The sequence below is a fragment of the Ziziphus jujuba genome, chromosome 3, assembly GCF_031755915.1.
Source record: "Ziziphus jujuba cultivar Dongzao chromosome 3, ASM3175591v1".
Classification (NCBI taxonomy): Eukaryota; Viridiplantae; Streptophyta; class Magnoliopsida; order Rosales; family Rhamnaceae; genus Ziziphus; species Ziziphus jujuba.
In genome coordinates this window covers 12,616,202-12,675,686 of record NC_083381.1, presented here as the reverse complement: position 1 = coordinate 12,675,686, position 59,485 = coordinate 12,616,202, and the positions used below count along the sequence as shown (strand labels likewise).

Below are 59,485 nucleotides of genomic sequence, written 5' to 3'. Positions count from 1 at the left end.
CATCGGACTTGAGGACCTTGGATTAACAACAATGGTGATGACCATTATGGTAGTTCCGAAGGAATATTGTTTTTGTGCATTTGAATCCATTTTTCCCCCCTTAAATTACTGAAATGTGTAATTTGGTTAGTGTCACTTCAAGATGCATGATTCCAAACTTGGGTCTTAGTCACTCAATTTTTGAAAGATTTTTGGCTCACAAAAACCAGAGCAAAGTCATGTGGTTATTACCCCCACATTGAGTCAGCTACTCAAGTACAATTTCACTGTAAAACATGCAATGTTGGGTCTGAACACTTTGACAAAGTTGAAGAATTTTGTGATTCGACCATAAAGTGAGCAAGGGGAATCCCTCATTTTTGACCACCACAGTGGAATTTAAACTGCATTTAGAACATCAAATCTAATTCAAGGTGGAGGATGAAAATTTCTTTTTTGTGGACTGAATCATGTCCAAGTTTTATATAGGCCAATCTTTTATCAAAAGAAAGTTCTATATAGGCCAATCATAGGCTGCAATACCTTTGATATCAGTGCAGATTAGTCTAAGTCTTTACCTTTTAATTATGCACCTTATTTTTTAACTATTACTTTTTGCTTCAAAGGACAGTTTTGTTTAGAAGCTGTGTTTGTTTGAGAAATTAAACTACATGTCTTAATGTTTATGATTACTTGTGTGGAACCAAAGCTAGGGATTAGAATTGAAAATTCACTTTTGGTGCTTCAAATGTAACCCCCAAAATGGAAGTTTGAACAATAATTGTAGTGTGTAAATTTTTATTTTTATTTTTATTTTTATTTTATTTTATATATTTTATAAGACAGCCACTAATGATGCATGCTCATCGTTTACATTTGAAATATAACAACTACTAAGCACAGTGTTCAATTAACATTTCATATTGGAGCATCCTCAAGGGGGCTCGGTGTCCCATTCCCAAGTAGGTCCCTCATGGTAGGTCTCATAAGTAACTGTGAATGGGACATGTTATAGGAGTGAGTGGGACGTCTCATGGGACTGTTTCACTGAAGTTCTTCTCCTTTAAAGGATTCTTTCACATGTATCATATTTTTTTTAGGTTAAAAAAACAATCTCTTAAAAAAGAATTTCAAGAAAAGAATTAGTTTTCCTATCCCAATATAAAAAAGTAATTTAACGTATTACATATTTCTATACCATTAATATAATATTTTAAAAATAATTTATATAAAATGAAAGACGAGTTATAAGTAAAGTAATAAATAATTTCAAGAAAAGAATTAGTTTTTCTCTCCTACTATAAAAAGTAATTTAACGTAATACATATTTCTATACCATTAATATAATATTTTAAAAATAAATAATATAAAATAAAAAGATGAGTTATAAGTAAAGTAATAAATATTTATAGAGAAAAAATAAAAAAAGCATAAATAAAAATTAATTTAGAGAACCTTTTAAAATTTCATTCTTTATATTAAAATATTTTTGAATATACTATTTATTTCATAAGTATTAAAGAAAAATATTAAAAAAAAATGAAAATCTACATTTTATAAACTTAAACTTTTAAAAAAAAGTGGCAATTTGACTTGATATCATAACTAATGATATTTTACTAAAAAATTAAAAAAAAATACATATAAGAATATGAAAAAAGAATTCCAAAAAAGTTGAATTTATATACGAAGGTGAGTATTAAAAAAAAAGTATAAAAAAAAATGAATAAAAGCCATCTCCCACTGGCCTTTAAAGAGAAGTAATAATTCAATTATAAGAATATTGCTTTAAAGGACAAGAAAAATGTATATTTATTGGACAAGAAAAATATATATCTATTTTCTCTTTTTGAGTTTGATTTCGTTTTTCTTTCTTTTTCTTTTTTTATTTATTTGAACTCTTTGTACTTTATTCAATTTGATACTTTGTTTCATAAATTCAAAGTTTTAACAATTCGATTCTTATAAATTTAGAATAAACATCGTAATTAAAACAAATTTGTAAATAATAATAAATTTTTTTTTTTTTTGCATCATTATAATCAGGTTTAACTGCATTAACTCATAGAACAATAATACTATAGGCAGCAAGAAGTTCACAAACTAATTTTTTTTTTTGTTTTTTGAATGAATGAAAATTGATGTTGCATTATTTTATAATTTTTTATAAAATATTATTTTATTGATTTGAATTTGATTTTCCCTTTCAAAAGTAGAATTGAGTTTCATTTATTTATTAAAAATTCATTTATTCATATTTAGTTTATATTTTCTTTCTAACCAATCAAATAATAATCCATTAGCTGTCATATAAAAGTTGATAAATTATTTGGTAACCAGTGTCTGCAGCGGTATCCTTCCTTAAAAAAGTCATCTTCCTTTTTTTCTTTCTTTTAAAATTAGCTTTCCTACTGCTATTTTTTTTTTTTTTTTTGGTTTCTTTTAAGAAAAAAAAAATTGGAAAGGCATTAATGTGGCCTTACAAATGGAATGATTGGCAATTTACATATATTTAGTTTATAGTACTTAATTCTGCCGATTAAGTAGATGTATTTATAACCCTCATCAATGTTTGAGAAAATAGTTGCTCTCTTTTAAGTTGTAGCCAAAAACAAAAAAAACAAACAACAAAAAAAAAAAAGGAAAAAAAAAAAGAAAGGTTTTTTATTTTTTATTTTTACTACAATTAATTAATTATTTATTTATTTTGTGGTAACTAAGAAGATGATGAAGAAGAGATGCTTTCTCATAAAGAAGAGGCAAAAATGTTGAGCATAAAAACTGGTTGAACTTGGAGAATATGTATGTGTACGCATTTAATGATAGAAGTTCATAAACTGTACACTTAGCCAAAAATTCATACTCTATAGTGACATAGCTGATGATAGGGCCTAGATCTTTATCTATTTTCCTTCAGAAACCAAAACCCACATTTTCAATTTTCTCATTTGATTTAGGGTTTGGTTATGGATTGAAAACTTTGCTTCGAAATATTTATTTATTTTTTATTTTTATTTTCTCACTTTGTTACGTGTGGCTAACATAAAGTGTGTTAAAGAACAAACTATTCTAATCAAATTGGACTTTCTATTTCAAAACATGCATCAATTCACGTGAGATCGGACTCCAAGAGAAAGCGGGAGCTTCCGTGTTCCAACAAATTATTCCATATAGAATTTGTGGTTAACAAATTATTCTTCTATATATATATATATATATATATTTTTTTTTTTTATATAGAATTTCCACATACCAACAAATTGTTTTTGCATATATATATATATATATAGAGAGAGAGAGAGAGAAAGGAAAGTTTCCACATACAAACAAATTGCTTTTGCATATATATATATATATATATATACACACATATATATAGGAAAAGTTTCATGTACTTTATTATGTTTGGAAAAGATTTAATTTTAAAAAAATCCATAAATATTAACTTTTAAATATATATATATATATATATATATATATATTGTTTAATTTCAAACCCACAAATTGTTAGATACAAAAAAAAATAATAATAATTACAGGGCCATACATACTATTGGAGATTTTTTTTTTTAATTTATATTGAAATTATGAGATTCAAATTCATAACTATTATTCCAAAAAACATAGTTACTAGGCTATTTAGAGTGTTGTTGGAGATTATTATTATTATTATTATTATTATGAATATCGTTGGAGATTATTGTTGATTTGCAATCCATATTAATACATAAAGTCTAATGGCTTTATTTTTATTTTTCTTAATTAATGACTTATTGAAGTTTTGTCAAAATTGAAACTAGGGATTAACTTTGTCAATCAAGTTGTTTGGTTTGATTAGATACATGACCAAGAATATAACGAAATACATACAAGAAGTTATTCTACAGTTAGTTTTTTTTTTTTTTTTTGGGCTAGAAAAGGGGTGTTATAGAAACCAAAAGGAGCAAACATACAAATTAGCATGTTGCTAATGAATTAGGGAGTGGTAAACATACCACTTTCCTAGTTCATGATAGATAGAAAATTATCGAATATGGTGAAAGGAGAGACAAAAGCTAGCTTCTCATTAACAAAGTTCCAACGAGAAACCAGATAAGCCAACCCATTGTTTTGTCTCGGTGTCCAACGAAAAGAGATGAATTCAAAAAGGGGGCATAGATCCAAGATTCTCTTAATAAACCCTGCTACCGACCAATGGCATGGAGCACCTTTCGGATCCTTCAGATTGAGAATAACTATTTTGGCATCACTTTCGCAACATAGATTTTTATATCCTTCTTCTATCGCTAGGTAATAATCTTGAGGGTTGCAGCCGCTTCAAATGCCTCTGGTATATCAATTCTTTCCCAAAGAGCTTGGATTTCCAGCACTATGCCATTGTGATTCTTGATTACAACTCCAATCCCCACATCCCCTTTTCCTAAACATGCATCGGTGTTAATTTTGAGAGTTCCAACAAGGGAGTTGCACCAAGAGGCAGTAATCATCTGCTCCTATCTAAAGGAGTTGTTTGGGGTTATCGAGAAAGCCAAAAACTCATTAAATTTGTCATATAGGACCTTTACTTGATCCTGGAGATTGCACCTTTCCCCATCAAGGAGGATTTTATTCCCTACTTCCCAAGTTGTATTTAAAATCAAGGCCACAAAGAGGAAAAACTTACTTTCATCATTGGATGAATTGGAAGCCTACCCGCTGGGTTTGATAATCGATCAAAGTAAGACTCCAGGCTAACTAATTGCTCATCATTCCATCTAATGCTCCAAGGTGATGCCAACCAAAGGGCTCTACCACACTATACCGAAAAAAGAGAAATTTCATCTTCAATTTAATCACAACCATAAAGGGCAATTGGGGTCTTCCACATCCCAATTCTGCCGGATCATAGCTGTATTAACAGGGAGACTACGAATTGAAAATCTCCAAATGAAAAACTTCAGCCTGTCATGTATGTTGCTAGTCCAAATGAAATGCCACCATTTCATGTCCTCAAGGCTAGTTAGGTTTAGAAACCTATACATAGACTTACGCTGAATTTACCGTTAAAATTATCAATCCAAATTAGTTTGTCCTCGATAAGATCATTTGTTCAAAATATCTTAGAAACGTTGCTGATAGAGTCCTTATCAAAAAGCTATTCCAAGAGAGAAATATTCCATTCACCATTCGGTAGTAACAATGAATCCACCATGTGATACTAGATACTATCTAAATTTTGGTTTGGGATTGGATGAAAATTGGGCTTCTTTGGGATCTAGGGGTCCTCCCAAAAGTTGATAGTCTTTCTTCTTCCAACTCTATAACAAAGCCCCTTCGCCAAAGTTATTCTTATACCTAACAGTCCTTTCCAAAACCAAGAGTCAATTTTTTCCATTCACAAGTCATAAAGGTTAATGAAGGAAAATATTTAGCCTTAAGTGCTCTTACCGACAGCAGATCGAAATTGTGTTCTAGTGACCAATCTAACTTACAATGTAACATACTGTTAACATATTCTAACTTCCAAATTCCCAGCCCACCAACGAGTTTTGGTCTGCAGACTCACTTCCATGAGATTGGAATGAATGCTCTTCTTTGATCTTCTCGCCCTTTCCGTAAAAATCTGTTGGCCAAAAATTTATCAATATTCCTGCACCATTTCTTGGAAAATTTGTAGGAAGACATAGCATAAAAAGGAATTGAGGTAACCACTGATTTAACTAGCACATATCTACCTGCTTAAGATAGAAGATTAGCCTTCCATCCTTTGAATCTAGATTCCATTCGTTCCTAGAGCTCCTCATATTCTTTTATCTTATTTTTCCCGTGAAAGAAGGGATTACCTAGATACTTGGCATCCTAAATAGCTCCTTCATATTAAGAATATTTTTAATACCTGCTTTGGTCTTTCCAGACACATTCTTTGAAAAGAAGCATCCTGATTTTGAATTGTTAACCAGTTGACTAGATCATTTGCAAAATTGCTGCAAGCACTTCCCCACCTCTCTGACTTCTTCCCTGTTAACTCTACAAAACACCATGATATCATCTGCAAAGAAAAGGTGTGATATAGGTGGGCAGGTCCTTCTTATCTTAATCCCATGTAATTTCCCTTCCATTTCCAAAATGTGAAACATTTTAGATAGTAATTATAAGAACAGGATAAAAAGATATGGCGAAATTGGATTCTTTATCGAATGCCTTTTTCCATTTCCACATTTCCACATATATTTCCATTAAGCAAAACCAACATGTTATCAATCGAATAATATTGACTTAGCAAGCCTACTACTCTGGCAGAGAAACCATACCTAATAAGAACTTCATTAAGCATTCCCAATCTACACGATCATAGGTCTTATGCAAGTCAATTTTAATTCCTACCAAACCATTGGAACCTTTTTTCTTCTTCATAGTATGGAGTATTTCGTTAATAAGAATCGAATTCTCCCTAATCCATCTCCTTGGAATGAAGGCAGCCTGATTAAGTGATACTAGTTTTGGCAACAAGGGCCTGATGCGCTGAACCAAGATTTTGGATATTACTTTTTAAACCGTGTTGGACAAGCTTATCGGTCAAAAGTGATTGAACTAATAAGCTTGAATAAACTTGGGGATCAACACAAAAAAAGTTTCGTTAAAGGCAGTCGAGATTAAACCAAAGGTGAAAACATTCTAAATAGTTCTCACAACATCACTCTCAACAATGTTCCAATACTATTGAAAAAACAAAGCCAGCATTCCATATGGCCCAAATGCTTTTGTCGGACACATCTTTTTGATCACTTCCTAGATTTCCACTTTAGAAGGAATAGGAATAATGGCTTCATTCTCAACTCTAGACACTGCCAGCTTTATGAATTCATTCAACTGTGGACATAGCATCACTCCCTCCTCTTTGTACAAGTAAGAAAACTTATCAACTAGATAGCTCCCTATTGCCTCTCTATTGACCAACCAATCTCTAGTATCATTTTTATGGGCTGCAATGAATGATCTTATACTATTGGCCAGTGTGGAGGCATGGAAAAATTTGGAGTTCCTGTCTCCTGCCTACAGCCACAATTTTCTAGATTTTTATCTCCACATATGCTTAAACCTGTATTGCCACTCATCAAACGCCCTTTGAAGTCTAGTATTTTGCTCTATATTAATCATAGAAGGTTCCAAACTTTGAATATGTGCAATCTGCTCTTCATAAAACTTGATTTTAGATTGATAGATTCCAAAAACTTCTCTGTTCCAAATCCTCAAGGTCTTCACATTGCATTGCGGCTTAGCAATCAAAGATGTTCTTCTGCTACTTCTTTGAACCTATGACCACGCCTCATTAATTACCAGTTCACATGATGGATCATGGGTCCAAGCTTCCATAAATATAAATAGTCTCGGTGCTTTCTCATGGTCCATGGTGGAGCTAAGTAGGATGAAGGTGTGATCCGATCTAGTTGTTGAGATATGCATAACATCGGTCTAACAAGAAAGGATTCGCCATTTAGGGTTAACTAAGATCCTATCTAGTCTTTCTCTAATGTTCCCATGCCCCCCTCCTATTACACGAAGTATAAGGGTTTCTAACGAATCCTAAATTAAAGGCTCCCAAATCACACATGAAGTTTTTAAAGAAGAAATTGGATTGCAGATACTCTTCTCCCTCCCAACTTTTCACTCTGATTCACCACATCATTAAAATCCCTAATACAGACATAGGCTTTTAGGCCATTTAAGACACAAGAACTCAATATGTTCCAGAAGTCCTTCCTTAACACCCGCTCGGCAGGGCTATAGCAATAACATAGATTCTAGCTTTTCCCCTTCTAGGCCGAAACTCTAACTCCTATCGTCCAGCTTGAACTAAAAACAATGTCCCAACAACACTCATCCTTCTAGAAGAGTGCTAGACCCCCATGACCATGATAACTTTCAACAGTATGCATATTATCAAACCTTAAAGATTTTGCAACACTATCCATTCTTCTCAAGTTCACCTTGGTCTCTATGAGAAGGAGACCCGAAAAGGAAGATATTCTCATCAGGCCCTATAAGGCACACTGCCGAGAGTTTTCCCAGCCTCCGGCAATTCCAAGACATTAGCTTCATTGATAAGGTACGGGCATGATAAGGCCCGCCTTCTCAGCCAAAATACCAACCGGACAAACCTCATTAAGCCTCTTTCTTGCCAGTTCCTTCAATTTTACCCTCGAGGAAACCAGAGGTAAACTTGGAGATTGAGGATTTGGTATCTCCTGAAAGCCATGCTTCTTCCCTTTGTGCTTTAACTTTAAGTCTTGGGTTTTGTCCTCCTTGACTGGGTTTTTTTACTGTTTCTCTTATTGAAATGCCCAAATTATTTTTTGGGTACTTGACCATCACTTTAGACCCAATCTAGTGTTCCTTTCGTTTAAGGCCCGAGCTTGTTTTGATTTATTGAGGCCTTCTGGATGACTCTTCTTTCCGTTTGGCCCGCAATCATAGCTTATAGCCTAACTCAGACATAGCGGGATTTTGAAATTCAAAACCTCTGTTTACTGAGCCTGTGTTAGTGAGTAGTGGGGGATCATCTGTCATTTCACCATCCTCAACAACGTGTCTAATTGCGATTGGCTTAGCGTACGAAGTCTGCTTAGGCTTCATAGCAACTTCAACTAGGCTCTAAGTCAACTCACTATCGTGTAACATCTCAGACTCATTCTCTGCTTCATGATCTCTGGCGACAACTTCGTCTTCCCCGTCCCTAGCATCTGTGTTAATGTCATCTGAGAAGGTGTCAAAGATTTCTCCTCTTGGGATTTCCACTATTCTCAGGTAGTTTCCCTCAGATACCACTGTATAGACATCTACTTTCCCCCTTAACCAAGGACCATAAAGATCTCCATTTGTGATTTGGTTGTGCAACAATGGTTGTTTACATGATTTTATACCATGACCAATAGTTTTGCAATTATAACAAAACTCCACCAGCATCTCGTGGGCGAACTAGATCTAGATACCTCCTGTTCCAATTTTTTGGAGAAATCCAACAGGGATAGGCTTCTTGATCTCAAGTTCCACCTGAATATTTATATATTTAGTTCCCATGATGTTCGTACAGGTAGAGGATTCACAATGCAAGACTTCTTTGAAGAGGCTTCCAATTTTCAAGGCATTAACTTTGGTCATATACTGTAAGGGTAGCCTATGAATCTAGACCCAGAAGGTTAAGGAGCTAAAAGCAAATGAGAGCCATCAATAGACCACGACCTTCTTTTCCAAATCCTATTTCTGTCAACAACTGATTTGAAAGAGAACAAAAAGACATTCTGCTATAGAGTATCCTAAGTAAACCAAACCCCGCCTAATGATAATCTGAACCTTATTCTTGCTAATACTCCTATCAGAGATGACTTTCCCAACTAAACAGCGTTGTGAAATTAATTTTCCTCGTCGGCCTCCAAATGAAGTTATGGAATTCCATCCGATCTAGCAAGAATATCGTCTTCCATAGGGTAACTCAGCAAATCGACACCCTAGCTCAATCTAGAAGATCAAACCACCACTTGAATGGACATGAAAAGGTTTACTAGAACCCAACAGCCTCATAAATATTAAGTTATCCTACAGTTGTTTGGTTTGTTACGTGATTAGATATAAGTTGTTTGGTTTGTTACGTGATTAGATATAAGATCCAGTGAATGAATTCTACCTTGCAGATTCCACTAAGAAAATTTTAAAGAAAAAAAAATGAAATAGAATTTTTATATGCTTTAGGGAAAATATAAAAAAATTACATTTTCTTCTTCTTTTTATATTTTTATTTTTCTCTTCATAGTTTTATTGTAAACAGAATAGTTGAAAGTAAAATCCTTGATCCATATACATTATTTCATTTTTACCCTATACTTCTAATTCAAACGCTTAGTCTACAAAACATAGTCTTAGAGAATAAGATATTCTTTCTTTGCCGTAGAAAATGAGGTTAAGAAATTAAAAGAAAAAAGAAAAAAATGGAAGATATTTTTTGTTGGTCATTTAATAATCATAGTACACATGTTGTTGATCCAATTTTGAAAAATACTTGCGTCTACATCAATGTAAATGCTCTCTTCTTTATTTTGATAGAGTGTCAAAGTTTTATTTACCTATATAATATCTTAAAATATAATAATTAATAATAATATAGTTATAAAATATATATGCCACACAAATTAATACAAATTATTTTAATTAGTTATAAAATTTAAAATAATCTGTAACAGTGTACACACATGGAGGTAAGGTGGAGGCAAGTACTTTTCAGAAAGAAAACTTCAATGCCGTAATTCTCGTAAAATTCAAAGCCGAATGGTCACCTTGGAATATAAAATTCAAAGTCACAATATGGTGACCATAGAAATTCTAACTTTATACAGTTTGAAGCTTTTTCTTTTTATTTGGATGAATTATAAAATTTGAAGTTGAATTATTTGGGCTGATAACTTTTTTTCGAAGGCTTTAGGGAAGGAAAAAAAATAAATAAATAAATAAATAAATTTGAACGTTAAGTTGAAAACTTTTTGTACTTCTAGAAACACCAACTCTTATCTCACATAACACATAGGGGACCTATATATGAACCCACGTTATAATGAGTTGGGAGTTGATACTCCCAAGGGTATAGAAAATTTTTCGTTAGGTTGATTTTGCTGGTAATTATTGAAATGTTTTTGAACATAATTGGTGTATTTCGTCAACTAGGTAGAACTTGATGTCATTATATAATTTAGATTTTTGGACTTCTTGTGGAACTTTTGTTGACTGACTATGTAGTTGCAGAAAATTGATGCAACTTCTCTAAATTAATCACTATTATTTTATGTCATATATCATCATAATGTTTCCTTGGTTCAAAAAAGGAACAGAACAATTGAAGAACCATGATTAGTGATTATGAGTTCCTGCTTCATTTATAAATCTTGAGTTTCTTTGAAATATGATTTTTTTTTTTTTAATAAAAAAAGAAAGCAAAATCTCTATATATGTATGTCATGTTACCAGTGTCACCAAATGCTTAATCTTTGTCGTAAATGTCATATATTCGATGCTAAGTTAATTAGCTCCATCATTATATGTTCCACTATAATTGGTTTGGTAAACATGAAATATTATTCTATTCACATTGTACTTAACTTCCAAGTTCAATTAGACCCTACATAGAGGAAGATAATTATTATATATTTCCATTCAAGTTATTTTAAATCCAAAAATAATAATAAAAAGGAATAGCAATTTTTTATAATGGAATTCGTCTCAATTCGTAGACATGAGCGTCTATTATCCACCATATCACTTCAATATGTTTTGCTCAAAGTTGCTTAAAATTATGAGAAAATTTGCAAAAGTTTTGCTAAAGCAACAATCAATTTTTTCAGCAATCTAACTAGTATTTGATAAACTATTATTTCAACATTGTTAAAAAGTTATAAAATTTAAATTTAAATATTTAGTAAAAAATCGGTGTAATTATTTTAATTATATATAATGACCAAAATAGATATGAATAATTATTTTTTATTTATATATTATTATATTATATAAATGTGTAAAAGGAAGTTTATTATTAGTTGAACGATACAATAATAAATTTTAATTTTAAATCCCAATTATATTTCTGGCTACTTCTAAGATTTTATGATTGGATTTGTTTCTAGAACCCTCCCAGGATATGCGGATGGTCCCGTTTAAGAAAAAACCACTCAGCAATCAACAGTGAAAATCCAATGGAATTTTATGAGATATCAAATAATACTTTAATATATAAATATAGAACCATACCAGTATGCAAGCCAAAACTATGGTTTACAATTATAGCTAATATTACATACCATAATTATACAAACATAACAGGGTCACTACCGTGTTTAATATTTAAATCAGAATATTTTAAGAGTATTTGTAAAATTTAAAAATACAACCAATGCGAGTAAGTCTAGAAAAATAAAAATAACAAGGAAAGTTAAATACCTATTGTTGTGGAAAACAAAAAACAACAAATGATACACAAGGGAATCTCCCAGCTAACTACACGGACCTAGGAAACGAATTTAAAAACAAATAAAATGTGGGATAAAGATATCTCAATGAGTGGCATGGTATTATAAAAAATAATATTTTATTTTTGTAATTCTTTACTATAAAAAATAATATTTTATTTTTATTACCTCTCCACTCTTTTGAAAGATTCCCCATTTAAAAATCATTTTAACAAACGCAACTTATATTTTAAATCAATATCATCAAACCGATACTCAAATAGTATAAAATCAATAACTATTAAAATATTATGAATTAGATTAATCATGATATAATATTGAACATAAAATAATATAAACATTTCACAAAATAATTATAAAAGTACAGTAAAATCATAAATATCAAAAAAATTAATAATGTATTCAGAAATATAAATAATGTATCATACGATATACCTAGCGTTATCAAGTAGTGCACGGCATCCTAGAATATTTCTAGATAATACAAAAAAAAAAAATCTGTGGGATGAACCTAACTCACGACCTTTAGCATCCTAAAGGTATTGTGGCAATATAAATATATGGGATAAACCCGCATCATGACTTTTAGTTTATGAAAGGAATCGTGACAATAATAAATCTATGGGATGAACCCAATCTCATCACCCTTAACGTATTATAGGTCATATTAATATAATGCTGAACAAAAATGCTGATACAAAAATACTGAACAAAAATATTAATATAATATAGGTCATCACACTATTATAATAAAACTAATACTACAATATTCATAAAACAATATTTGTAAGATCATATTTTTCGAAACAATATTGTACTATAAAGTATAACTTAATATTCAAATCTAACCATTTATGTAAATATTCTAAAAATTTCCAAAACATTATTTCGTACCAAAAACATAAATATCACAGTGAAATATATATCACTATAAACTATTTTTAAGCATTTAAAATTATAAGAACTTAAACATACTTAAAAATATATAATTTCCAATCCGCTTTCTTAAAATTAGTTATTTTTTAAAATGATTAAAATCTCAATTCAAATACCAAGACATTTAAATATCATGATCAATAAAATCATTATGAACTTATCAAAATTTGAAATTATTTAAATACTACTCCTATATGGCGTAATAATAAAAATAATAGTACAATATTCACAAATCAATATTTGTAAAATCATACTTTTTCAAACAATACTGTATCATAAAGTATAACTTAATATTCAAATCCAATCATTTATTCAAATATTTTAAAAATTTCCAAAACATCATTTCATATCAAAATATTACAGTAAAATATATATCACCATAAACCATTTTAAAGCATTTAAAAATATAAAAACTTAAACATATTTAAAAATATATAATTTCTAATTTGCTTTCTTAAAATCAATTATTTTCCAAAATGATTAAATCCTCATTTAAATATAAAGATATTTAAATATCATGATCAAAAAGTTCACTATGAAGTCAACAAAACTTGAAACTATTTAAAATCCTGTCAAAATTCACAAGAAATATTAACATATATATGTAAAAGTAGATATTCATATATGCATAAAATAAACATTTAAATCAAACGATACATATATATATATATATATATATATATATATAAAATATCCAAACCACATATATTATATTGGCATGCCCAAAACTATTTGAGAATATAATTACTCATAAGTATTGTCGATATTTGCTCCTGCTCCATAAAATCGCTTGTACGCTCAAGATGTTTGCCTATAATATAATAAAATACTTTTCAAGCTCCAACAACTAAATTAAAATTATCAGCCTGTATCAAATATCTTAAAATAATTTATGCTACTATGAAATTACATAAATTAAACATTGAGCTGTCCAATTATATCGCAAACCCTTAAGCCGGTATCCGGTATCCAAAATTGGAACTTTTCAACTAGAAGAGATCAATTTTTATGAAATTGAACCTCCTTATGGATCCTATTAATATCTAATTGTACTAATCCAATTTTAATTTTGTCCAATTTAACCAATTTTCATCCAACAAAATTCAAATTTATCCAGTATTAATCCAAAAATGAAAAAATTATCAAAAGACATCCAGAATTTATAATCGATGGAAAGTCTGTGAAATGGGTAACAAGAATCTAAGCTCACCTTGCTCTAAAAATGTCGTTGGTGGTTGAAAAATTCTTTTAAAACCTTGACTAAACTTGATATTGATATATTCTAAAACCATGAGAAATTTTGATAAACGGAGATTGAATTCATGCTTAGAGAGTCCAAAAATGGGGTAGAGAAGGGGGGAGAGGTATATGGATTAGCTTGAAATTATCGAAAAACCCACAAACTCGAACGACCTGTTCCATCCACCATTGTTGGCTTCACTGATTGGATCTACGCTCGTCCAGCAGTGCATTGGTTAGAAATTTAGGGGATGAGGTTGTCAGTTGTTGAGCTACAAGCCTAGCCAATGCATGTAGCTCGCAAGTGGGCAGAAGGATGCAAAATGGTGGCAACCCTATTTGGGCATTAAATGGGTTCAGATCGATCCAGTTCAGATCCTGCGTTAGGAGAGAGGTTTCTCAGCTTAAGAGGATAAAATGGATATTCTGGGATTTGTTCAGAGTTGATCATGCTTCCCAATATTTATATAGAGCCTTGGATCATTAGCAAATAAAAAAATAGGACTAGTTTAGACACTAGTATAATACTAATATTTAAAATTTTTCAGTACCATAACTTTTTATTCGTAAATTGGAATTTAGTATACCACCAGTTTATGAACTAATATCAATGAGCTTTACATGATGGTATACTAGTCAAACCAAAATCTTGACTATAAAAAAGTCAAACTTGGGATCCACAAATGGTCCAATTGATCAAATTCGATTAAAGTTTCAAAATTTCAGGTATTTTTTGGGACGAGATATTACATTTTAGCTTTTAAAATGAATGAAGAGAAGTTCTTTTCACAATTCTAACGAACTCTATACATCATTCTTTACATATTATCTTTTAAATATATAAAAAATAAAAAAAAAACTTCATACAATATTTCTTATATCTAAAATATCACAATTTATAGTCTGAACTAAGCCAAAAAATATATATATATATATATATATATATTTTTTTTTTTCACAAATTATTAGTAAATCAAATACTACTCCATGAAAGCTTTTCATAACTCTTTTAGAAGAAACTGATAGTTATGGAAATTTCACAAAATTTTCTTTCCAATTAAAACACTTTTAAGTAATGGAAAGATACATTTGTTAGAGTGTTTGGGTTCAAAATCATAAACTTCATTAAAGATGTTCGATCGTATACTTTTGAACATATTTATGATGTTTAGTCACATACTTCCAAACATATTTGAGATGTTCGTCTTTGAAGACATTCAGTCATATTTTTTTAAATACATTTTAGATGTTTAGAATCATACTTTTAAATATATATGAAATATTCATATATAAAAATATTTGATTGCATATTTCTAAATATATTTAAGATTTTTAAATATATTTGAAATATTCATAGATAAAAATATTTTATTGCATATTTATAAATACATTTAAGATGTTTAATAACATATATCTGAATACATTTTAAATGTTCAATCCTATATTTCCGAACACAAATATAATTAGGGATAAAAATATAAATTTATAATGAAATTATATAAAGTTGGTTTAATAGTGCAACTAGGACTTATGATAAATAAATTATTAAAGAATAAAAAATCTATAAATTTTCTAAACACTATATTTTTGAAAGGTTTGCCAATAAATTAACTAGTAGAAATTAAAAACAATGTTAAACCCACACATATTACCAAATAAATAATTACGTATCATTAAAGCATTAGTAATTAAAATGTGTACTAACAAAGCATCAAATTTATCTATTTGGTACATCAGTAATCTAATAATAAAGCATGGTTTTTGAGATGGTCATTTTCAATTTGAAACATCATTTTTTATTATTTTTTAAAGCCTAATGCCCTATTCTATTTTTAGTGTTAACATTGGTATTTCCTTCATAACAAGTTGAAATAGTTCTTACAAAATCAATTATATATATATATTATTTTTAATTGATAAGTTTTTAATGTCTATGATATGATTTTAACTGTAGATTAGGTTTTGGGGATGTATTTTGCTGCTATTCCAAGCATCCCTAAAGAGAAAAACTCATATTAATATTTTGGGATTTGTTCACTGTTGATCACGCTTCTCAATATTTATATAGAACTTTAGATTACTAGCAAACAAAATAATGGGACTGGTTTAGACATTAGTATAATGCTAATATTTAAAATTTTTCAGCATTTTAACTTTTTATTTGAAACTCGAAATTTAGTAAACCATCAGTTTATAAATCATATTAATGAGCTCTACATAATGGTATACCGGTCAAACCAAAACCTTTACTATAGAAAAATTCAAACTCGGGATCTACAAATGATCCAATTGGTCAGATTCGATTAAGGTTTCAAAATTTCAAGCATTTTTCGAGATGGGATATTACATTTTAGCTTTTAAAATGAATGAAGAGAAATTCTTTTTACAATTCTAAAAGAACTATATTATGGTTCTTTATATACTACCTTTTAAATATATAAAAAATATAAGATAACTTTATACAATATTTCTTATAACTAAAAAGAGTGTTAACTAAGCTAAAAAAAAATATATATTTTTTTCACAAATTGTTTACAAATCAAACACTACTCCACGAAAACTCTTCACAAATCTTTTAGAAAAAATAGATAGTTATGGAAATTTCACAAAATTTTCTTTCCAATTAAAACACTTTTAAGTAATAGAAAGATATATTCGTTAGAGTTTCGGGTTCCAAAATATAAATATCACTAAAGGTATTTGGTCATATACGTTTGAACATATTTAAAATGTTTAGTTATATACTTTTAAACATATTTGAGATATTCATCTTTGAATACGTTTAAGTCGCATTTGGAGGCATTTCTCCAAATGCATTTGAGACATTTAGTAACATATTTTTAAATATATTTGAGATATTCATATCTAAAAGTGTTCGATTGTATACTTTTAAATATATTTAAGATGTTCAATCCTATATTTCTGAGCACAAATATGTTTAATTAGTAAATATCCATAATAGTAATTTTAAACAGGAATAAAAATATAAATTTATAAAAAAAAATTGTATAGAGTTCGTTTAGTATTGTAACTAAAACTTCTCATTAATAAATTATTAAAAAATAAAAAAATCTAAAAATTTTCGAAACACTATATTTTTGAAAGGTTATAAATTAAAAGATAGAAATTAAAAACAACCTTAAACACGCACACACATTACCAAATAAATAATTACCTATAATTAGAGCATTAGTAATTAAAACGTGTACTAACAAAGCATCAAATTTGTCTATTTGGTACATCAGTAATCTAATAATAAAGCATGGTTTTTGAGATGGCCATTTTCAATTTGAAACATCATTTTTTATTATTTTTTAAAGCCTTATGCCCTATTCTATTTTTCACATTGGTATTTCCTTCATAACAAGCTGAAATAGTTCCTAGAAAATCAATTATATATATATATATATATATATATATATTATTTTAATTGATAAGTTTTTAATGTCTATGATATGATTTTAACTGCAGATTAGGTTTTTGGGGATATATTTTGTTGCTATTCCAAGAGTCCCTAAAGAGAAAAACTTACTTGTAAGTTTCATGTGGCTCAATAATGATATCTGATGTGAACTAAACAATCTAGCCTTAGGAATTAATTGGTTAATATTTAATTATGAATAATTCATTACCCTAAATCAATGATATAAGGATTACTATAAAAAATTTCTCTCTATAGTCCTTATTGAGATAGACAAACAGATAAAACACCACATCATCATCTTAACAATGAAGCAATATTGACCGAACCAATATGACATTTTTTTCATTTGAAATTGCAAACCAATATGATACTGTCAATAATTTTATTTTTCTTTTTTAGAATTCATTTATTTATACTTTTAAATTATATTAATTTATCAATTTATTTCTTTTGAACTAATATTTAAAAATCGTAAATTGTATTTGTATGTTTGATTCAATGAAAAAATAATTGAAACTCAAATTTGGTTGAACAATCTTACCTCACATTATAATAATAAAAAAAAAAGAAGAAGAAAACTAATAATAAAATATTTATAATTATTAACAAAAAAAAAGCTAAGAGTCGTAAATGGCTGGCAGTGAAAACGAATGAGGATGGTAACCGGTAGGTACAAAAGGTTAAAAGGGAAGTAGACAAAAAATAATATAAAATGGCAAACGAAGGTTGACTTTAAAGGCTGAGGACCAAAAAAAACAAAAATGAATAAGAAGCAAACAGCCAAACATGGTCTTCTTCTTTCTCATCACGTCTCTGTTATTAGTCAATATCACGTGGTCCCAGTTCCATTTTCTTCTTCTCCAATTTTTTTTTTTTCTTTTCTTTTTAAAAAAGCTTTGATTTTCCTTTACGGGCCGACCATTCTTGTTTACTCAATTTGATTATTATGAAGCGGAAAATTCAACTGCTCTCTTTGCCATTTCGTCAAACACCTTTCCTGCCTTTATAGAATAACGTCAAATCTTGGGTTTTGAATTTTGACCCCCAAAAAAAAAAATGGAGAAAAAATAGAAACACACCCACCTTTTTTCCATTCTCAGACGTCTCTCTCCCATTCATCGTTTTCTTTCTACTTCCTAATCTCAACCTACCCAACGTTTTTTCATTCCGGAATTTCCTGCTTCAAAAAAAAAAAAAAAAAAAAAAACAGGAACTTGGGGTTCTTTAATGGGCTGCTCTGGAATCTGAAACGACGACAAACGTTGTTTTTGGGAGGAGGATGAAAATGATAGAGGAGCTTGCTGCTGCTGCAGCCGCTGAGAAGCCTATCCATATGATGGCTTTGGAGGCTTTGGGAAAAGGGTTTGATCTCAGCAGTGATTTCAGGTTGAAGTTCGCTAAAGGAATGGATGGTGGTGGTGGAAATGGAAGGTTGGTTGTTCTTGACGAGACCAAGAAGAGGGACATTTTGATTCCTGGTACTGGTTGTGGGTTCCCGATTCCTGGTGTTTCTGAGGATATTCGTTGTGATAAGGGAGATCGGATTCGGTTCAAGTCTGATGTTCTTGAATTCAATCAGGTTAATTTTTTTTTTCTTCTTCCTTTTTTCCTTTTTTTTTTTTTTTTAAATTGAAATCTTGTTTTGTTTACCCTTTATTACCATTTCTGTGTTTCTCTATGTATTTGGGTCGAATTCAATTGTTTGATTGTGTTAATAGTTGGGTAGTTACTGTAGTACATTGATTCTCATCTGAATTGAGGGTCAAAGAAAGTGGGGAGTAATGTTACTTATATGACAGTCTTCTGATAAAACATCAGAACATTGTTGAACTCCATGATTTTCTGTGTTTCTAATTTGAATAATGGGTGAAACATAGGGAAAAAATAATAATAGAAAAAATTATGGAAAAAAAATTGTTCTTTGTTGAAGAGGAATTTCATTAGCTGTAAGCAACTGCTTGACTGGTTATTAATAGTGATCTCAAAATTCTGACTATATAATTGATTGTTGATTGTAAAGAATATGTTGGTAGTGTTTTGATTTTTAATTCTTGTGTTGCAATTCTTGTTCTGGGTTTGTATTGTTTCTGTGCAGATGTCTGAGTTACTAAATCAAAAGTCTTCTGTTCAAGGAAAAGTTCCTTCAGGCTATCTTAATGCCATTTTTGAATTAAGTGGGGATTGGTTTAATGATGCCGCAGACACCAAATATCTTGCTTTTGATGGTTACTTCATCTCGTTGTACTACTTGCACCTTACTTCGTCGCCGTTAGTGCTAAAAGACAAAGTAAAGAAGTCTGTGCCATCCCAGTGGGATCCAGCCGAATTGTCTAGGTACTTGTTCAATATTTCTATCCCGTAAAAGTTATTGCGTTGGTCCTTTGGACAGTAAGACAACCTTGTCATACATAATATGCAGAACGGTCACAAGCATCATGCTAAGTTATGAAAAAGATCATATTAAGAGACTGCTTCAAGCAATATAAAGTTTTGATGATTGAGCTGTAGCATGGATAGAGAGGAAGAAGTCTTCCAGGTTTCAGGGAAATTTTTGTTGGTACTTGGTACTCAATTATTTCTTTGGGTTTCTTAGGCAGGGTTCTTTCTGGTGGTTGTTATAGCTGTATAATCTGATCTAGCATAATAACCCATGGGTCTTAGTTATTCTACTCTGGTAGTTAGCTTTGTTACGGCTTTTAAACTTTAGATCCCTAATTAAAGTCCTAGTCCTTGTTATACAAAGAAGATTAAATTGAGTATGCACGATGATGGTGTAGTTGTGATACTGACGAATTTTTATTAGGCAGGTTTATCCAGTCATATGGAACTCACATAATAGTAGGGATGGCTGTTGGAGGTCAAGATTTAGTTTGTGTTAGACAAAAATCTTCATCACCAATTCCTCCTGCTGATCTTAGAAGACATTTGGAGGATCTTGGGGATTTTCTTTTCTCAGACAGTAGAAGCCCTTCCCTACTGCAGAGGAAAACTGGAGATGGCAAACACAAGGTTTAGCTTCTTTTTTTTATTTTTATATTTTTTTTGGGGGATTAGTGTTTTACATGTATTTAGTTTATGAGTCTGATTCATTATACAGGTTCCGGAAGTCTTTAATCGAATATTGCAGTCAAACACCATGCAGTTGACCACTATTACAGAAACATCGAGCAAGGATGTAAGATAAAATTCAACAACTAGAACATAATGAACAAACATTTTGGTTCATTTGTAGTTTTTCTCACATTTTAGCTTTGAACAGGGTCTCACTATTATTTGTTCAAAAAGAGGAGGGGACGTGTTTTTGCAAAGCCACTCCAGTTGGCTCCAAACAGTGGCTACTAAACCAGAAGCTATCCTCTTTAAGTTTGTACCTATCACTTCTCTTCTTGCTGGTATTCCAGGCAGTGGCTATCTTAGTCATGCAATTAACTTGTATTTACGCTGTAAGTCCTTTGCCAACAAATGAAGTGCTATTATTATTGATTTTTATAATGATGGTTCACCCATATCCACCAGGAAACTTTTCCCTTAGTTTAATATTACTGTAGTTTGAAAAATTATTTCTGCAGTAATTATCTAATTCAACCGTTAAAAACACACTTTGGCGAGGATTGTGATTATGGAATACAAGATTAAGATGTTATTATAGGATATTATGGTAGGAATAGATTCAGCCTTACTCCTTTATTAGCTTTACCACCTACAAAAAATTTTATTTTCTAAAGAATAGTGGATTGACTTCTAAAGCTGAGGTTGCGGCTCTTTAACATTATTTGACTTAAAATTTATATTGTCAATGGCTTTCTTTTCAGACAAGCCTCCTCTAGAGGATCTGCAGTACTTTTTGGAGTTCCAAGTTCCTAGGCAATGGGCACCTATGTTCTGTGAGCTGCCTCTTCGACATCAAAGAAAGAAAGCTGTTTGCCCTGCCTTGCAATTCAGCTTCATGGGTCCTAAAATTAATGTCAGCCCGACCCAGGTGTTTATCTCTCTCTCTCTCTCTCTCTCTCTTTCTATTTCTCTACTTGTGAACAAACTGCCATGCTCAAGCAGTCTTTAGACAACATATTACTTTTTTAATCTTATCTTTTCATTTCTGTACAATACATGTAGGTGACTTTTTGCTAGGTACTGTCTTTCAAAGTTTAATTAATTAAAGGAGCATCTCTTCTTATTGGCTCCTTTATAATCAAAATTGGATATGTAGAAGTTGTAATTAGACATTTTGTATTAATATAAAATGTTTAGTGATGTTTTCTTATTGGCAAGTGATTGCCTTCATGTGTCACATTAATAGTAAAATGTCACTCAGTTTTATTTTTTCTTTTGTTTTTATTTTTTTTATTTTTTTTATTTTTTATTTTTATTTTTTTAAGTTACATATATATGTAATGGCGTAACGCTCTTAGTTAAATCATTCTGATGTTTGAGTTCTTGAGTATGTGTGTGGGTATTGCTCTAGCCATCTTTTATTTAAGTCATCAACCACTGTTCTTATCGGTGATAAGAGGGATAAGAGCGAAATGCATCATTTGAGGTTTATAACTTGTATATCAACTACTGTTCATATCAGCAATTATATTCTTTACTTTAGAACTATAATATATATCTGGTATTTGTGTATATATGTAACATAACAATTAACACAACTATCAAGTCTGTCTTCATTTATTTTTCTGTTGCTCTGTAAAATGTTTTTATTTTTGAGTTTGAAGTTTTATATCTAAAATTTGAGCTATAGTTGTACGCAATTAGGTTAACATCATTTGGAACAATCTTCTTCGCATGCCCCTGTGTCTCTGTGGTTAGATTAAGCAAGAAATTGGCATTTGATTCTGCTGGAAATTTATGCACTTACTGCATCATATTTCCTAAATCTATTTGAATAACCAAGATGGTGCATTACTAGTGTACACTATTGGGTTAATCCTTATCTTCCATCAACCCCTTATTACCCTTTATGAAGGTCCAATACCTACTCCATTAGGTCTTAACCTGGAACCTTACCCTGTTAGTGAAGGAACTAGGAAGAGGTGCCACTTGGCTACAAGGGAAATAGTCTGTTTATCTTTGATGTGTTTAGTTCTCATCAGATAAAATTATCACGTTCTTCTTCCCTCTCCAAAATCAATATTTTGGTTTTGACAAGGTATAATTTTCATTATCTGGATGAAATTTATATTTTACTTTAATTTTGTTTGACTTTGCTGTGGTTTACTGAATCAACTGCAAATTGAAATTATCCCATAAAGTTTCAGTATAGACTTCTTGTATTATTGCAGCATTTCTAAGATTCTACTTTGTGCCATTCTAGGTTTCAACGGTTCAAAAACCGGTGGTTGGCCTACGACTGTACTTGGAAGGGAAAAAATGCAATCAATTGGCACTTCATGTACAGCACCTCTCAAGCCTTCCGCATTCCATGAATGTCTCATTGGATCAAACAAGCAGAAGGCCATGCCAGTGGCGAGGCTCTGATGACTATGAGTCTAATCATCAATTCTTGGAACCTATCAAATGGAAAAGATACTCAAATATTTGCACACAGGTTGTTAAGCACGATCCTAACTGGTTGAAGGGAGATTCAAGCGGTGTCTATATTGTAACCGGTGCTCAGCTTATTAGCAGAGGGAAGTGGCCAAAGACGATGCTTCACCTCCGTCTGCTTTTTACCCACTTACCCAACTGTACTATCCGAAAGACAGAGTGGGCTGCTGCTCCAGAATCCTCTCACAAATCAAGTTTCCTTACAAATCTGAGCACAACTTTTACATTCACTCAGAAGACAGTAACCGGTCCTCAGAAACAGACACCAGCTGAACTCAATTCCGGTGTATATCCTGAGGGTCCCCCTCTTCATAATCAATCGGCAAAGTTGCTTAAATTTGTGGAGACAGCTGAGGTTGTGCGAGGTCCTCATGATGCTCCAGGGCACTGGTTGGTAACAGCTGCAAAACTAGTGGCAGATGGAGGTAAAATCGGTTTGCATGTAAAGTTTGCGTTGCTAGACTATTCTTGAATTATAGTTTCCATACTATATATTGAATTCATATGTTTGATTTGTTCGTTCCAATACTTTTGTAATTAACATAACCACAAAAAAAAAAAAAAAAAAAAAAAAATCACATGTAGGGTGGTTGGCATTTTGGAACTTCCATGGTCATTTTCAGTTCCATTCTGGAATCTGAATTTATACAATGGCCTCCCCTTTTCATATATTACCTGATGATACCGCAAATGCCTAACAAATATGACACAATTAATAATAATAATAATAATAATTTTAGAGTAATAATAAGCTTCATTTTATTTATGAAAAAATTAGATTAAATAAAAATTAAATGAGCCTAATTGAGCAAATAGCAAAATACATATATCCTATATTATCCTAAAAAATTTATTAGTCTATGTTGGCCCCATACCTAACTGTTTGATCCTTCTTAAAATGCCACTTGAAAATATCTTCAACTCATCACAAAAACCTTGAACACCGCTTGTAAAAACTCATCCTACAGAGTGCAACAATCAGCCTAAATATAGAAAACCCAACTCATAAAACTATATAATTAATGTTTGCATATATTCCATTAGAAAAAATGGTAAACATGTAAAAAAGAAATTTAGAAAACCAGTAGACAAATGACGAACATTGAGACAACTTTAAGAGAATGGCAACAAATAAACATTTAAAACTACGACTAACATATATTAAAAAATTAGGGAAGATGGCGATGATGTTCTGTAATTAAACACCTCTGCTATGGTGCAAACCAAATATGCACCGTAAAAAATTTATATAACTAAATACTATATGGTTTCTTCGGGCTCACCCAGCAAAAAATTTCAGTGTTTTTCTCATGTAATAATCATGAGTTTCAAATCCTATACTTCCGATGGTCAAAAACTATATATACATATGTATTTTGTTGCGTTTACCACCAATACAATAATTTTAATTTTTTTATTTTTTTTTTCTGGGAAAAATAAATAGTGATTGCTAGGCATGAAGTCGTTCCCCTTTTGTTAAGTGGGCATTGAATTTCTCCATTTTACTGTAGGGACAGTCAATGGAGTATAGATATTTTTATGAATTATATATGTAAAGACAAAACTTCTGTTTTGTAATATATACTTGCATGTTTCCTTATGGAATGCAAAATGATTGTTGGAAGCAAGGCATGCCCTGTAAAGTGAAAAAACAAACTAATAATTATTTAATGGCGACCAATGGAATGCATGGACATAACAATGGCAATGCAATTAAGAAAAAGTTGGAGGACTAAATGAAAATATGATTGGGTTACTAGTGCAAAGTCTTTAACACAAATAATGATATTAATTTTGTCTGGTCAATGTGGTCACTACATGTTGTGAAAAACCCTTTGGAAACCATGCATGCAGCTTATCATGATAAGACAAGTAATCAATTGTAGGTTTGAATTATTTGGATTTATGAATATTCTAGCTATAATTGCATCGTGGACTTCATTTCAAATACTGGATAGGAAGGAAACTTCACATTTTAGGATCACTCAAAGCATTATAATTATTTTATCACAACAAAAAAAGCATTATAATTATAAATATAGTAGAATATTTTTCATAATTATTAATTATGATATAATAGGGTATTGTTTATATTGTGTTATATATGTCACATATGATTAATGTTTTTTGTATTAAGGTGTAGTTATCTTATACTTAAAATATATATATATATATATATATATATATCCCAAACGTTATTTCAAGATAGGCTTCTTACCAAAAATATATAGTCTATATCACTGTCGGTGATAAATTTTGTTGGTTTGTTTTACTTTTTATAAGTTGGAATCATTTTGAAAGAGAATATATACATATATACACAAATATAATAAGGTTCAAATAAAATCTATTTTACTTTATTAAAATAAAATTTACCATTTATGGCCATTGAATTCTATTAATAGACAGGATCTCATCGTTTAGATGAGAATCGTTTAGATGAGAATCCAATGGTTATCAACAATGAATTTTACTTTAATAAGGTTAATTGGATTTGATTTGATGAAGATTTTATACATATATCATATTTATATATAGTTAGCAATATTAATTGCATGTAAACCCATATTATTGTGGGTGTGATTTTGAGATTATATATAATTTTTATGAAAATCTTAATTTTTTGTGCAGAGAAATTATGCCCATTTATAATATATATGGTTCATTATAACAAATATATATATATATATATATATATATATATATATATATATATATATATATATATATATATATATAGAATATAATTTTGCTATAATGAACTTCCATGTTTATTATACAAAATTTGTTTTTAATATGATAAGCATGTAGTGAAAACTTTAAAGCAAGTCATGGAAAACCCATTACCCATTTTGTTAGAAGGGACACTAACATAAATCTCAATATTAAGAGATTTACAATATACTTATAACATGAAAGTTAGAGAACTCAATCTTAAAATTAAAACATAATTGCACTTCAGTATTTGTAATTTACCACACTTACATTTTAAACTTTCATTTTTGTTACATTGCAATTGAAGTTATCAACTTGAAATAGTTGTGATGAATTACATAGAATCATTAATTCAACTATTAAAAAAGTTTAGAAATTAAAATTTTTTTAGATTCATTCAGTTTTATCTTAATTACAGCTATATCTTAATCTTATAATTTTGAAAATTATCATTTAAACCCCATTTAATAGTTTTAGCAGTTAATATTCACAGTTAAAAACCATAAATTGTATTTTTGTATTACAAAATGCTAATTTGTATATCTGTAACTTGTAAAAATTAACATAAAAAAATGATAATGGAGCTATTTTGATAAAAATAGAAAACTTGAAAAAAGGTTAATAATGATTTTTAAAAACGTGGAATCTAAATGTAATTGTTATAAAATTAAATAGGCATAAATAAAATCAATTTGCAATAAATTATAATTTGAAAATCTCAATTGCAATATTTAAAAATAATCTAAAACCAAAACTACTCTAAATTCTTGTAATTATCCTGAAAGGCCCCTTTTTCCTTTTTTTAATATCCTTAAAGTTAAAACTTGGTGTTAGAGCCAGCATCCAAGACATAACATTATTGAAATATTCATTGGAGTAAGCAGTGCAATTGAGCAATCTCCATGATGCTTTTTTATTTTATTTTTTTGAAAAGCATCTCCATGATGCTATTTGTTTGTTAAAGACTTTTTGAAAACAACCACGTGTTCTAAATTGATTGATTATCTTAAAACAACGTAATAATTATTGTCAATATATTAATCCATTACATTATATTTTCCATGATGCTTACTCTTTTGTTTAATCATTCCATTCCATGATGCTTACTCTATAAATTATAAAATACACATATATTGTTTACCCATATATAAACTGCAATCATAACTAAATCATATATAATTTATATATGAAAAAAAGTGTAATTAATTGATAGCTTAGCACACCAAAAAAAAAAAAAAAAAAAAAAAAAACATTTGGAGTTGGTATTTCGGTATGCTAGTCTGAGTTTAATTTTCACATGTAGTAGATTAGGTTAAATTGATTTGTTGACCAATTGACCTTTCCTCATGGGGACAATAATTGAAATTTATATTCAATCTACCAAACTCATTTCTCTTTAACCACCATGATGATTCTTCAAGTTTTCTGTCTAAAAGCTATATAAAGCCATCAAAGCATTAATTGCTGGATTAGTCGGCATTTTAATTGGGACCCTTCAGCAGATAGCTTATTTAATCAACTTCACATTTCTTAGTTTTTCTGCTTTAATTTTTTTTTTTTTTTAAAGCATTACACTTTCCTTTTTGTGTGGGTCTTGGTTATATGAATTAGACTCTCTTTTAGGCACAATTTTGGATTTCAATATGTATGCGTAAAGAATGCGAAATAAATTTTAAGACTTTACTCGAAATTATTTCTGAATATAAGTTGTAAGAGGTGGATCAATAATGATTTATATACTTATAGAAATAAGTGCATTAAATTATGAATTAAATTATAAGTTTTACTATTTGTCACTATTAATAATTGAAAAATACTTGAGGCACTACCTAATCTATAAGTTATTTATGATTGTATATATGTTATTATTTGATTGATTTATATTTAATTATATTTATCTCATTGACTTATCTATATTTAAGTTATATTGATATATTAATCAATTAAATAATAATATATGTATACTTGTTAAATAATTTAATAGATTAGATGATATCTATAGTATTACTTTAGTAATTATCACCATTGAGATCCCTATTGATGTGGCATTAATAATACGGTATGTATATCAATGCTTTATCACCAATGGTGATAAACAGTATTAATTTTTTTAAAAAAATTATTGTTTATTTCACTATGCTCATGAATATTCAAAAGGAAAGATTTTAAAAGAAAATATTTTTTTTTAAAAAAATTTTAAATGAGAGTTAGAGGTGGTGAACTGGGAAATCACAGGGTAAGAATTAAGAAGCATGGGTCTCAAGCATTATCTGATATTCCCAAGATAAAGAAGCTACTGAAAATTGAATGAGAAAACAGATTTGTTTGTTTTGTAAAGCCCTTTTCTTTTGTCTGTCTGCTGGCCGCTGGGGCATGTGAGCATCATATGATAAAAGGCATTTTGGACCACCTAAAAATTGACTTCACTTTTTGGGTACTTTGCTTGGGAAAAGTATAAGCAGTAGTAGTAGTAGTTAGAGAAAAAGCTAGATCTATTGGTTACCTAAAGTTTTATCACATGGGTTGGCCAAATTTATGAATTAGATCTTGATGCATCTTTTTCTTTTGATTGAAATCATGCTTTTGCTACCATAGCTTGGACAAAAAGAAAGGAAAAGAAAAGAAAAGAAAAAGGAGCAGAAAGGAAATTTTTTTTTTTTTTTTTTGGGGTACAAATAATATTAAATGAAAACTTTATCATAATAATTATGATTAACGAGATGTAGAGGGTGAAGATGAAGCATCCATGATGCCATGTAGTGTGATTTGTCAGTATTAAATTTCTTTCTTTTGTTTTCTTTGTTTTTTTTTTTCTTTTTGGAAAAGAAAATTCATTGCATTTCCTCAGTTTGGTTACAAAATACATAGAGAGCCAGAGGGCTAAAATCTATCTAAAATGATCATTTGGAGCATTAACAAAGATTAATACATGGAATTCTCATGAGGGTTTGGGCCAGTTCTTGAGGATTTCAAAGTGGTAACTCACATCCAAGTAGCATTTTCCATCATCATCCACAAACTGAAACAAAAAAAAAAAAAAAAGAAAAAAATGAAAAGCAGAACCTGTATCAAACAATATCAATTTTCCTTTCACATAAATTTTTTTTTTTCCATAATTGCTTCAAATCTCACCTTGGTTCTAGCAGTATACGAGCCCCTTGCAAACATGCCAGAAGGCGTAGTTTCTTCTTCGGTTTCATACGTATAAGGCTCTAGTTGAGGACTAAATGTTCCCAACATTATTTTTGTACTGTCCACTGTCAGAAAATTTCATGTTTGGCATGTAAGAAAAACACCAAAAAACACCATGATTTTCATGTGTCTATATTGTTGCATAATAGTCCAAAGAAGCCCTTCCTTTCTTTCATATGCATGCTATATATACATATATATATATATATATATATATATATATGTATATATGTATATGTACCTTTCATACCAGTCTTCCAGACAGTGTTGGTGTACTTGAGGCCTGAAACTATGTTGTTGGAGACAGTGAAGGTGAATTTCAGGTGGTACTTACTTGCTTCCTTGAGAGAGAAAAGCCTGCTTTTTGGATTGTTAAGGAATGGAATTGGCAGGACAACATCTTTTCTTCCAGGGCATTGGATTGTAAGGCTCAATATTTTCACCTCTGGATCTTTACTCTCTGCTTCAACGAAATGATGTAGTGGTAAATCAAATATTCCACTTATATTCAAGGTTATAAGGTCCTTGATTTGATTTTTGGACAATTAGTCATCAAAAAGATAATTTCATGACTAAAATACCAAAAAAAAAAAAAAAAAAAAAAACAAAAAAAGGAAAAATAGATCCAAGTGAGTTAGACATAATCTGACCACTTGAGATTCCCTAGTCAGTCAATTAGAAAGATAAAAACGGAAAATGGATTTTACTTGGTTTGTACAATTTTTCTGCAATTGGGTCTCGAGGACAACACAGAAACAATGAAAATTGATTCAAATTTGCAGCTATGTGTTTCTTGGAGGAGCTATTAATTATTAGAACAAAACCATATGAAATTAAAATGGTACATTTGGCCTTTACTCGCTAGATGAAACTATAGAATTATGCTGTAAAACCATGAAACAAAGAACAGAAAATAAAAAAAAAGGAAAACAGAGCTAAGTACCTCCAACAGCAGAGAGATCAACACCTGCAAGAAGTTGTTCCTTCCATTTCCTCAAACTTTCATCATCCTTGAGACAAACAATTACCCAACACATGAAAAGAAGTAAGAAAAGCTCATTCATATACACATACATATACATACAGACACATACATACAAACACATGATACACATACTTTGTCTTTCTCAAGCTGCTCCTTGATTGAAAACTGGGGACCAAGACGCAAATGGGTCTCAGATTTCAACTTCGAAAGGTCATCCTCATCATCATCTGGGTCATCACCAAAATCATTGTCAAGGCCATCTTCAATGGCAGTTTCACCATTCCTTGGCTGGTCTGCAGGTTCACCACCAGAAGGCTTTTTGAGCTCTTCTTCATTTGTTTGAGAGTTGAAGTTGACCTCCTTGGCTGAAGAGATAGCTCCCACAGTAGCAGACATTGATTTCTATCTATATGAAAGATAAATATATGATATATTATTAAATGAAGTGGTGATAAAAGAAAGAAAGAAAGAAACAGAAAAAGATTGAGCCTTGTTGTCTAATTTAGAGGCTTTCTCTTTCACTATATTTGGATGGTTCTCTTTCTGTTTCTGTTTCTCTTTTTCTTTGTATGTATTGGAAAGAGATGGAGATGGAGATGGTTATTAGTACTATCTGAAAATGGAGCTGTGGTTTAAGAGGTAATGCTGATGAAGATATGAAGAGGACTTATTTTTCAAGGCAATATGTTGGATATATCGTATCATATATATAATATATATATATATATATATATAAATAGAAATTGTATACAAAAGTTTAGGAAAATTGCTAGAGATTCGGCCGGGTTAGGATAATGTTATTAAATTTTAACTGTCAAGGTTTTACAATTTGCAATGAAGCCCTCCCTACTTGTGTTTTCTTAGAAACCTTCCCAAGTTTCACTCTAATTACTATTATTTATTTTCTTAAAATATATTCATCGGCTGTCCCGCATGGATCCCAATTCCTTTATATTTGAGTTTTGTTTTGTTTTGTTTTGTTTTTTGGTGCAACACAACACCCATGAACAAATAAATAAATCCATAAATAAATCCATGGAATTCAGATAAAGTGGAAAAAAAAAAAAAACACAAAATCCATCAATTTTTACATTTGAATTGCAAGACTTTCTTCTACTTTTTTTTTTTTTTTTTTTTTTGGGATAAATGAAGACTCTCATTTGTTACATAATAAATTATGCATCAATGAGAATGGGATCGGGGGCCTCGTGTGAATTTCAAGGCTAATCATGGATTTCTATGTTAATGTTTGTAATTGGAGAAGTGATGGATTATGGATAAGAATGACGGGGATTTTATTAAAAAAAGTTTTTAATAATAATGTTAATTATTATGATACGTGTTCTAATTATTAATATGCATTGTAATTAAGAAGTTAGTTATATGATATAAATGTATTATTAAACACATTGGTGAATATATGCTAGGTTTTCAAAGATGGCTCAACAAAAATCTAGAATATAATTGGAAGAGATTTGCATGAATAAAGATAAAGCCTGAATAATACCTTTAGTCTAATCTTGAATGGTTGATTTAGAAATTGATTGTGTTTCTCCCGTTAGTTGCTAAGTTTTGAAAAAATAATGAGTTGAAGTTACTAAAATATTATCAAATTTATTTATCAAATAATGTGACACATAATGTTGTCATATATAATTGATTTATTTTTTTATATTTATTTATTTATTTATTTAAAGATTCAATTTTTTATATTTAGATTATATAAATATGATAATTAATAATATTTTAACACGGATTATTTGATAAATATTTTAATATTTATAATATTTTTGTTGAAAAAAACAGTTTGCACCATCATTATTTAACATTCTAATAAAATATATGCTTGGCAGTTGAAGATTAATTATTATGTAAGGAATGATATGATTAACATTTTATTTTTCAAAACATTATCAATTTCAATCTAAAAGTATAAATTAGGTTAAATATCATTGAGTGAGAATATCATTGACATTGACCTCCTTTGCGACTAACGAGTACTCAGTATTGATTTGAAAATTTGTCATCACTTGAATCCTTGATTGCTAATAACATTTGGTCATAAATTGAGAAAGAGGCATTAATTATGATATTCCGAAGTGATTTTGAGCAAGTAAATGGAGGTAAATGTTGGTAACTTAGTACTACTAGGAAAAGTAAAAAGGGTCAACTGTCCTCGGGGGCTTTTTTTAATTTTTTGTTTTATTTTGATAATTTCTTTTTGATGATTCTTTTTTTTGAATATATATATATATATATTATTTATAATAATTTTATCCATTCATTTCGGTGTCTTCATTCTACTTATAGATTAAGCCAATTTCACTTAACTTTTTGAATATATTAGGAAGGAAAAGGAAATTGTAGCATGAGACTTGAGACTTGGACCTGTTTGATCATATTTTATGTTTTCTATTTTCAAAAAACAAAAAATAAGAAACAGTTTTCAATTGTTTTGGAAAAATAATGGGTGTTTGTCGATTTAGAATCTCAGGCACATTAGTGTTTGGCTGGTTCATAAAATCTCGGGTATTTGGTCTATTTGAACAGTTCTATGTGTTAGGCATATTCGGGTGGTCTTCGACTCTGGTCCATTTCGACAATTTTTGGACATGGAGGCACACTTGGATGTTTTCAAACCTCGAGTCTCGAGCTCGTCTAGGCGGTCTTAGGCCACAACATTCTTCGAGCAATCCCAAACGTTAATCTAATTGGATAATACCAAATTAGTGGTTTGGACGATTTTTTAGTGTGTTAAAATAGTTTCCAAAACAATGGAAACAACTAGATATTGTTTCCTAAATTTCATTTTTTCATTGTTTTTGTTAAAATTATTTTCAAAAAGTAACGATTAAGTGTCTTATAATTATTTTAGAAAACGATTTTCTATTTTAAAAATAGATGACTGAACAAGCTTTTTGATTTTCGAAAGTTTTTGTTTATTGATTATTAGTATACATATATATTTTTCTTACTTTTGTTTTTTTTTTTTTTTAATATTCATTACTATCTTTAAGAAAATATTAGAATTGACAGAGATTATTTAGACTTATATTTGAAAACAATGCAATTTAAACTTGATTTATGATTCGTTTCAATTTGATCCAAATATATACCTGGAGTAAGGGTTAATTAATAATTACATATTAGTATCCTATACTTTAGCCAAAATATACATAGGGTTTTCGAATTTATAACATTTCACATCGAATTTTCAATTTGTTTTTCATTAATCCAATTCCCAAATTGACTGACAAAATTTTAAAAATTGAGAAAAATTAATAGTTTTCTTATTAATCAATTTTTATTTTATCATTTTGTTTATAAATTAAGAAGGCTAGCTAATTTTCTCAATTTTTTAACTTTCTATAAGTCAAATTTCGAATTCAACTTGGGAATTAGACTAATTTGAAATAACTTATAAATTAAGGATCATACATTTTAAATTTGAAAATCCAATGTGGAATCTAACTAAAATACAAGATAATAAAGTGCAATCAACACTTGGATTAATAATCCATATTGGTTGAACAAAACAAACAAAATATGAAGCTTAGTTTTGGGACTCCGAAGTTTTAGGTTTTCCCTTTTTTTTTTTTTTCATTATTAATATTAATAATAATATTATTATTATTTTAGAGCAGTTTTGGGACATCAGTTGTTAGTGTCAAATTTGAGAGTTTGTAGCTGCTTATTTATTTTGTAAATCTTAAGAATTTATTAATAGTCTGTTTTCTTTGTTTGTGAAGGTAGGTAGGGTTATTTTAAACCAAATTGTGATTAATTTGTTAATTGATCTCCCTATCTATTTTGTTAGATTATCAATATTCAATAAATTAATTTCATTACAAGGAAAAGAAAAATAAAAAATCGCTTTAAGAAATAGAATGTGGAACTAAAAGTGAAAGATTTCGTCGGAAGCTCAAGAAAGCAAAAGCATAAAGATTGAATATCTTTCTTTTTAAGAAAATTCATTGGTAGATCTGATTATCCAAATTGAAAGGTGAAGATATCTATTTTAGGTTAGCAACAAGGCACAAGGATAGGTGTTTCTTGCCAACAAAGTGGTTATAACTGGGTCAGTCAACGATGTTGCTTTTGTTTATATATTTATTTTTTTGCTTATATAGAAAAATTATCACATTAGGATATCTGGCTTTTAACAAAATTTGGAATTGTATTTCTTACATGTAATTCATTATTATGCAAAAATGAACTGCATGAGATAAAATGTGGATATCTGAAAGAGAAAATAACTGTTTATTTACATATTTATAATATCCTTGTTTCTCTCCTGTATTCCAGGTTTATTTTATAACACAAACAACTTTCAGAACTACTGAATGCCTAGAACTATCAGAGTTATTAAACCAAGCAAACTACAATTACTGCAAAGCTTTCTACCAAACTCAAAATCTTTAAATATTTTTGAGAATTTTCACTCAAATTGATCCCAAAATCTGCTTCACTTTCAGCCTTCTATAAGTCATTCCTCTCATTCTAGGGTGACTATAATTTAGAGCTTACTTTTGTTTCTACCAAAAAAATATATATAAAGAGCTTTATGGGAAACTTCACAGAAGTATGATTTCCCTACCTGCCATTCTGAAGATGTTTAGCATGATCAAAACACAATAAAGGAAATTAGAAATAAAACAAACTTAACCTTGGATTCCTCCTTGATATGACCTTCTAAATACAACTAACAATAATAATAATAAACAAAAATAAATAAAAGAGAAGCATAGTATCATCTCTGCAAAATTGTGTCCCCACCTTGTTTAGGCCAAGAGATCTAAAAAGTACCGATTAAGAAAAGTAAAATTTGCACCCATTTTTTAGATCCCATGTTCGAGAAAGCGAATCAATGATGATACCTTGAATTTGAGTAAAATACCTGAAAATTTCAACTACAACTGTACCTACCTTGTCAAGCTCATAATTGCTTCCTCGTGTAATGATACCAGGTAAGGCATTCCTTTTGTTTAGCTGTATTTAATGGTTAACAACATATGCAACCTTAAAGCCATTGAAATGATAGTACATACAACAAAGATTATCTTGACAACCATAAAACAAACATATAATCGTGTATGCATCCGTAGGACTTTACCCACTGTTATACATAAGCACTGTACATCATGTCCAGATCCTCGCTGTCATGTCGGTATAGAACTCAAACTTCACTTAGTCAACTAGGATTACGTCTATCAGCACATTCAGACTTGGTGGTGTATGACACACAGCTAATGCTCCTTCATCCCAGAACAATGCTTGCTGGCGGTAGCAAAGAAAGCACCAACTCCATAGAACATATTTACAGTGGTTGTGGACGTGCCTGGACTATGTAGATATCTTTGCCAATGACACATCCTTCAACATCCTGCGGGCAGCCGAACTTCCGCTCAAGGAAAAAACCCACTGCACAGAGACGTTGACCAAGCTGTCGACGGAAAATTGGATCAACTGTGAGTGGTTTCTTGCTGTAGTCTACAGTCAAGCGGATAACCTCCCCGTCAGCAGGGCCTGCAGCAAGAACCAGCAGCTCCTCACTGAAGTTTGCAAATGCTAGTGTTTGCACAGACCCATCAAACTTCCCTGAGGATAGACGCCAGGCTGTGCCCCGAGTGCCTGAAGCTAGAGTCTCTCCAAGGCCTGAAGCTATCTCAGCTTCAACATAATTATGATCTTGGTCTGTTGGACTTAGTGTGTGAAGCACAAAGGATAAATCCGGTGAAAGCATTTCCTGCACCAGAACTGCCATTGATGCTTTGTCCTGAGGTACACCAGCAGCTTGACGACTCAAAATTGCTCTCCGAGTGTATAGTGAAGCCCATACTTGACTAACAGCATTTCCAAAGACCGTTGAATTTGAGGCACTAACATTGGGAATTGATTCATAAAGTCCAGCAGCTGATAATCCAGCCAAGTCCTCAACATTTGCACTTGAACGAACAATTAATCGTGCATTGCTTGGAAATATCCTCCCTATACTATCAATGATGTCTTTTGAGGGCTGTAAGGAAGAGATAAGTTCCTGGAGTTGACCAGATAATTTGTCAAGTTCACCATCTTCAAGTTTTGCTGTTTCTATCTTCTGTAATAAGGATCTGAAGGTTTCTGTTAACTTGCTTTGCTCTAATGCTAATTCCATAGAGCCAAACGGTATCACTGCGCCAGCAGGCACATGAAATGAAGCTGGAACACCTTGATCAGTGTAAACTGCCAAAGAAGGAACCACATCTCAAGAACATTGCAAGAATATAAGTCAAATTTAGCTCGAATTTCTATTAGATCTTCAATAATAGGTGCTTTTCCACTGTATTTAGTTAAAGCATACACCACTCTGTTCAGCTAATATAACAATTTGTAAATGCTACATGCGGAACCTAAAAATTTGAGAGCTTCATAGTGTTCTACATCAAATATGAAGCAGAAATTCATAACCCATAATAAATTAGCAAACCCCAGATAAAAATAACGGAATGAGCTCACTTCTAAGTTTCTTTCCTTTTTTATTTTAACAAACCTTTAGACCCCAAACGAGATGACTAGAATCTCCCAGATCAGGAGCATTCATCATCACCAATTCTCAGACAGAATTATGCAATTCACAATGCGTATTAAAATTTCAAGGATAGCTAAGGACATAGCAAGACCAGGAAATAAAAATTAAAAAATTGGATAAAAGAAATGTGCATCAAAATTAAGATCCCGTGGTCTTTTAAGAGGAATTCATATATCAAACAGATTACATAGGATAGAAGGCTATTAGAATTCAAAGCAATAAGGTTCAATTTGTCAAGTATTTGAATGCATAAATGTAACTTTTACATAATTACCATTACATATGACCGCCAAATATAACATCAAAATTCCTGGCATGAGCAAGTCTTCAAATCTGAGATGGGTGCGAACTTACTAATTTATCTCCTAAAGAAAAGAGTCCAACTGGCCTAGGAATTGGCACATATGAATAAAGACAAATTTTACTTCTTTGCCTTGGTTTTGTAAATTTTAATGGCTTCGCTCATAGCAAACCAGTTTAATGCAGAATACAACAGCTACATCCATAAGAATCCATGAATGGGAGTAGCTAACTAGATAACTTCAAACAGATATAAATTCCTAAAACCCTTCTATTCAATATAATTTACTGATGGCACCAACTTTGATCATTGACTCCACTTAAGATGATTAATCTGTGTAATGATGCTACACAAAATATAATTGGGCATTTGAATTCCATCGACAGACAAAAGGTCCTTAATATATTTGCTAAAAGCCCAGGGTATATATACATCAACAGAAGCTTAAGAGAATTCACTGTCAATTTATAAGTTAAACTAGAGTAACGTATAAACGAATATACCTATATAAAGCAAAAACTGGAACTCTTTTGGAAAGAAAAGATACAGTGCTGCCATCATATATATTACCTTTATCAGATACTGCAGCCAAAGAAGCTAAACGACCACAAGTAGCAGCCTTTGCACCTGAAGTCTGAGTCCCTGCATCAGCAAGTAGTAAAACTGCTCCAGCTGAAACACCCTATTTGAAAAACATATTAACAATTGAAATATAAACATAGATTTTGGTGTAACAAGCTTTGTAGGAATAATAAACATGAAGTTGCTTAAGTTTTGGAACTAAAAAGAGCATACTATTTAATATAGACTTCATACCTGACTGAAGTAAGGAGCTTTAGCAGCAGACCAGGAAAGATCAAGAGGTCCAGGGGCTTCAACAATTTGTGAACCATCACCTGGTGGAGCTTTCACTGTAAAACTGCCATTGGTATTATCTGATGTAGATGGGTATAAATCAACACCACTTGAAGATGCTTCCAGTCTGCAAGGTTTCATCAGCGAAAAAAATGCCAAAGTTGCATGATACATTTTTATTAATATGGAACTTCAGAAATATAATGATCAACTTTAATAGGTTTTCCAAACTAGGGGGTGTCTGAAAAACTAACCTTATACATTTTCCAATGTGTTGCTTCATATCAGCAACTTTATCATCATCTTCACACGTCACAAAAACAACCTTCTCCTGTAAATTGCAATTAAAAAATAAATATTTCACTCATAAATAATACATAAAAAAGTTTGACAATTAGAGAAAGGAGACTTGCTTGACGGGCCCTAACACCAAGATGAGACAAGTGAGGTAACTCTTGCAGAAGCACAACTCCTGCTATGTTGCTCCCTGCAGCTGTAACCTGCCAAACTTATAAACTGTAAGAACAGTTTTACTTAGTTACAAAATTAGAAAACAACGTGATAAGAAATATTCAAAACCTCCTCATCCCCATCAGCTTTGTTCACCAAAAGAATGACTGACCCATCCACTGATGATGGTATCGATCCAGGAACAATCCTTTCAACCTGATGGTAAATAATGTTATATAGGTGGATATCTAGAATTTGGATAATTACAGCAAGCCAAAGATTACAAGTTGATGTAATTTGAAGTAATGTAAATTAAATTTAGAGAATATACTTTAATCAAAAGATAAAAGTATTTTGATACTACCTTGCATATAAAGTATGTGAGGGTACCTGTACTAATGTTCCCATAGCAGATCCAGAAACAACAACATCCCAACCCTGAGAACCAAGTGTACTTCTAACAGCTTTCAAAAGAAGGGTGCATACTTTTGAAACCTGAAAGATCACACTACAGGGCATATAAAAGTTAAAAGGCTTGACACAGTATTTCTCATATAATCAACACCAGAGTAGTATGATTTAATAAAACCAACAATATACCGCAGCCATTCAACATAGAAAATCAAAGAAATCCAGAAACAATACTTGTTATATAGTCAATAACACAGATGCCCAATAAGGCAATAATCCACATTTTAAACTTGATTATCAATAGAAAGTGCAAAAAGACAAACCAACCATACCCAGCACGAATCTCAGCTTCAGCATATGTCCTCACATTGTTCTCATGGATTCCAAAAGCTTTTCCTAACATCTGCCACAGACATTAAAATTATGGTGCTAAAATTCCACTTTATATTTGTTCGAAAGTTATAGCCCCTTTCCATAACCTACAGAACTATGAGATCTGCTGACATAAAATGCTGATAAATTTAAATTGTATTGGCTTACAAGGACCAGATTTAATTAATTGGCTCTTTCATGAAAACGTGCTTGTACCCTATCCCAAAATAATTAAAAAAAAGGATGTATGTTTGTAGGGGCATGTGGTGCTTCTCAGAAAACATTCCAAAAAGTGCTTCAGATTGAAATCAGGATTTGTTCATAAAGTACATTACAAGACAAAGAACACGTCCCTCCTTCATAGAAAGGACAGTAAGAACAAACCTGGACTTTTTGAGGAAATATTTGAAGAAGTGATTCAGAATATTCTTCAGTTAGCCTTCTGGCTCTATCAAGAGTAGCTTTGAGCCTTAATGCCCAGATTGTCTTGCCATCTTCACTTCCTTCAGGAAACAAAAAGGAGTAGGCAAGCAAAAAAAAAAAAAAAAAAAAAAGGGGTTCGTCAACACTAACTTCATAAAAAGTCATCTGATGCCTGAACTAACTGAAGGTTGAAAGAACAATAATGCACCTTCTCTTTCAGTGAGACCTTTCTCCTTCCAGGCAAGGAGCTCATTTTCAATAGCTGCACATTCGTTTGACTTCCAACCAGATAACTTTAACTGATGAATCCCAACAATAAGGGCACCAAGTGGGTCATTCCAAGAGCTTACATTCTTTGATTTCACATTTGCAGCCAGCCAATTAGCCCCTCCCATAGTTTCAAGTGCATTGAGGAATCTAAGAATATCAAAGGCTGTCAATGGAGCATAACAACCCCAATGGTCTTGCTAACAAAAATAATATGTTAGGCAGAAAATAGCCATCATGAGTACTATATTTCCACCAAGCTTGACACCTATGACCCAATCTATCTAAACAGTTAGCTGCTTGCTTAATACATGGCTTGCTAAATTGTTATGAACCAGTACACACAAGCATATAACCCCAACACAACCTTCTGGTAATGTGCATTTTTTCATTAACCAACAAGCACAAACATTCAGATATAGACTTTTGGTCATCTAAGAACAATAGAAGTGTTCCAAGAAAAGCATGAATTACACTTTTACCTGCTTAAAATAACAAATGAATAATCCTCCAGCCCAATCTCACAGAGACGCCACTGTTTTGAAAAAGAGAAGAACCAGAGGGAATAAAACCATCAGCTTCCAACATTTTTAGTGTTTCACTTTAAGCTTTTGCTGCATAATTATTTAAAGATGATCTCACCTTTTGTCGCATGGCAATTGCAGCATCCGAAGCATCATTTCTAAGGCCGCTTTCCAGACCCTTCACAGTTATTTCTCTTAAAACACTCAATGATTGCATGGTTTTGAACAATAGATCACTGCTATTATTTTCTGACACGTTACTTGATTCCTCTATAGCATCCAAACCCTTGAAACAAACAAAAAACCACACTGTGATAAAAATAAAAATAAAAAAGGCTAAAAATCTTGCTTATATTACAAAAAATTAGAATATAATCAGAAATTAAAAAGTACTATAACATGTAATAAAGAAAGAAACGTATCCAATTGTCAAGAGTGATCTCATCTACATGTTTGAATACCATAAACTCCCATTCTTTTATGGTGAAGTTGGGGATAATGTTAAGAACTCATGATTTCTTTTGCGCTCCCCCCCAACCCCCCACACCCCCCACCAAAAAAAAAAAAAAAAAAAGTTAGACTCATCATGAAGGTACATCTATGATACACTTCAGAACTGCACGAAACTAGAAATAGAATATGAAAATAACCAAGCGGCTAAAAGGAAATACTAAACAATACTCTAAGTTCACATTAAAAATAAAAATACAATGCTACTTTAATACTAGTACAAATACAAATAGTCAAAACCAAGAAACAAGAATCAAGAGATTCCATAATCTGTTTACCTTTTTGCGCTCCAAAAACAAGTTAAGAGCTGCAATGCCACGTTCATCCAGAGATTCCCTGATGGATTCCAGTTGTTCAGCAAGACTGCGATAGCAGAAAAGAGCATGACAAGTCAGCATAAGTTCTGGATGATTGACAGAGGAGAGGAGGACCAAAGCAGTTCTGTAATGTTATGTTAAATCAAACCTTCCAGCATTGAAGAAATCTTTGAGTTCATGATGAAATATCTTGAACTGCTCTACGAATGCTTCACTATATTCTCCAGGGTTTTTGGTTATTCTAGCAAGCATCGCTTCAGTAGCAATCAAATCCTCAGGACCAGCATTGCGGTGAAGCTTGTTTTGTATTGTATGCTTAATTTTTTGCTGGAATTAAAAAACTTATCCAATGATTAGCATATAACAAATTGCAATAAATAATATATGTACCAAGTTCTTTATTAAGTATAACCTTGAGGTCATGAGGAATATCATTTCGGTGAGCAATGTCTCTAATTCGTGTTAGTGGAACAGAAGCAGTAAATTCTGCCTTAAAAGATGGGAGACAAGGATGGATCTTGCGGATAACAAGTACTTCCTGAACATCAAATACAAAATTATAAACTGAGAGAAGCAAATTCAATAACATGTAGGCAGCAATTTAATTAAAACACATACTTTTTTTTTTTAATGAAAACATATGAACTTAAAAAATATAAGATTGAGTTGCAGACGATGTCCCATATGCCATTACACAATAACTAGCCAATTCTACGTTTTACTCATTAACACATGTAGCATGCACCTTGTGACTTCCAAATATTAACCACAAACACCAGCATATTTTACCTCACTTCTTTTGCAATTGTCAAAAAGCTTGACCACTGAGATTCTAGCAATGGTAAACGATTGAAGGAATATAAGGTTCAAAAATTCAATAGTAATTGGTAAAATTTAAGGACTTGCACAATTTAGGGGGTGACAGAGATCAGAATGTATAAAACACTTTTAGTCATCATCAAAGTCATGATTTCCTAGTAATGCATGTTTGTACCGATCCCTTTTCAGGTGCTGAAAACAAAACCTCTTGGCCTTTAACCATAAGTATATGAAGCAGCATTTTTGCAGCTGCCAGAGTAGCTTTGAAATTGCAAAGTATCTTAAAGGATCTAACTTTCAGTAAATAAAAGTTGTGCGGGAGTCTAAGCAACCAAATTTAAGAGACAGGGTGACAGGCATAAAAAGGATTCTCATCCTATCTTAAAGTGATATATTAGTTGGGAAGGAAGAGAATTTTTCTTTTTCTTTACCTTTTTTTTTTTTCCCCAGAAATTCTGGGAGGTTCATCAGTTTTGTTATTGATGATTATCATGATAGAACAAAAACACTGAGCATTGATCATTCCACATCCATGTTAGACAAAATAGAATCACCTGGAGTGAGGTATCCTTCCTAGAGGAAATTATTTCCAATTCGCGAAATATAAGCCTGGAAATCTCAGCATGCCTGTTTGGTCGGTGATGACCTCCATCTTCAAAGCAAGGAATTTGGCCTGTGTTTATCCACTACAAAAGAAGAAGACTTCAGAAGTGTGGAATAAAAAATTTAAGAAAAAATGTGAAGATAAATTATAGAAGAAACCTTCAAATAGATAGCAGAATATATGAGAGCATCCAGCCGATCTTCAATCTTCAAATCTCCAACCAATAGCTCACAAACAACTTCAAGCTACGGATACAAAAGGTGTATATTGAAGAACAAAACATGAAAAATGAAAACAGGAGATATTGAACTTATGATTGAAAAAGAAATTCATGAAAAAAGTGCAAGAGTAAAAGATAGAATGATGAGAAGTCATTTAAGTAATCTATAAACTGGAGCAATTTATTCAAATATTGTAAAGGAATCATTGTCAACTATGCAACAATCGGTTGTTCATATATTCATGATTTAAATCCATCATAATTGGCCTCAGCATAAAAACTGAATCCCTTCAACGAAAAACAAAATTATTCCACGTAATCAAATAAAGAATAGTATTCCACAGCATGAATGAGGTTTTACTATATTTAGAAATTATGAGTAAAAAGTAAAAGAGATATATATCTAGTCCATCTTGTCTGGTTCAAGAAGAAAAACCATATCACTAATTCAAAATGACATCAATGTAGCTATTAAAGAAACAAAACCAAAGCCATAATTCCTCATCCATATTCAGAATTCTATCCTCTGTACATGTGTGTACAATGTTACATAAAGACTAACCAAGTTAACATTTATCTCATTAGTGATCGACAAATTTTAAAAGAAATAGTAAAACCAAGATGGAAATATATCAACAACAGTTACCTTTCTCCGCCAATTCCTCGGGCTTCGGTCACCTTCAACTAACTTTAAAGCCAAACCTTCAAGACCTGAAGTGTCCCATTTCCTGTCTGTTTCCCGATTCCGATGTTCATTTGACTGCACAAATGAAATATCCATCCCTTGCCATTGACCAACAAAAGGACTCGGTTCCACCTCCAAGTGAAGATCAGCAGCATCAGCAGTTGGAGACCCATTTTCACCGATGTGATCCTCTTCTTCCAAGTGCAACAAATCTAAAGCCTCCCCTGTGTTGTTCCAATGACAAACCAATCCAAAACTCCCTTGTTTAGGCAGTTCGATGACTCTGTTTTCACCCTTTTCCCATAAAAAACTCTTGTCTTTTACAATTACAAACTTAAACTCAATAGAATGACCCCCTTTCAATTCCAAATCGCCTACCCATCCACTTTCACTCCAATTTAGCGGTACCTCCTTCTTCCATGACCCCAATTCTTTTGCTGATCCCAGAATCACAACATGCTCTCCAAAATGAACTTGGTGATCTAGCCTAACATTAACTCTCACTTTCCCATGTTTTGACGTTGACTTCATCTTTTCCTTCTCTCTACCAAAACGAAAACAATGAAAGATTTTAGCAACATTTTTTGTAATCCTAACTCCAATAAACTAGAGGTTCAGGAAGCTCAGTCATTGCATTAGTTTTATAATTTTGTCAAATGGTTTATTTATGCCTTTTTAAACCACTCTTAGAAATCAATGCCAACATATATTGAAACCACTGTATAACAAAACAAAAATCCACCTTACTATTCTATTCACGCTCGAAAACAATTGGATTATGATTAACAAAGCCAGTTTCCTCAAATATAACATCAGCAATTGCAAAAAAAAAAAAAAAAAAAAACATTTTATTTGACTATCACAAATTATTTTTAAAGAAAAAAAAGGGAACTTTCTTAGATTTCCGTCTTTATAACGGTGAAAAGATAAAGCAGAAAATCAGAGTCTTAAAAATCACATTTAGGAACCTTAAAAAAAAAAAAAAAAAGAAATTGATGCAAACTTCAATATCAATAAATATATATATGTATATATATATATATATAGAGCGAGAGAGAGTACATGGTTTCAGTAGAGGAAACACAGAGGATTGAACGCGAATGGTGGTGGAGAGTACGAGAAATCCTTGGAGGTCTGAAGAAATGAAGGAGAGGGAGTCTCCCACGGGAATGAATATGATGATGATGATGACGATGGAGGAATATGAATTGCTTCCGTAGCGGGATTTGCGTAGATGCTGAAGAGGAGCTTAGGATTACACGCAGAGAATCCATGAGAGATAGAGAGAGTGATCGTGATGAAGAAGGAGAAGAAAAGCAGTTGGGTGGGAGTAGAAGAAGAAGAGCACAGAGAGCTCTGGAGCACTGGCTCAGACAGCGTTTAGTGAAATAAGAAGAAAGAAAGAAAGAAAGAAAGAAAAAGAGTGAGAGATATCGATTGGAGAAGAAAGGTACTACTTGTTATGCTTGGCTTTCCTTGCACTTTTAGGTACCCGCCACGTGGATGGGACTTCAAAGGCCATAAATAAACAAATCTCAATTTTGCAATATTTTCCCCGAAATTTAAAATTTAAAAATTGGGCCCACTTTTTTTGTTCGATTATTTTCCCTCAAAAGCTTTCTTGCTTTATACTCTCTCACCTCCTCGTGTCACTCGTGGAAATGCACGTGTGGATCCCGCCAATTGCTGATTTTATTATACATACAGAGATGCTAAGGTACGGTCAGTCCTGACCGTTTTCTATTCGGGCAAAAATATGAAAATTTTTCTGACTGTCGGATTAAAATTGTTGGTCCAGATTAGATTTTCTTTTTCTTCTATGTAATTTTTTTTTTCCCCTTCCCACTCATTTTCGACACCATTTTCCACCGTGAGCAGTTTTCTCTCGACTCCAAGTCCAACTCACCTACAACCATCACCAACACCAAACAACCCTCTTCTTCCTCAAGATTTGCTCCGGAACAATTTTTCGACCGCCAGAAAATCTGATCCCAACGTCTATTTATCAAAGAAAACGAAACCCTTCTACTTCAAACATTCTACCATGTCACCAAATCATCACGTCCTTCATCCACCATCAATGGATCATCAATCGACAAGTTTAGTCACATCAAGATCATCGACAAGCTCTGTCGGTTAAGGCTCAAGTATCACAATCAAAGTTTTCAAAAAAAAAAAAAAACTTTGATATGGTAGGCCTATACATTAAAAAAATATTATTCAGTAAGACAAATTTACCATGTTATCCATTGATATGATAGGCTTATACATTTAATGATGGTAAATAAATTGTTGCACACTCATCAATCAATATCATTTAAATACGAAGATGATAACTATGGTTTTTATTTTTTTATTTTTTTTATTTTTTTGGGTACCTCCAAGGTTTGTTTGCTTTTATTAGATCAGTTGTGGCGGGTGATTTTTTTTTTGGGATTGCTAGGTCAAGTTACTAACAGTGATAGGACTAATGCTCTGATTTGTGTCAGTCTTTCATTGAAGATGATATTAAAGCTAGTTTGTTACACATGCATCCAATTAAAGCCCTGGGTTGTGATAGGATTCCAACAGTTTTCTTCTACAATTATTAGCACATTGTAGTGGAAAAGTTAACTGCTGCATGTTCAAATGTTCTTAATAAAGGTGGTGATGTGAGTAGAATTAATTATACTTAATGGATGAACCAATGAAGGTTGCTGATTTTCATCAAATTAGTTTATGTACTGTTATTTATAGGGTACCCTATCACATATACTTTCTATAAAGCAGAGTACTTTTGTGTTTGAGCATCAAATTATTGATAATATAATGATGTCTTTTGAGCACATGCACATGATTGGTAAGTTGAAAGCTGGTTCTAATGGGTTGATGGCTATTAAATTTGATATGATTGAAACATATATTCGTAACTTGAGAAGAGGACAGCTTGGGTTAGATGGATGAAAATGTGACGTAAAGAAAATGGGCAAAAAAGAAAACAAAATTCAAGAAAGGGTTTTTTTTCTTTGTTTTTAATTTGAACTAATATAATATTTTGATAAAATATTTTTAGGTGACTACCAAAGAAAAACTATTTATAAGTGAATTTAATTATTAAATTAACTATTATATGGATGATATCATATAACAGTGTATAACAAATTGCATTTAGGATATATAAAAAGAAAATATTACACCAGGCTCGCTCTGAAACTTGGCGTCGTTAGATTTCAGTCTTTCTGGTTTTAAAAATGTTAAAATTGATCTTTATTGTTAATTTGCATCCATGTAAAACTTTACCTCTCTTCGGTGGCATTATAAAAAAGTTTATATTTTCCTCAGTTGTTTGAGATATAAAAATACTTAAATCAAAAGTATCAATACTACCCTTTAAAAAATTTAAATATCTTATACATCAATTTTAAATAAATAATAATTTAAAAATTCTAATATCTAATAAAATAATTTTGAAAGATATTAATACTTCAATAACGCGCGTGATCATATTTTATACTTCAATAATGTGATCATAATGTATATTTAGTATTATTCTTTCCTAAATACATATTTTTTTATGTATGGGTGATCATATTTTATAGTTACAACTTTGTTTACCAATTTGCCCTTTCAAATAGGTCTATTAAATGGGAGCATAGATCTTCAAATCAATTAGCTGATCTTGTAGCTAAGACATCTATCTCTTCAAATTGTAATCTTTATTTGACTTTCTGCTGAGAGGATGGCTCTCTCTCATAGCTTTATGAATACTACGAACAATGATGTACTTTGATTTGTAATCTCTTGCTGTCTCAGGGGTTTTTTGTGTGTATATTGCAACTATTATTACCAAAAATTGCTGCAGGTTCATAATCAATATCATAATATCCATTCCCTTTTATTTGCCTAGTTAATATGAAGGTGATAACTAAGATTTTTTGTTGAGTACTTCCAATGATGCTCTTTTTGGGATGTTAGTGTTGGTAGACAACCTTTCGTTTAAGGAGGAGTATTTGATGGGGTAGAAAAGTGTTAGTTATCTCTCCTTATGTGACATTAATAAAAAAACTTATATATGTTGTTTCAAATTTAAAAGTACTTAAATAAAAAGTATCGATAATACCCTTTAAAAATTTCTATATCGTATACATCGATTTTAAATAAATAATAGTTTTAAAATTTTAATATCTAATAAAATAATTTTAATAGATATTAATAAGACTAAAAAAATAAAAATTCCATAATAATATTTTATAAAAAATTATATAATTTTATCTTTTTCTAAGATCTAATAACCTTCTAAATTCTAACATCTAATAAAATAATTTTAGTAGATAATAATTGTGTTAAAATAATAATAAGTTTTTTAAAAAGTCTAGTTTTTTTCGTTGAAATTATTTTATCAGATATTATATAGAAATTTTTTTAAAAAATAAAATTTAAAATATAAAATAATTAGACAAATGTTTTATCTATTTTTTAATTTAATTTTAATATTTATCCATAGTTGAACTTATTCTTAAAAAAAAAATTACCCAATTATAAACCCAAAAAAAATAATCTTAAAACAAGCCGTGGAAAACGTAATTATAAATTGGCAAACCTAATATTTAAAAAAAAAAATCGTATATACAGTTAAAGATATAATAAAATAATTATGAAACATATGACAAATAACTAAAAATAGTTGTAAATAAATAAAAAAATAAATCATTTAATATCTAATAAATCAATTAATAATAAAAAATAAAGAGGAGAGGGAAGATAATTTCTTTTAAATTATTTGCAAGTAATGGCGGGCCCAAAAAACGTTTCCAAGTGGGCACCATAGATAATTTTTCCTTAATAAAAAAACAAAAGTTATATACTTTAATGATGAAATAACTATTCTTAAAATGTAATTAACAATTGTTTTAATCAAATATAAAATTTATTGTAAAAGTGAATTTACTTTCTGGGAAAAAGAAACAAAAATTTCTTAGCAAATAACTAACTCATTAAAATTGGAAAAAATAAACAAAATATATGTTAAAAAAGAAAAACTTCTTGAATAATATATTATTATTGAATATAGAACTACTAGAAATTATCACATTGAACTTAAAATAATGTTGTTAATTTTAACTAAATAAGTTAAAATTGAAAACTTATTTAATTAGTATTTGTTACCTATATTTTTAAGTAAAATTCTAGTTGTACTACTAAACGAATTCTACACAGTTCCATTATAAATTTATATTTTTGTCCTGCTTAAAATTACTATTAAAGATATTTACCAATAAAAAATCTTTGTATTCAGAAGTATAGAATTGAATATTTTAAATATATCTAGAAATATATAATTGAACATTTTAAATATATTTAGAAGTATGCGATTAAATATTTTTAGATATGAATATCTCAGATATATTTAGAAGCATACGATTGAACATCTCTAATACATTAAAAAGTATACGATTGAACATCTTTAGAGACGAATATCTCAATTATGTTTAGAAATATGTGATTAAGTATCTCAAATATATTCAGCAATATACAATTAAATATATTTAGAGATGTTTATAATTTTAACACCGAACATGCCAATATATACATTCTTTTATTGCCCAAAAGTGTTCTAATTGAAAATAAAACTTTGTGGAATTCCCATGACCATAAATTTCATCCAAAAATATTATAAAGAGTTTTCATAAAGTGGTATTTGATTTATAAGAGATTTGTGAAAAAACAAAAAAAAGAAAAATGTGTTTTTTTGGCTTAGTTAAAATTTTATGAATTGTAAGTTTTTTAGGTATTACAAATACTACATAAAATTATTTAAATATATAATTCTTTTAGAATTGTGAAAAAGATTTCTATATTTTTAATTCAAACTAAAATAATGAAGTATATAATAAAATAAAATAAGAATGTATGTAAAGATGCAATATTGATTGTTAATTGTTAGAGATATTATAGTGGAGTGAATTGTGGACCTTTATATTAATTATTTTGATAGATATATGAACCATTTGACTAGAAAAAGAAGGATTTTGTATAAAAAAAAAATGACTAAAACAAAATAAAAATTTAAAATAAATAAATAAAGAAAGAAAAGGAAGCAAAAAATGGAAGGCCTTAGATAGTATCACAATAATACTAGAAATATTGTGTAAAGGTGATAAAAAAACCAATCAAATTGATCTAATCCAATATACTTGGATTGGTTAACCAGCTTCTAATTGGATTTGTCTGAATTGATTTTTTAAAAAATCAATTTAGTTCAGTTTGGGTCGGTTTTTGAACTTAAAAATCTGATCTATGAAGTTTTACATCGGTTGGAAAAGGGAACGAAGTACGCCTTATAAAATGATGTTGATATATTTCCCATGCGACACGTTCCCATGAGGGAAAGTAAAATCATGAGGGGTAGGATTGGGCTCACCACCTACCTTCCAAAGTAGACAATGTCGTGATTGAGCCTGGGAGGCCCGAGCCAGTGGGACTGGCAGGTGAAGGGGTGAGGCCCCCACACCATCGTAATGCGTTTTAACAAAACTGTACGGATTTGACCCAAAGCAGACAATATCGCATGCGGGTGATCTGGGCTGTTACAGCTGGTATCAGAGTGTAACATCCCGTTCCGAACCATGTCGAAATTTTTGCGCGTCGACCGAGGTTGACTGTTGACCGTTGATCAAAGGGGTCAAAAGTTGACTTTTTGACTCGGTTGGAATTCTAGGTTGACTGAGATACCGTTACGAAGTACATGTTGGCACGAGTTCGTAGACTAGGAGCACGTTGAAAACGGAGCTACGGTTTGAAAGTTATGAGCAAAACAAGTTGAGGTCCAAACTGTCCAAGGGGTGCCGGAGTTGACTTTTTATTCATGCAAGGTTGAGCTTTGACTCATGCATGGTTGTGAAGTACTCGTCGATATGAGTCCGTAGACTAGCGGCACGTCCGATTTGGACATGTGGTTTGAGAGTTATGGACCTGTAGAGTTTTTCAAATACTGTATTATTTTAATATTATTTTTGAACGTGTAACGATGTGCCACGTGTGACTTAATGAAGGTGACCATGTGTCACCATGTTGAGAAGCCACATGTCAACCATGTGTAATATCATATTATTTTATTATTATTTTAAATAATAATACTATTATTAATATTATTTAATTAATTTTAATTTATTCTTTTTATTTTCCTTTTTCTTTTTTTTCTTTTCCCCACATGGGAAAAAAGGGCACGGGCCCTTCTTCTTCTTCTTCTTCTTCCTCTTCTTCTTCTTCTTTCTTTTCTTCTTCCTTTCCTTTCCTTTCTCCCTCTCGGCCTCACCGTATTTTTCAAATTTCGGCCACCCATAAGCTACATGCGCCGACCAGTGATGAGCGGAGGGAGGAGGCGAGCTCGGCCGCCAATTTTCACGGTCACCGGCTGCCGGACGTGCCCCGATCGGGCCGGAGAAGCCGCCGGGCGGAAAAATTTCTCTCTCCTCTTTTCTTGTGTTTTCCGGCCAGTCCAGTCCAAATTGCCACCCCTCTCCCCCTATTTTGGGTCCTCTGAGTTCAAATATGGCCTCCAATCTCAAAAATTCGAAGCGGTTTGCGAGATACGAGGAATTGAAAACCGACCGAAGCTTTCAGGCCAAATTCCGGCCACCTCCGGCGGAATTGGGGTCGATGGAGACCGGTAATGCGATCCTCGTTCCACGAGCTTCGATTCGATATATTATTCAATTATTTTGGATAACGTTTGTGTTTGACCCCCCGGGTACCGGGTATTATTTACCCGATTAAAATATTAATTTATTTGACTGTGTGTGAATTGTGTTCTAGGAGCACGGGTGAATCGTAGAATTGATCCCATAGTGGATCGTGGTTTAATTGCGTGCTCCAGGTGAGTGACCCACCTTCAAATTAATTTCGGGAATTAAATTGGTGAATATTATATGTGGTTTGAATATTTGGAATTTAAATCCTATGTGCCAAATATTTAATTGATTTATTGTGGAATTATTGGTGAATTTATTTTGATTAAAGAAATTATGCATTATATAAATTTATGCAAATGTGAAAATTATTTTATGGTATTGAGGATTTTGAAATTCTTGTGGTTTTAACATTAATTTGGGCATGATTTGATTTTCAAATATTTCAAGAAAAATATTTGTTTATGTTGGTGACTTCAGTTTTTATAAAGTATGCCCATGGGATATTATGTGATTTAATTATTATATTTCAAGAATTATTTATGCTATTGGAAAAATTGGAATATTTAAATTGGTGGATTTGGGAGTTGGTGGAGTTGAATTTTCATGGAATTTACGACGTTGATTATAAAGAAATTATGGAGAATTTCCGAGTTTAATTGGATGAAATAAACCTGGTATATTTAAGGAAAATTTGAGATTTTGAGACATAAAAATAAATATGTGGATTTTATGATTTTTTTGATGCACCGTGCACGTACTGGTGTTCTGTTTATATGTGATATGGTTAGTGTGCACATGGATGTGATTAGCGCGCAGGTGGGTGTGAGTAGCGCGCAGGTGATTTTATGAGGTCGTCCTGTGGTTGCCATCGGATGAAGGTAGGCCGCCCCTCCATGGCCGGGACACCAATTAGCAGCGGCGCAGTGGGATGCCATGCGACCGTATGCTGGTTTCTTTCTATAACCTCCTGTCTGGCGGTACCTTGGGATGCTGGGTACTGTTGGCGCCACTGGTATATAGTGGGTGCATCAAGTGATTTCAGAATTGGGATTTTAAATTAAATATTTTGAAACTGTATTGGAATTAAAAGTATAATTATTACTGTTTCTGATATTTATTTGATGTCTTGGTTTTTGGGAAATACGAACAAGGGTTTTGTGAAAAAGTTTTAAAAGGGGAACTTTTCCAACCGAGAGAATTGTAAGGGTTTTGAGAGAAATTATTATTTCAAGTAATTATTATTTATCTACGTTATTACCGTGATATTATATTGTATAGTAGATAGGGTTACTCACTGAGATGATTAGCATCTCATATTTTCAAATTCCGTTCCTCTAGGTACCAGGTTGTCGGTGTTCATCCGGAGCGGACTTGATCTTCATCGCTGTTTTAGTTCGTGAAGTACCTTGATCTTCTTTTATTGCAGTTGTAATACTTCTTTCACTCTTGTTGTATTCTATACTTAGTAGTACTTCACGAAGCTCTGTATACTGTATGAGACACTTATGTATTTATTATAACTGTATTTATTTCTGGAGTGTTGAAATTTGTGGAATCAACTTGTAGTATTGTGGGAGGAATAAGGGGACGTTATAGAAGTGTGTTTTCAATGCAGGAATTTGTGGTAAGTCCATCCCTTATGGGAAGTTCTGCCGGATTTTCCATTGGAGGGTCCGGTAGGGTTTCCTTAGGATCAGGGCTTGTCTAGGGTTCCGGTGAGGAATTTTGGACGGGTCCTGACACAGAGCCAGTACCCGGATCGATGTGCAAGCGAGGACTCTGGGCCCAAAGGGGAGAGGATTGTGAAGTCCTACATCGGTTGGAAAGGGAACGAAATACGCCTTATAAGGTGATGTGGATACCTTTTCCTTACGATGCATTCCCATGAGGTAAAGTAAAACCGCGAGGGATAGGATTGGGCTCACCACCTAGCTTCCAAAAAGGACAATATCGTGATTGGGCTTGGGAGGTCCGGACTAGTGGGACTGACAGGTGAAGGGGTGGGACCCCAAACCATTGCGACGTGTTTTGACAAAACCATACGGGTTGGACACAAAGGGGACAATATCGTATGCGGATGGTTTGGGCTGTTACACAATCCTTGAATCGAACCAACCTACTTATAATATACTTGAAAAAATATATATTTTTTATATGTTACTTTTTTCTATTGATAGGCTCACCATTTTTAATATAAAAAAATTCAGACCATATATAAGGAAAAAGCCTAAAAAATAAAATAGACAAAAAAAATCAATCAATCCAATTTAATATCTAATCCAATCCAATTAAAAGCAAAAATTGATTATCTAATCCAATCCAAACTAATTTATATTGGATTTGATTGTGTATATAATTTGGTTTGGAGTGGATATGAAATTCAAAAAACTGACGAAGATTGGATCAATTTGGTTATTGAATAAAATGGTTAAATGGAAAAATAGTTTATATATTAAATTAAGAAAAAAAGAGGGAGGGGCACCTGCACCCCAAGGCTTTAGCCAGGTCGGTTGGTGTTTACAGAAAACAAAAATAAATAGAAACACACAAACCCTAGATTAACCGAAATCCATTAAGGGGGAAAAAAATTGAAAAGGCATTTCAAGGACAAATCCAAATTCAAGAGGTTTAATTTTCATATGGGCATTTTTTTTTAAAAAAAATTTTGTTCTGGTTTTTAAAATGACTGGTTGAAAAATCTAAATGGGAGAAGAAAAGGAGAAGGAAGAATATGAGAAAGAAAATAAAAGAAAAATAACAAATAAATTGATGTATTTTTATATATTCATGTACCAATTTGCCCTCAAGCTGTTAAAATTAACGGTTGAAGATAATGATAGGGGCATATAAACATATCTTAAAAATTCTTAGGGAGTGTATATGATTTTAACCCATATAAAAATGAAACACAAAAACGTACTCAAGGAAAAATCAAAATTCTAAATGCGAATAGTAGAAAAAATTAATAGAACTTTTAAGAAACTCTGATGATAAACATTAATTAAAACTATTTTCATGAAAAACATCTATTAAAAAACTAATACTATAACTTTAGTGTTAAATACATTTAACTTGGTTTATGACAACTTTATTATTAAGAAAACCACATGAAATTATTAATTAAGTGTATTATATGTTTAAGCCATTAATTAAATTCATTCAATACGTTTTTAGAAAAGCGATGGATATGTAACATGAATTAGAAGCTTATAGAGTAATAATCCATTAGATGAGACTCTATTTGGTATTTTAGTATGGGGGACAAATTTCTATTTTTATTAACTGTAAATTTGTTAAGAGTAATTTCATAAAGAAGAAAATCAAAAATTGAGAAGGGTTTGGTTTGGGTTGGTTGCTGCATCTACTCATATTTACAAGGATGCTTGGTTGCCGGGTTTGTTGTTATATGTGACAAAGTTTTTAATGATTGTTAATCGAAAAATCAAATTCAACCAAAATGAAATAAATTGAAATTTAAAAATTGTATAGATCTTTGAAATTTAAATTGTGATGTTTTAATTTTGAGATTGTAAATGGAACTTTGAAACTTGAATGCAAATGTAAGAGTATTTGTAATTTCCCTTTATTTTTATTTCTTAATTTGAATGCGCTTGTGGATTTCTTCTTTTTTTTTTTTTTTTTTTTTTTTTTTTTTTTCAATATTGGCAATGAGAGGATTCAAGCTCAGTTCATTATGGATGAAATAGTGACTTTTACTATTGAACTAGGACCACTTTTACAATATTGAATATATGTTTCATTTTTGGTCTTACATAACAAACAATAAAATAGATAATTATGTTTGTTAAATTTTTCAATACTATGAGAATCCACAATTTTTGTGCAATTTTTTTTTTGTTACTTGACTTCAATCTTATTCACTATTGACATGATACCACCTTATTTGGTTTTGCATAATAAAAATGAGATAGATAATTATTTTTTTTAAAAAAATTTTAGAAATTGAATATTAATATCAACACATCCTAAATTATATTTAATTTGACATTATATACAACGATTATTTATTTATTTTGCCTCTAACTTCACTTTTTGTTGCACCTTTATACTTTTTTTTTTTTTTTTTTGGGGTTAACTTTTGAACAAAGTTGTCACAAAAGTGGCATATGGGATCAAAAGTGAGGGTCTAAAGTGCAATTATATGTAGGTTGGCTTTTTATTTATTTATTTATTTAGTTTTTACTTAACTTCAATCGTATCCACTATTAATATGAGTCCATCTCATTTGGTTTTACATAATAAAAATGAGATTGATAATTATTTTTTAAAATTTTTAAAAATTGTATATTGATATAAATGCATCCTAAATTATATATGATTTGACCTTGTATACCGTGATTATCTATTTATTTATTTATTTTGGCATTATGCATCTAACTTCACTTTTTGTTGCATCTTTAAACTTTTTTTGGTTAATTTTTGAACAAAGTTGTCACAAACCTGAAACATGGGAACAAAAGTAAGGGTCTAAAGTACAATTACATGTAGTGAAAAGATTAATGAAAAAACAGTGAATTTTTTTAATGAAAACTAATTATTATTTTTTAACAAAAGAGTATATTACTGATAAAATACAAATATAATTTTTCAAAAAATAAAAATGATAATTTGTACATGTCATAGGGATTCAAATAAAATAAAAAAGGTCTGTTAAAAAAGGTGATAAAGTATTAATAAAAAAGAAAAATGGAAAATTATTTTTATAAAATATGTTATTTTCTTGATTATATGTATTTTTTATTATTTATATTTATTATCCTTCAGTGTTTTTTATTAGCCTTTTTAGATTATATTTATATTTATTATTTTGCAAAAAATTTAAAAATTTCCTGATATATCTATTTTTTTTAATAAATTTTTTACTTTTTCAAAAAAACAATGATTTTTAATGAATATTCAAATTTTTTTTATTGGTTACAATTTGTTTAGGATATTTATTTTACGTAAAGATTTTTACTTTTATTTTTGGAAAATTACATTTCCAATTCTTTTACTAGATTTTTTTTAACTAACTTATTAAAAAAATAATAATCTTTTTTAATATATATTTTTTCCTTTAATTTCAAATTTTTTTTTTTTTTTTTGTGTTATTACGCTTTAAACCATACAAATTAACACTTTGAGCCTTTACTTCTTTTTGCTTCATGTGCTGCTCATATGACAACATTGTCAAAATTTTAACAGGAAAAAATGAGGTTGTAATGGTGAAACAAAATGTGAAGTTATTGGGTATAGTGCCAAAAAAAAGAAAAAAATAAAAAAAAAGAAAAAATAAAAAAAAGAAGGTATAAAGTGTCAAACCACATGTTTATAATTTAGCAACAATAATGCGAGAGATACCATAAACTTCATCAAATAATTTATCAAATAATATAGTATTATTTCATTTGTTTTAATATGTAGTTATATTTATTTCTTAAAAAATTCACTTATCCTTGTCAAGTTATATATATTTATCAACCAATGAAAAAAATAATATATTATTTTTATCACATCATTTAGAAAACTTTTTTTTGACACCTTTAACACTACTGAATTTAACAAATATCGATACTATGATATGAGAATTTTCTATTCCTTATCTCTAAATAACAATTTTTCATTTGGAAAACTTACACATTTTAGTGAAAATCAATGCAAGTTGATTTTACATATTTTATAAAAAATAATATTAAGTTGTAAGATACAAGTTCTTTTTATTTTTATTTTTTGGGCAAATTGATTTTACATATTTTATTAAAAATAATTTTAAGTCTCAAGATACAAGTTAATTTTATTTTTTTTACAAGAAATTAATTTAGTTATTGCAAGTCATATATCTTCTCCTATTTGTAATTAAATTTCAATCATATTGATAGTCTTGCCATTTTTTTTTTTTAATGGCTCCGAGTACCTTTTCTTTTTTCTTTTTCTTTTTTATCACTCCAAATTCAATATCACTTCTATGTAAATTAATCATGCTGCATGCTTTGATATTTACTGAGATATTTATTTCTTCATAAGATAACTTTTAGTTATTATTTGAGGATGTTCAGGTCGTTCATGTAAAAGGAAAGGACTAACTTATAAAACGAGTACATGAGATAAAATTAAATTAATTTCCTCCATTTTTTAAAACTGTATGACTATGGGTCACAATTAAGTTTTTAATTTATAAAAATATTATTTAATGCATTCTAGTTGAATGGAATTGTATAACTTAAAAAACAATTAAAACTAATAAGTTCATAAAATTTTTCAAGGTACTGCTAATAAAGCCAATTGAGGACAAATGAAAAAAAAAAAAAAAGATAATGCAACCAAATTACACAACACATTCATAGTGCCACAGAGAACCCCCCCAAAAAAAAAAAAAAAAAAAAAAAAGGCAATACATCTAAAACTTAAACCAAAGAAATTAAAATAGAAAGAGGAAAATTAATATAAAGAGTCAATTAAGACATGGCATCCGTTGGTCATAAAGAAAGATGGAGAGTGCTTCCCGGACTGATTAAGCTGTCCATGGCTTCCAAAGAAAGTCGAATTATTTAAAGACTTGGTTAACTCATCTGAGGGGTCTAGAAGCTCTACATGTTTCAGCTCTCTCATCCTCCATAGCTCGTCTGGTAGAGCTTTCAACCCATAGGGGCAGCTGAGGACCAAACGTTGAAGCTTTGGCATTGCATTGCTCTCCATTTCCCACGTTTCCAAATTAAAACTTTCCATCCGGAGAACTTGGAGTTGAGGGAAGTCACCTGCACAAACATACAGCCTTTTAAAGCTTCCGACTTCCAGACTGTCTATTTTCAGGACATTTAGGCTCGGAAGCCTTTTGAGGATTTTGACGAGATTGTAATCCACGAATGACATATACAGGGTTAGCTTGTTGATTGTTGATGGGAAAGTCTTGAAACTAGGCTCGGATTTGGGAAAGCCATGAAGCAGCAATCTTCTCAGGTGTTTGAATTTCGACGTGCTTATTAGTATCTCCGTCATCACAGATACATTCATGTTATCTTCCTTCGGATCACCATCATAGTACAATCCCAGCTGTGATAGATTCGGGAATTTGGACTCTTTTATGTAATTTGCAGTTTGCGGATCAACAAGTAGATTAGAAAGGACTTGGAGGTTGCAAAATTCAGCCTTCTGGTGGGAAGGACTATCTGGAAACTTCATTGGACGAGCATATAGACGTCTTAATTGTTTCATTCTCCATATATTCTTCGGCCATAACACGCAAGCTCTTATGTCGATTGTTTCTAGGAACTGAAGGTTGCATATGGAATCCGGAATCCGAATTGGATTTAATCTATTTTCGGATTCTGAATACCTTTTCTTGAATTTAATCCCAAGATATTTCAGATAGATAAGCTCTTCTATTTGCTTGGGAATTGATGATTCCGAAGATAATCTTGCGTCGAAAAGCAACAACACTCGAATAAACTTGAAGCGTTGACAAACACATACCCAGTCCTCTTCTTGAATAATCAAGCTTTTCGCTTGGCTGAAGAACAGAAGCGAACGAGCAGATGATAATGATGATGATGATGATGATGTAGTCTGATCATAAGCATCGGTGGTGGAGATGTATTCCGAAAGTTCATTATGGTGGATGGAGAGTCTTCGGGCACGCTTGCTTCTAGATGAGAGTTTATCTTGTGAATGAACCTCATAAAAGTTCTCTGTCACACTCTGTTTCAGACAAAAGTCTCGCAGGAGGTCATGGATTCGACACGTTCTTACACGTCCATCGCTGGTCATGCTCGCCGTTTGGATCAAACTTCGGTCGATGAGCTCCTCCAAGTAGTCTTCTGCAACAGCTTCCACCTTTCTATTACCGATTTGCTCTATGAATCCCTCAGCTATCCATAACTGGATTAAATCCCTCGTCGAAATCTCAAAGTCTTCCGGAAAGACTCCAAGATATAGAAAGCATGTTTTCAACTTATATGGCAATTGTTTGACACTGAGGGCCAGAATATCTAAGCATGGTATTCCATCCTCCATGAGGAACGAATTGACTTTAGCATCAAGAATATCAGACCATACTTGAGCTGATCTCTCTTTGTTTACTAGAATACCTGCTAAAACGACAATAGAAAGTGGTAATCCCTTGCAACTTTCTGCTAGTTTCCTCCCACCAACCACCATATCCGTTGGACATGGTTCACCTCGAAACACCTTCTTGCATAGGAGATCCCAACTTCGATCCTCATCGAGAGGTTTTAACTCAAAAGGCAAAGTTGAGCTAGCAGCTGAAGCAGCTTGTTTTTCCCGACTGGTGAGTAAGATTCTACTTCTGTTGTTATCATCGGGAAAAGCTTTCCTTACTTCTTCCCATACTTCAGGATTCCATACATCATCCATAACAATAAAGTACCTCTTTTCGCTCAAGTATTGGCGAATTTTCGCCTGAAGATCTTCAACCGACGTTTTAAGTGGATCTTCAAGAGACATTTCCTTTGCTTCTTTTGGCATAACA

General features: G+C 31.1%; 4 protein-coding genes across 4 annotated transcripts in view; 1 reads left to right on the top strand and 3 right to left on the bottom strand.

The window, feature by feature from the left end:
* The first annotated feature begins 18,496 nt into the window (after positions 1 to 18,496).
* LOC107422199 (MACPF domain-containing protein At1g14780) lies at positions 18,497 to 23,638 on the top strand. The gene is made up of 7 exons (XM_016031619.4): positions 18,497 to 19,144; positions 19,661 to 19,899; positions 20,373 to 20,574; positions 20,663 to 20,740; positions 20,825 to 21,008; positions 21,378 to 21,544; positions 22,880 to 23,638. The coding sequence occupies exons 1-7, from the start codon at positions 18,845 to 18,847 to the stop codon at positions 23,582 to 23,584; spliced, it is 1,875 nt and encodes a 624-aa protein (XP_015887105.2). The 5' UTR covers positions 18,497 to 18,844; the 3' UTR covers positions 23,585 to 23,638.
* Positions 23,639 to 28,570: 4,932 nt separating this feature from the next.
* On the bottom strand, positions 28,571 to 30,686 carry LOC107422178 (rho GDP-dissociation inhibitor 1). Its single transcript, XM_048477748.2, has 6 exons — positions 30,615 to 30,686; positions 30,137 to 30,410; positions 29,963 to 30,029; positions 29,261 to 29,479; positions 28,960 to 29,084; positions 28,571 to 28,846 (listed from the first exon to the last, which is right to left on the bottom strand). The coding sequence occupies exons 2-6, from the start codon at positions 30,398 to 30,400 to the stop codon at positions 28,766 to 28,768; spliced, it is 756 nt and encodes a 251-aa protein (XP_048333705.2). The 5' UTR covers positions 30,401 to 30,410; positions 30,615 to 30,686; the 3' UTR covers positions 28,571 to 28,765.
* A 4,273-nt stretch (positions 30,687 to 34,959) lies between these two features.
* Positions 34,960 to 44,766, bottom strand: LOC107422200 (phosphoglucan, water dikinase, chloroplastic). Its single transcript, XM_016031620.4, has 19 exons — positions 44,393 to 44,766; positions 43,292 to 43,874; positions 42,584 to 42,670; positions 42,376 to 42,507; positions 41,415 to 41,540; positions 41,151 to 41,329; positions 40,964 to 41,048; positions 40,294 to 40,461; positions 40,134 to 40,186; positions 39,593 to 39,801; positions 39,346 to 39,464; positions 38,922 to 38,992; positions 38,569 to 38,686; positions 38,308 to 38,394; positions 38,142 to 38,228; positions 37,983 to 38,059; positions 37,690 to 37,855; positions 37,444 to 37,555; positions 34,960 to 36,226 (listed from the first exon to the last, which is right to left on the bottom strand). The coding sequence occupies exons 1-19, from the start codon at positions 44,602 to 44,604 to the stop codon at positions 35,322 to 35,324; spliced, it is 3,576 nt and encodes a 1,191-aa protein (XP_015887106.3). The 5' UTR covers positions 44,605 to 44,766; the 3' UTR covers positions 34,960 to 35,321.
* Positions 44,767 to 57,438: 12,672 nt separating this feature from the next.
* LOC107422179 (putative disease resistance RPP13-like protein 3) overlaps positions 57,439 to 59,485 on the bottom strand; it is a 2,751-nt gene continuing 704 nt past the window's right edge. The window contains exon 1 of the mRNA XM_016031595.3: positions 57,439 to 59,485. This exon is cut by the window's right edge and continues 704 nt beyond it. Coding sequence (XP_015887081.3) covers positions 57,439 to 59,485 — 2,047 coding nt within the window.

Excerpts from the sequence above, each read along its gene's own strand:
- LOC107422199 (XM_016031619.4), top strand. The coding sequence starts at position 18,845 with ATGAAAATGATAGAGGAGCTTGCTGCTGCTGCAGCCGCTGAGAAGCCT. Across the intron at positions 19,900-20,372 it reads GATCCAGCCGAATTGTCTAG|GTTTATCCAGTCATATGGAA; the intron begins GTACTTGTTCAA and ends TTTATTAGGCAG. Across the intron at positions 21,545-22,879 it reads TTAATGTCAGCCCGACCCAG|GTTTCAACGGTTCAAAAACC; the intron begins GTGTTTATCTCT and ends GTGCCATTCTAG.
- LOC107422178 (XM_048477748.2), bottom strand. The coding sequence starts at position 30,400 with ATGTCTGCTACTGTGGGAGCTATCTCTTCAGCCAAGGAGGTCAACTTC. Across the intron at positions 29,085-29,260 it reads CTGGAAGACTGGTATGAAAG|TGGACAGTACAAAAATAATG; the intron begins GTACATATACAT and ends ATTTTCTGACAG. Across the intron at positions 28,847-28,959 it reads CGTATACTGCTAGAACCAAG|TTTGTGGATGATGATGGAAA; the intron begins GTGAGATTTGAA and ends TTTTTGTTTCAG.
- LOC107422200 (XM_016031620.4), bottom strand. The coding sequence starts at position 44,604 with ATGGATTCTCTGCGTGTAATCCTAAGCTCCTCTTCAGCATCTACGCAA. Across the intron at positions 43,875-44,392 it reads GTTTCCTCTACTGAAACCAT|AGAGAAGGAAAAGATGAAGT; the intron begins GTACTCTCTCTC and ends TCGTTTTGGTAG. Across the intron at positions 39,802-40,133 it reads TCATTTGTTATTTTAAGCAG|ATTCCTCAATGCACTTGAAA; the intron begins GTAAAAGTGTAA and ends TGATATTCTTAG.